General features: G+C 39.6%; 1 protein-coding gene and 3 pseudogenes across 1 annotated transcript; all 4 read right to left on the reverse strand.

Moving 5' to 3' along the window:
- Positions 1 to 7,262: 7,262 nt before the first annotated feature.
- On the reverse strand, positions 7,263 to 11,437 carry LOC113893553 (annotated as a pseudogene).
- A 10,861-nt stretch (positions 11,438 to 22,298) lies between these two features.
- LOC113893554 lies at positions 22,299 to 23,170 on the reverse strand (annotated as a pseudogene).
- A 31,640-nt stretch (positions 23,171 to 54,810) lies between these two features.
- Positions 54,811 to 55,834, reverse strand: LOC113893762 (annotated as a pseudogene).
- A 14,670-nt stretch (positions 55,835 to 70,504) lies between these two features.
- LOC113893555 (olfactory receptor 8S1-like) lies at positions 70,505 to 71,440 on the reverse strand. Its single transcript, XM_027543480.1, has one exon. It carries the CDS (start codon positions 71,438 to 71,440, stop codon positions 70,505 to 70,507), a length of 936 nt encoding a protein of 311 aa, XP_027399281.1.
- Between the last annotated feature and the right edge of the window lie 649 nt (positions 71,441 to 72,089).

A 72,089-nucleotide genomic window follows, 5' to 3' on the forward strand; every position in this document is an offset into this window, starting at 1 on the left:
AATAATTGTACTACTTTGCTGTACTTTCCAATATTTGGCCACCTGATGTGAAGAACTGACTCATTAGAAAATACCCTGATGCTGGGAAAGATTGAAGGCAGGAGGAGAAGGGGACAACAGAGGATGAGATGGTTGGGTGGCACCGACTTGATAGACGTGAGTTTGAACAGGCTCCAAGAGTTGGTGATGGACACGGAAGCCTCATATGCTGCCATTCATAGCGTTGCAAAGAGTTGGACACGACTGAGTGACTGAACTGAACTGACCTGGGGCTCAGACATGTTTGAGGTATGCATTCATGCCATGCTTTTTTTTTTTTTTCCTGAAATAACTCAAGCAATATATGTGGAATCTAAAAATCATACAAACAAATGTAAATGTAAAACAGAAACAAGTCACAGATACAGAAAACAAACTAGTGGTCTTGCATAAAATAGATAAACAACAAGGATATATTGCATAGCACAGGAAATTATAAATATTATCTTCTGAACACTTTTAATGGAGTATAGTCTGTGAAAACATTGAATCACTATGTGGTGGTTTAGTCGCTAAGTTGTGTCTGACTCTTGCAACTCCATGGACTGTAGCCCACCAAACTCTCTCTCCATGGGATTTTCCAGGCTAGAATACTGGAGTGGTTTGCCATTTCCTTCTGTAAGGGATCTTACAGAGGTTGAACCCGGGTCTCCTGCCCTGCAGGCAGATTCATTACCAACTGAGCTACCAGGGAAGCCCTGAATCACTATGCTATACAAATAATATAATATTGTAAATCAACTATACTCCAATTTTTTTTTTTTAATTTTTTTTTTATTTTATTTTTAAACTTTACATAATTGTATTAGTTTTGACAAATATCAAAATGAATCCACCACAGGTATACATACTCCAATTTTTAAAAGTGGGGCTGACTCCTAGGTAACAGGTAGAGTGGAATAAATATCTTTTCTGTGAAAACAGAAACTTCAACTCTGGGCTCAACATGGAATTTAATGACCAGAAAAATTATCTTTCAGAAAATAAAATTATTTTTAGGCAAAGAAAAACATTTCTTTAGTGACTGACACTTAAAGAGAATTCTAAAAGATCAAAGGTAGACATGAGAAGATGATTCCTAATGAAAATTTGAGATGCAAAAAGACATTGTGAGTTCAAGGAGCCTGTCTATATTTCATGAGGTCTCATGTGGAAGTGGGCTAGTGTGTACTGTCATAGTGAGCAATTATTAATGTGGCACTTATCACTTGTACCCAAAATGATATTCAATATTTGTGAAGTGTTTTGAGTGCCTTCTATAAAAGATACATATAATTCAAAGTGCATGGTTTAGTAAAACCATGCCAAAAATTACTGATAAATATTATCAGAAAAGTCAATATTTGTAGTGTGTAATTCTGTGTTAACATTTCATTTTGTTTGTATGTGTAGACAATAGTGATATAAGTAACTTTTAACTATATTCTATATTAAGTAGTTTTTTTTTAGTAAGTTATATGATCTATAGTATATTTGAAAGGTGAAAGTGAAGTCGCTCAATCGTGTCTGATTCTTTGTGACCCCATAGACTGTAGCCTACCAGGCTCCTCTGTTCAGGGGATTTTCCAGGCAATAGTACTGGAATGGGTTGCCATTTCCTTCTCCAGGGGATCTTCCCAACCCAGGGCTCGAACCCAGGTCTCCCACATTGTAGACAGACGCTTTACCGTCTGAGTCACCAGGGAAGTCCAATATTTAGGAGAAATCAAATCATAATGTATCCTGCATTTTTCTATATGTTGTAAAACATAATTATGATGCTATCATAATTTTGTTTTGTCTGTAATTGTACCTTTGTAAATATAATTTTCACAAATTGTTTTTTCAGCATACTGTAAACACCATATAAACAACAGCCATATTACAGTATTTTTTAAAAAGGCAGGCAATGGTATGATAAATACGTAAGCACATCTAAACAAAAAGTTATTGAATAAATAAAGTAGTAATGATATCTAATTTGAGGGGGATAGAAAAAGAACTAAATTCCTGGATTGAAAGGACATATACACTGGAGGTAGTGTTGTTTGGAGTTAAAATGTTACATGGCCTTCACATTATCTTGAAAGAGGCTAAAGATCCTAACTTTAGAGAGGAAACCAAGATGACAGAATAGAATAATAAGCTCACCTCCTCCCACAAAGACATCAAAAATACATCTACACATAGACCAGTTCTCACAGAATACTGACTGAATGCTGGTAGAAGATATACAGTGAAAGTTGCAAGAAAGATCACTGCATAGTGGGCAGGAGGAAAAAGAGTTAAAAAAAAAAAAGAATTAGGATGAGACCTGTGTCACTGGGAGGGAGCTGTGAGAGAGAAAGGTTCTACCTGAGAATCCGCTTCACAATTGGGAGATCAGCTTGGATAGACAGGAGCTTCAGAAGCTCAGAGGCGAGTGCAGCACCCAGACTGTGGCAGGCGGAATAGAGAGACCAGCACCGATGGTGTGACCAGCTTGCTGCACTCCCCAGCCTGATACATGCCCTGATAGTGTGTGAGGGAGGCTGAGCACTGAAACTCATGCTTCAGCTGACAGACCTGGCGAGAGAACTGAGGCTGGTTACACAGAGACAGCCTGAAGAGACTAGTTTGATCTGGGTGGCAACCACGAGTGTATGCAGGACAGAGTCCAGGTCTGCCATAGGCGGCCCATTGTTAATGGGTGTGTGAGGGGAGAGGCCCCATCACTGCAGCCTCATTCTCAGCTTGTTCACAGTGGGCATGGCTCTGCCTCTAGGAGCTCTGGAAGTGTGCAAATGATGATGGCTCGCACATGTGGAGGTGGGGCTGAAATCTGAGCTGTGTCCCAGAGGCTGTTTGAAGTCTGTGTGTTTATACCACTGCCAGCAGCTTTGTAAACTCAGATCTATGGGATACCCAAGAGGACTAATGGTACTCCAGGGGCTGGGGTGGGTCCAGTGTTAGCAGCTACAGGCTTTGCAGGTACATGCATGTGGAGGTGGGGCTGGGGTCTGGGCTGATTCCATAGCTCCCACAGATGGGCCTGATGCCCGACTTCCAAAGATCTGTATTGGTGACTCTGCACTGGTGGCTTTGTGAATACAGTGCCTAAGGAACACCCAGTCCTATTCCCTGCATTCCCGTGGTTGAGGTAGGGCTGAGGGAAGTAAAAACAACAGTGTACTTTGCGAGCCTGCACAGCAGGTGACAGGTGACACATAAGGCACATGCACTTCCCGGTGAACAGCTCTCGCAGTGGAATACTCCATGACTCTTCTCCCTGTGGACGTGCTCCTGTCAGTTCTACCTCACACTGCAGCTCTCAGAAATGGATCTGGGGGCTTCTATTCCAACTGGGAAGCAGACCCTGCCACTGGCAGGGTTGTGAAAACCACAGAGCAAAGAGGAGACACTGTTTAACATCCCGTGTAGGCTCTGGTCACCACAACACTAATCACACCCCCTATCAAGGGGATAACAGCCAGTACACATTGAGGAAAGATGTGGCAAGCATCTATACTAAAAACAGCCCTCACACCAAAAATATTAGACTTGTGGCATCTACACAGAGATGCTCCCACCTAAAATAACAGCCCCTTCAAGACAACAGTAGATAACTGTTTCTCCTAAATTCATCAAGTCAGAGAAATATAAATAAAATGAAGAAGCAGAGGAACCACTCCCAATTAAAAGAATAAGATAATTCTCTTGAAAGAAGAGCGGAAAAAAAGGAAAAATCCACAGAAACACAATAATAGTAGAGGACTTTAACACTGCACTTACACCAATGGACAGATCATCAAAACAAAAAATTAAAAAATTAATAACGAAACACAAATGACACATTAGACCTAATTGATATCTTCATGAAATTCCACCCAAATGCAGAAGACTACACTATCTTCTCAAGTGCAGAAGGAACGTTCTCCAGGATAGATCACATCTTGGGTCACAAATCAAGGGTTGGTAAATTAAAGAAAATTAAAATCATATTAAGCATCTTTTCTGTCCACAACACTATGAGACAAGATATCAATTACAGGAAAAACCTGTAAAAAACAAAAATACACAGAGATTAAACAATACATTTCTAAATAAACAACAGTTTATTTAAGAAATAAAAGGGGAAGTCAAAAATACCTAGAGACAAATAACAAAACACGGTAATTCAAAATCTATGGGATACAGCAAAAGCATTTCTAAGAGGGAAGCTTATAGAAATGCAATCCTACCTCAAGAAACAAAAATGCATCAAATACACAACCTAACCCTACCCTTAAAGCAACTGGAGAAACAAGAACCAAAAAAACTTCCGAAGTTAGTAAAAAGAAAGAAAGCATAAAGATCGGAGCAGAAATAAAGAAAAAGAAATGAAGCAAACAATAGCAAAGATCAATAAAACTAAAAGCTGGTTCTCTGAGAAGATAAACAACATTGACAGACCATTAGCCAGACTCATCAAAAGAAAAAGAAGACTCAAATCAACAAAATTATAAATGAAACAGGAGAGATTACAACAGCTCTGAAACACAAAAGATCATAAGAGAGTGTTTTGAGCAACTATATGCCAATAAAATGGACAACCTGGAAGAAATGGACAGATTATTGGAAAAGTTGAACCTTATAAGACTGATCCAGGAAGCAATAGAAATTATGAACAGGCTGATGAACAAGCCCTGAAATAGAAACTGTGATAAAAAAAAATTTCCCCTGAAAACAAAAGCCTAGGGCCAGATGGCTTCACAGGTAAATTCTATCAAACATTTAGAGACAACCTAATACCCAGCCTTCTCAAACTCTTCCAAATAATTGGAGAGGAAAGAACACTTCCAAACTCATTCTACAAAGCCATCATTACTCTGATGCCGAAACCAGACAAAGACATCACAAGAAAAGAAAATTACAGGCCAATATCACTGATGAACGTAGGTACAAAAATCCTCAACAAAATTCCAGCAAACAGAATTCAGCAACACATTAAAAGGATCACACACCATGATCAAGTAGGGTTTATACAAGGGATGAAAGGATTCTTCAATATACACAAATCAATGTGCTATACCACAAATTAAAAGATAAAAATCTCAGTTGATGCAGAAAAATCCTTTGACAAAATTCAGCACCCATTCATGATAAAAACTTCAGAAAATGGGCATACTAGGGAACTACTTCCAGAGAAGGAAATGGCAACCCACTCCAGTGTTCTTGCCTGGAGAATCCCAGGGACGGCGGAGGCTGGGGGGCTGCCGTCTATGAGGTCACACAGTCGGACACAACTGAAGCAATTTAGCAGCAGCAGCAGCAGCAGGAAACTACTTCAACATAATAAAGGCCATATATGGCAATGGCACCCCATTCCAGTACTCTTGCCTGGAAAGTCCCATGGACGGAGGAGCCTGGTGGGCTGCAGACCATGGGGTCACGAAGAGTCGGACACGACTGAGCGACTTCACTTTCACTTTTCCCTTTCATGCATTGGAGAAGGAAATGGCAACCCACTCCAGTGTTCTTGCCTGGAGAATCCCAGGGACGGGGGAGCCTGGTGGGCTGCCGTCTATGGGGTCGCACAGAGTCGGACACGACTGAAGCGACTTAGCAGCAGCAGCAGCAGCATGACAAATCCACAGCAAACATCCTTCTCAATGGTGAAAAACTGAAAGCATTTCCTCAGGAACAAGACAAGTGTGCTCACTCTTACCATTAGTATTCAACATAGTTTTGGAAGTCTTAGCCATGACAATCAGAGAAGGAAAAAAATAAAAGGACTCCAGATATGAAAAGAAGTAAAACTCTCACTGTTTTCAGATGACATGATACTGTACATAGAAAACCCTAAATAAACTATCTCATAATTTATGTTGATAGAATATCAAGCCCATGGAATTCTGCAGATAAGAATACCAGAGTGGGTAGCCATTCCCTCTCCAGGGGATCCTCCTGACCCAGGGGTTGAACCTAGATCTCCTTCATTGCTGGCGGATTCTTTACTGTCTGTGCCATCAGGGAAGCCCATCAGAAAATTACTAGGGCTAATCAGTGAATTTACTAAAGTCATAGGATACAAAATGAATACACAGAAATTTCTTGCATTCCTATACACTAACAATGAAAAGTCTGACACTGTTTCCACTGTTTCCCCATTTATTTCCCGTGAAGTGATGGGACCAGATGCCATGATCTTAGTTTTCTGAATGTTGAGCTTTAAGCCAATTTTTTCACTCTCCTCTTTCACTTTCACCAAGAGGCTTTTTAGTTCCTCTTCACTTTCTGCCATAAGGGTGGTGTCATCTGCATATAGTTTATAGTTAAAGACTGAGAGAGGTCACTAGTCCTCCAGGAAGAATGAGACAAAAGTAGTCTTGTGGCCAAAAGTACAGAAGCAAAAAGAACTCAATGCTCAGAGATCCTGATAGTGTAGCCCAGACAACCAGGTCAGGAAGCAGAGTTTCTCGTGAAAGTGCTGACACACGAAGGGCTATCTCGTGTGGAATACTGCTTCCACCATAACCTCAGGCTGCCCTTGCTCTCTGGGACAAACACATGACCTCTAATCTGGTGAACTGGCTGTTGAATGCCCTCAGCTGCTTTCAGGTGAGGTAAAGGAAGTTCTTGCTTGTTGCTGCTCTGGAGCATCTGTCCATTGGCCTCATGCTGTACTGAAGAATCTGTTATAATGGCAGCTACCCAGGAGAGGTGGAAGGAACAGGCTGCATCTGCCTTTGTGGACAGTCTAGCTCTTCCCCTCCTTATAATGTCCTGAAATAACTCAGGGAATTTTTTTTTTTCATTTTTACAGTTTTGTAGAGGGAAACAGATCATAAGATCACATAGTCAAAAGTTCTCTTCTTGACTGCTTTACCAACTTTCTCATTTAAGTGGGATTCTTCACCTTGATGTCAGTATCCCACCTTTTTCCAAAGAGAGTTTTCTCGAACATTCATTGGGCTAAACACTGTTTCTCAGACTCAAGCATGCATCATGGTCATAATTAAGAAACAGACTGTTGAGCTCCACCTCTAGAGTTTCTGATTCAGTAGATCAGGGTTGGGTCTGAGACATTCTAGCGAGCTCACAGACGATGCACATTCTGATGCTGCTGGTATATGGATGACACTTTGAGAACCACTATATAACTTCTTTTATATATTTATATTGACCTCCGATATCTTTTTTTACTCTCCAGGTGTTTCCAAATATCCCTCCTCTCCACTCTCTGACTAAAACCACACAGAGAATCCCTCCTCTGGGGATCACATTCACTTCCTCAGCATCCTTTGCAGAGCGCCCTTCACCTCCTGATTCTTGAGGCTGTAGATGAGAGGGTTCAGCAAGGATGTGATGACACTGTACTGAATGGAGACCACTCGTTCCAACACTGAGCCTGAGGCGGGGCTGATGTACCTGAATAGAGCCGTCCCATAGAACAGGAGCACCACAGTGAGGTGGGAAGAGCAGGTGGAGAAGGCCTTGCCTTGGCCCTCATAGGAATGGATGTTCAGAATGGCAGAAATGATTCTGGAGTATGAGAACAGGATCAAGGGAAGTGTCAGAAGTCCCAGCAATGCACTGGTCCCTGACAGAAGGAACTCGTTGGCAGTGGGATCAGTACAGGACAAGGGGAAGAGTGATGGTAGTTCACAGAAGAAATGGGAGATAGTGTTAGACCCCCAGAAACGTAACTTGTGGATGAAAAGATGATTCACTAGTGAGTTCAAAAGCCCCACCAGCCATCCTGCACACACCATTGCAGTGCAGAGAGGCTTGTTCATGACCACAGTGTAGAGCAGAGGGTGGCAGACAGCAGCATAGCGGTCGTAGGCCATGGCAGAGAGAAGGCTGGCTTCAGCACACCCATAAAGGAGAAAAAAGAAACTCTGGGTGATGCAGCCCCACACAGAGATGCTTTTCTTCTGCGACAAGAAGTTCTGTAGCATTTTCGGCACAGTGACTGAGGAGAAACCGATATCTAGGAAAGACAGGTGTCCGAGGAAGAAGTACATGGGTATGTGGAGCTGAGAATCAGCCTTGATGATCAAGATCATCACTGTGTTCCCCACTAATGTCAGCAGGTAAATCCCCAGGAACAGCACAAAGAGCAGAGCCTGGATGTGGGGGTCGGCAGACAGCCCGAGGAGGGTAAACTCAGTGAAGAAAGTGAAGTTGTGCATGGCTGTTTGTAAACGTCATTCCTAGAAAGAAATCAACTATATTACAGAATCTGAGTAATTTCTAGTGATCAGAATATCATCCCTCCACCCTAAAACTTCTCAGGAAATACTTCTTTCAGCTTAACAATAGAAAAGGAAAAGAAGTTGAGTAATTCCAATTGTGACCTTTATGAGTTGAATTGTGTCTAACTCCAGAAAATATGTTGAAGTCTTAATCCCTTGTACCTCACAGTGTAATCTTATTTGGAAATAGGGTCACTGGAGGTACAATGAATTAAGGTGAGATAACACTGGAATAGGGTAGGCTCTTAATCTAGTATGACTGATGTTCTTATTGGAGACGAGAGAGCCTTATAATACACACAAAGTGGGACAGCCATGTGACAACAGAGCAGAGTGGAGTGAGGCGCCTGCAGGTCAAGGAAGCCAAGGGTCGACAGCCATAACCAGAATCCAGGAAGAGACAAGGAAGGATTCTTCCCTACAAGTTTTGGGGTGGCCGTGGCCCTGCTGACACCTTGATGTCAGTCTATATCTATTCTCGGAAATAATTTCATTTGAAGTAGAATGGTGAGAAAATAAATTCTATTGTTTTCAGCCACCTGGTTTCCAGTAGTTTGTTACAACAGCCCTAAGAAATTATTACAGTGACTTTAAGAGTTTCTCCTCCTTGACTCTCCCCAATAGGTCTCATTAATTCTGTCAGTGAATATAACACACATCTTTGTGTGCTAAATCAGATTACATAATTTAACTATTACGAGTATACAGCCTCTAATTAAAATAAATAAATTTAATTTTTTTTTTAAAAAGAGTATACTTAGGAGAATAAACAGGCTACTTCAAATGAAATTATTTCCGAGAATAGATATTTAGTTGCAAGTCTTCTTATATTTAGACATCCATCTTAAAGCCAAGAACTACAGAACTCACCATCTTATCACAGACATTCTGGGTATTAGATGAAGATGTAGAAAAGGGATTTGAACAAGAAATTTTGCTACTAGAAAAAGGACTTGTATGATGCTACTAGAGGTTGCAAGAGGCTTTCCAAACATTCCAGGAGCAATTCAAGAGTACCCTATATCTCCAAAGACATACTAGCAAAGCTGGAAAAGTATCTGTGGGAAGTGTTTATGCCTCAATGCCTTGTTCCATTCTCAGGCCAGTGAGACTAGGCTCTCAGCATCTCAGAGCAGGGAAGACAGAGGCTCACAGAGGTGAGCTGACTTCTTCCATATCATATAGCTCATCAGCAGAACAGTCAGGAATTAAACTGAATGCTCTGCTCTCAATCCAGTGTTCTTTCTACCACATCACACCCCGAAGACGGACAATGTATATTTTGAATCATTTAAAGAATCTGTATCTTAAACATAGCACTTTCCCTAAAATTAAAAACAAAAGCTAGACCTGAAAAATGAAAGCTATGTATGTGAACTTGAGCAAGATACCGAACCCTTCTGAAGGTAAATTTTCACATCAACAAAATGGAACATGGTTGACATCAACTTAATCAACCTTGGTTTTAGTCACAACCTGGTAATCGGATACTTCTTTAGTATTTAGTTTCTTTCCTTTCACTTTGCTGCTATTGTTATTGTCTTTTACTCATGCAAAAATGTCTAGACCAGGACTTTGTTAACAGCGTTCACATGTTTCACTGGAGCCCTGCTGTTCAGTCGTTGTTCCAGTTATCACTGGGACCTGAACTGGAATATTATAACTCCTCCCCAGCCGTCTTGTCAGAACTAGTCTTTAACACCCACAGCCTTTCTTCCTCCTCGGTCCATTTTACCCTGGCTCTTATAAAGCTTGTTTCTGATGACATAAACTGAAAAGTTACGTTAGAGGAAATTCAAGAGAAAAGAAACATTTGTGAAAACATTTAACTTATTTTTTTTAAGTACAATGAAAAACATGAATCCAATTTTATGATTTTTCAAAAAACTGTACAAATAGTCCTAGGAAGACTCTGGTGACAGTGATATCTATACATTGCTGAAGAAAGTGAAAGTTGCTCATTTGTGTCTGACTCTTTGTAACCCCAAGGACTATACAGTCCATGGAATTCTCCAGGCCAGAATACTGGAGTGGGTAGCCTTTCCCTTCTCCAGGGGATCTTCCCAACCCAGGAATCAAACCCACGTCACCCACATTGCAGGCAGATTCTTACAAGTTGAGTCACAAGGGAAGCCCATTGCTGAACGCATTGCTGAATGCATTGCAAATTGCACACTTTGAGTCAGAGTCTTATAAGTTCTTGGATTTATGCTAAAACTATAACTCAAAAGGCTAAAATGTGACATTTATAATGATGCACACTGCATTGTTATATGTTTAATAAAAATGGAAATATTTCAATATTTTCATATTCTGGAGTATCTAAATACCAACTAGATAACATAGACAATAAAATTAAAATCATAAAGACTATGTGGCAACAAAGGAACATATCAATAATAGCTACAAAACTAAGAAATTTCTCTTTGGTATAATTAGAACTGGTACCATTATCTTCCTCAAACCTCCAGCTTCCTTTTCTCTACAAACACCCCAGTCAAATCCCTCAGTTAACAATAGACTTCCTTCCCTTTCTTTGAAGATGTACCCAAACCATGTACTTGCTCCTAAAATATTTCACTTAATTTTAAGAAGATTGATTTATTAAGTAAGGAGATAAAGAAGCCCTACCAATCATGAGATCCCCTAGATTAGACTCATCTTTCTGGCTACCAGGATCACACTTTTCTGTGGGAGGTTCAGACAGCTTGGTGGGAAAGAGAAGAATGAGCTGACCAGGATCACTGGGAGGAATTCCAGGGTAAAGAACAATGGAGAAACTAATTGCTCTAAGGAGGAAGAGGAACTTTGATAGAAAGAAAATGACTACCTAAAAGAGAGAAAGGAAGAAAATAAGAAGGTGCAGGTTATGCCTTTCTAGCCCTAAGCACATGAAGATTCCCCAGTATCCTTTGGGAATATTTGTAGACACTGGCATTGGCATTTCAGATGAAGAAAACTATATTTATTCCCAATTCTGACAATCACAGCAAAAGTGTTAATTAGGGGACAGTTCCACCTCTGACACTTTCTTAGAGACTGCACTACTGGTCTGTCCTCTCTGCAGATTTACTCAATACGATTCAATACAACTTCATGATCTCTTGCTCTCCCTGAAACCAGAAGACCTTAGAACTCTTAGTGAAAGTTATACAAGAGGGAATGGGAAGGTCTCCTTCTACATCCAGTACTCCCGCCATGGTGCACATTTGAAGATATGATCCTCCAGTCCTCCATCAGGATGCCTCTTGCCAGCTCCCCCATGTCAAAAGATGACCTGTTTTTTTGTCAGGGTCAAGGGACATGAAGGGAGGAGACAGAGGGATCCTAGATGGACAGAAGTGCATTGTAGATCAACATCTCAGGGAAAAAAAAAACTTCATCTACTTATTTCTTTGGCCATTGGCACCCCACTCCAGTACTCTTGCCTGGAAAATCCCATGGACGGAGGAGCCTGGTAGGCTGCAGTCCCTGGGGTCGCTAAGAGTTGGACATGACTGAGCGACTTCACTTTCACTTTTCACTTTCGTGCATTGGAGAAGGAAATGGCAACCCACTCCAGTGTTCTTGCCTGGAGAATCCCAGGGGCGACAGAGCCCGGTGGGCTGCCATCCATGGGATCTCACAGAGTTGGACATGACTGAAGCGACTTAGCAGCAGCAGCAGCATGATATTTTCCTTATGACTATTTCTATTTCTTTTTCATTGCCGTGAGGAATTTGGGTTAGAGTAGGATTCTTCTGAGTTGTTCAAACTGATGAAAGTTTCCTTCTTTGCCCCTTTTACTGAGGTAGACTGTTCTAAATCTGGCTCCTGTTTGGGGTTCTTTGAGGCAAATTGCCTATGCCCCCATAGCTGGGCCTGCAGAATTAGGTCTCCAGCTAAACCTTGGGAAAAGTCAGTTTTATTTCCTGACAGTTTCCAGCATCAAACTCCTATGGTCAATTCTAGCTAAAGCCTAAAGGGCCAGCATTCTCTGCACTGGGACTTTCTAGGCCTTGCTAACAGTCATTAATTCTTGTCAGTCTTCCTGAGGTCACCTACCTCAGTACTGAGAAGAGCTCCTGGCTAGTCTGTAGGAGTCTTATATTCCTCCAGTGCTCTTCTCTTTGGCCATCTCTTTGATCTCTTTGCCAAGCTATAGCTCTGGGAGAGGAGCATGAGTAAGGAGCCCAGGGAGCCTGGGACTGCTCACTGCTCATGGGGGAGGCTGCAGTAGTCAGAGTCACTTGGGGCCTGATTTGGAAGTGGGGGTGCAGAAAAATTTCCAGGAATAACACAAGGAACAATGCAATATCTGACAAATAAAGCTCAATCTAGGGTTTCTCAACCTCAGACATATAAACGTGTGCACAGTGAGGCATTAATGTTCATGTGTGTGTGCACGCATGCGTCACCCTCATACTCTCTCTATAAAGTCTAACATTCCCTTTCCCTTTGGAGTTACTCCAAAATCTATGCACTTGAGGTATGCTATATTTTTTCTGCACGCATTTATCACATGGCCCTATAAGAGAAATTAGAGCCATAAGGCAGGACCTCATTAATTTTCTTGAGTCCCCACTTAGAAATGTATTTCTTTGTCCCTTCTTTAGATTTAATGGTAGAGGTAATGCTTTTAATCCAAGACTAACACCTGTACTTGGACTTTAACTCTGATCCCCTTCTGAGCCTCTGGGTCCTTCTCCTTCAGGTATGCTAATTACCCATTTTTAATCATCAGTTTCCTTCTTTTACTCATTTGTACCAAGAATATAAATATATTAAAATAGTTCCCATATTTAAAAATATCTAACTGACCCCATGTTTCACTGCAGCCACTGATTCTACATTGCCTTACTCTACTTGTCTCACAGCCACTTCTGAAAGTCTGACTTAACTATACTACTTCCCAAGCTTTTCTTACTCCTTATCCCTCAACATGCTGGCTTCTGCACCCACCATTCCTTTCCCTTTCTGTTTCTAGTGACTTATAAAACCAGTATTAATTTTCCTCCTGATACTGTGATGCAAGAAACTCCCATTTCAGTCCTCATATTCTACATGATTGGATTCTGGACTCTACATAGCTAAGAAAAAGTTGGGAAGAGGACGTTATTATTCTTGAGCCATCAGGAAAGTACTCCCTATATAAGTATATCTTTGGAAGGAGTCTGGGATTCTTCCTCAATAGGACCAGATCAGGAGGACTGGTGGTTTCTCTTAGTGATAGACTTTACTTCTGCATAGGGTGTAGGACAATAACTGTAAATAGGTAATTAAAAGTATTTATATTTTATATAAGTAACATAAAGGTATAAATAATCAATTCACATTGACCAAAGATCAGACTTAGCAGCATTATATTTGGCATTAGTATTAACTTACATATTAATACATATACCACCCTTTCCATTTTTTTAGAAACACTGGCAGATTTTATTTTCTTGGGCTCCAAAATCACTGCAGACAGTGACTGCAGCCATGAAATAAAAGATGCTTGCTCCTTGGAAGAAAAGCTTTGACAAACCTAGACAGTGTGTTAAAAAGCAGAGACAACACTTTGCCAGTGAAAGTCTATATAGTAAAAGCTATAGTTGTTCCCATAGTCATGTATGGATGTGAGAGTTGGACCATAAGGAAGCCTGAGTGCCGAAGAATTGATGCTTTTGAATTGTGGTGCTGGTGAAGACTCTTGAGAGTCCATTGGACAGCAAGGAGATCAAACCCATTAATCCTAAAGGAAATCAATCCTGAATGTTCATTGGAAGGACTGATGCTGAAGCTGAAGCTCATATTTTGGCCACCTGATTAGAAGAGCCATTGGAAAAGACCCTGATGCTGGGAAAGATTGAAGGCAGGAGGAGAAGGGAATGACAGAGGATGAGATAGTTGGATGACGTCACCGACTTAATGGACAAGAGTTTGAGCAAGCTCCAGGAGATAGTGAAGGGCAAGTGTGGTGCAGTCCATGGGGTTTCAGAGTTGTATGCAACTTAGCAACGGAACAACAAGATACCACCTTTCCCACAAAACTGTGGCTATATTCTGTTTAGCACCATTGAAGGGAAGTGACAGCAATTGGAGTTTATAGCAAATTTAAGAAGGATCTTATATAAGCAAGGAGTTGATAAATTATGGTTTTCAGGCCAAGTGTAGCTTACCTGTCTGTTTTTAAGAAAACAAAATTTTATTAGAACACAGCTATGCTAACCTACTTACAATCTGTGGGTGCTTTCATACATGGCAGAGTTGAGTAGTTACAACAGAGACTGTACATATGACCTACTAAACCCAAAACCTTTGCTATCTGGCACTTTAAAGAAAAAAATTATCTTACCTTTACTGTATGCCACACTTAGGAGCTCAACAAAATTTACTCTGAGTCTTTATAGAACCATTGGGTGTTCCAGATATCGAGTCTGAGAACATACACACCACTAAAACGATTACTGCAGAGAGAGACAGAGGATCCTGCTCCTGAACAAGGGGACAATCGTCCTATCATATTTTAAGTGTTCACCTAATAATCCAGCTTATCTGCTTTGTTATAGTTTCCTACAATTTGATGCTGCTGCTGCCAAGTCACTTCAGTCGTGTCCGACTCTGTGCGACCCCACAGACGGCAGCCCACCAGGCTCCACCGTCCCTGGGATTCTCCAGGCAAGAACACTGGAGTGGGTTGCCATTTCCTTCTCCAATGAAGGCAAGTGAAAAGTGAAAGTGACGTCGCTGAGTCGTGTCCGACTCCTTGAGATCCCAGGGACTATAGCCCCCTAGGCTCCTCCGTCCATGGGATTTTCCAGGCAAGAGTACTGGAGTGGGGTGCCATTGCCTTCTCCATCCTACAATTTAATACACTCTAAAACACTGGAGATAGCTATTTTGATGGTTAATAATTATATCATAAATGTGTTACTTTCATTACCATTTTTTTCTTAGGTTCCAGTCCTTCCCTCTGGTATCACTTTATTTCTTGTAGAAATATTTGTTAGTAAGGAAATTCTTTGAGTAGGAAATCATGGGTAATATATTCCCTGAGCTTTTACATGTTTGAAAATATTTTTAGCTTTCCCATATTTAAAAATGTATTTTAATACATGTCCATAGTATATAGAGTAAGTTTTCTCCAATTCCTATTCCCCAACTACTTACTTATCCCTTTCTTAGATGCAAGGACCAATTACCATTTTACTTAAATGAACTTTCAGAGATAGTCTATGAGTATGCTGCTGCGGCTGCTAAGTCGCTTCAGTCGTGTCCGACTCTGTGAGACCCCATAGACAGCAGTTCACCAGGCTCCCCCGTCCCTGGGATTCTCCAGGCAAGAACACTGGAGTGGGTTGTCATTTTCTTCTCCAATGCATGAAAGTGAAAAGTGAAAGTGAAGTCGCTTAGTCGTGTCTGACTCTTCGCAATCCCATGGACTGCAGCCTACCAGGCTCCTCTATCCATGGGATTTTCCAGGCAAGAGTACTGGAGTGGGTTGCCGTTGCCTTTTCTGAGTCTATGAGTATAGCCACATGTATATATGTAAGATTTTCATAAAAAAAGATAGCAGAGTCTGCACCCCATTTTGTAACTTACTTTTTAATATTATTTATTATTTATTTTGAAGATCACTCGACATTGGTATATACAGAGCTGCCTCACTTTTCCTTCTTTTTCTTTTTGAACATGTAGTTTATGAGATCTTAGTTCCCTGACCAGGGACTGAACCCATGTCCCGGCAGTGAAAGCCCAGAATCATAACCACTGGACTGCCAAGGAATTCCCCAGAGCTGCCTCAATTTTAAATGGCTGTCTAGTCATCGTCATATGAAAATACAATTCATTTAACATGTACTTTACAGATGGCAATAGTCAACATCTGTTCATTCATTCTCTAAATATCCATTGAGCATCTATTATGGCCAAAGTGCTTCTAGGTGCTTGGGAAGACATTAATGAAAAAACAGAGTTCCCTGTCTGTATAGAGAAATGTTTTGATGGTTATGCTTATAATTTTCTTTGCATGCTTGTGAGGATATTTGTAAGATTAATTCTCTAAATGTCCATTGACAGATAAATGGATAAAGAAGATATGGTGTGTGTGTGTTTTATATATATATATAGATATAGATATAATGGAATATTACTCAGCCACAAAAATAATGCCATTTGTAGCTACCATGGATATATCATACTGAGTGAAGTATTAATAAGTCAGTAAGAGAAAGACAAAGACATTATATAATATCACTTCTATGTAGAATCTAAAATATGACACAAATTAATTTATCTAGAAAACAGAAACAGACTCACAGACACAGAAAACAAACCTGTGGTTGCCCAGGGGAAGGGGGCATGGGGGACAATTCTATTGGGAGTTTTGTACTAGCAGATTCAATATATAGAATGGATAAACAATAAAGTGCTATTGTATAGCACAGGGAATATATATATTTGTTGTTTTTGTTCAGTCACCCAGTCATGTCCGACTCTTTGTGACCCCCATGGACTACAGCACATCAGGCCTCCCTGTCCCTCACCATCTCCTGGAGTTTGCCCAAGTTCATGTTCATTGCATCAGTGATGCCATCCAGCTATCTCATCCTCTGATGCCCTCTTCTTCTACCCTCAATCTTTTCCAGCATCAGGGACTTTTCCAATGAGTCTGTTTGCATCAGATGACCAAAATACTGAAGCTTCAGCTTCAGCATCAATCCTTTCAATGAGTATTCTGGGTTGATTTCCCTTAAGATTGACTATTTTGATTTTCTTGCTGTCCAAGGAACTTACAGGAGTCTTCTCCAGCACCACAGTTCAAAGGCATCAACTCTTTGGTGTTCTGCCTTTTTTACAGTCTAGCTCTCACAACCAATCATGACCACCAGGAAGACCACAGCCTTGACACACACATGCACATATATGCACATGCTCATACATGCACATGCTCATACATGCACATACTCATCCCTAGTGGCTCAGACAGTAAAGAATCTGCCTTCAATGTGGGAGACCCAGATTCAATTCCTGGGTCAGGAAGATCCTCTGGAGAAGGAAATGGCAAGCTACTCCAGTATTCCTGCCTGGAGAATTCCATGGACATAGGAGCCTGGTGGGCTACAATCCATAGGGTTGCAAAGAATTGGATACGACTGAGCAATTAACATATATATATATATATATATATATATATATATATATATATATAAACTGAATCACTTTCTTATACATCAGAAACTAACAACATTGCAAGTCAACTATACTTCAATTAAATTTTTTTAAATTAAAATCCTTCCACATTTTAATAGTTTAATTATTTGTCTTTAATTCATGTGGAATTTATTTGGTGTAAGACAGGAATCCAGGTTCATTTTTAATAGAAAGCTACCAGTTAGTCTATATCATATAATGAATAATCCATCTTTAACCTATTGATCTGAATTAGCATCTTTCCAATATTCTAAATTGCCTGTATATCTTTGGGTATGTTTATGGGCTATCTATTCAATATATTCATTCACTAGTGCTACACAATTGGAATTATTGGATCCTTTCATTTTTATATTCTGCAGAACTTTTCCCTTTATTACACTTAGAGTTTTCTATTCTTGTTTTTTTAACTTTTCCTTTGAATTCTAGAAACAAATAATCTAATTCTAAAAGAAGCTTGTTTATATTTTTATTAACACCATGCTCCATCCATAAGCTTTTAAGAGAGTTATTAGATCTTCACTATATTGAGTTCTACCACTCAATAATATGATATGCTTGTTCATTGTTTTAATCTTCTTTGAGTCCCTTGATAGAATCTTAAGCTTTTCTTCCATGAGCTTTTGAACACTTTAAATTTATTCCTGGGTGTTTTATCTTTTTTTGTTCCTACTGTGATGTTAATTTCTGCCATTATGTTTTCTAATTAGTTGTTTAGAGATAAGCAAGGATATTGATTTCTGTTTATTAATTTCATATCTAGTTACTTTACTCTTAACAGTTTTCTGTATAAATCTCCTAGATTTTCCAGATAAACAATCACATCCTTTGCAAAACCCTAAAATTATCCTCTTCTTTCAAGTTTTTATTCTTAATTTCTTGTCAAATTGCATTCTCTTAATAGATCCTGGAGTATTCCATGAATATTTAATATTATATGCATTTTCACAATAGTGGCTATCAAGGGCTCCTTTTCCTGATTCAGGGAAATGTTCCTAGTGTTATCTCAGTAAGTGTGATATCAGCTTTAGAGAGAAATACATAAAACATATATATTTTTAATTCATATATATATTCATATACATACATTTTAAAGAACTTTACTCATATTAAGGAGACTTTATTTTCTTGGGCTCCAAAATCACTGCAGATGGTGACTGCAGCCATGAAATTAAAAGACACTTGCTCCTTGGAAGAAAAGCTATGACCAACCTAGACAGATTATTCAAAAGCAGAGACATCACTTTGTCGATAAAGGTCCGTCTAGTCAAAGCTACGGTTTTTCCAGTAGTCATGTATGGATGTGAGAGTTGGACTATAAAGAAAGTTGAGTGGGGAAGAATTGATGCTTTTGAACTATGGTGTTGGAGAAGACTCTTGAGAGTCTCTTGGACTGCAAGGAGATCAAACCAGTTAATCCTAAAGGAAATCAGTCCTTAATATTCATTGGAAGGACTGATGCTGAAGCTGAAGCTCCAATACTTTGGCCACCTGATGTGAAGATCTGGCTAATTAGAAAAGACCCTGATGCTGGGAAAGATTGAAGGCGGGAGGAGAAGGGGATGACAGAGGATGAGATAGTTGGATGGCATCACTGACTCGATGGCTGTAAGTTTGAGCAAGCTCCGGGAGATGGTGAAGGACAGGGAAGGCTGACGTGCCACAGTCCATGGGGTTGCAAAGAGTCAGACATGACTGAGTGACTGAGCAACAAGAGAGCAAATAGAATTGAGAAGCTATGTTGGGAAAATTTAGGTAGAATTAGCTAGAGTCGGACACGACTGAGCGACTTCACTTTCACTTTTCACTTCCATGCATTGGAGAAGGAAATGGCAACCCACTCCAGTCTTCTTGCCTGGAGAATGCCAGGGACGGTGGAGCCTGGTGGGCTGCCATCTCTGGGGTCGCACAGAGTCAGACACGACTGAAGGGACTTAGCAGCAGCAGCAGCGGCTATTGGTATTGGGCAGATGAGTCTGTTTCTCAGATGTAAACTTGTGAATCAAATTATAGTTTGGGGGAATCTTAAGATCATAGGTGGTAATTTAATTAAGTAAATGAGAATATCCTTCACAATTTCTTCCCTATTCTTACATAAATCAGGGGAATAATTCAGAAGTTATGCTTCAGATCTTATTTACACAACCTCTTCCTAACTCTAGTTGCAAACTTGCTATTGAGAAATCATACAAATAGGTTATTTAGCTCTTGACATTGGTTTACCTTGGATGTCTCTTCTTTGTTCCTCATTTATTTTGTATCTGGTCCTACCTCCCTGAGCCAAACGAGGGTCAGACTCTTATAATATACTTGCTTGGAAGGGACAAGAGAAATTCTACATGACTTAAATGAAATGTAAAAAAGCACACAAGAAAACTAGAAGAAAAATTCAGGACACTGATGATAAGGACTTCTTAACCTTAAAAGCAGAGAAAATTACACAAAAGGAAAGTTATTTGACTATATAACACAAATAAAAATAAAAACATAACAGTAAAACAATACACTTTGAAAGGGTTTGAAGTGAGTTATTGCAAAAATTAACATCCTTCTTATTTAAACACATCATTCAAATAAAAATAATACTGTAAATGCAGTAAGAAACTAAGAAAATGGCATGCTAATAATAAAAGATGAGATACTGATGTTTAATGTTTGAGAAATGTTGAATATTATTTGTGATGAAAAATAAATGCAAACACAAGAAAGAATTAACATCTTATATCTATCAAATTGGTAAATATTAAAATGATTGTCAACTCTGGCATATATATATTGCTAAACCCTCTAATATATTGCTGGCTGGACTATAAATTAGTATAAATATTTATGCAAGCAAATTGGTAATATAAATCAAGATCATACTTATAGCAAAAGGGCAGGAGAGGGAGTGAGAGTGACAAGATAAGGGATGACAGTTTGAGTATAAAACTTTTTTTAACTAACACAATTCATAATGTATATATGGGAGGCTGGTAGGGCAGTCCACCAGAGATTTTGCTGCGTGACAGTCTGTAGTAGGAATTGAGAATAAAGAAGTAGGTAGCAAGCACACCTGGAAGCTTGTGCCAATGACTGCTTCAGTCTCCTAAGGGAGGGGAGATTGATAGATGAGTCAGTCCTTGAACCCATCTCTCAAAGATGCAAATGAGGATGGGAATGGTTGCAAGATGCAGATGCTATACCGTTGATGTCCATTTAAGTGACTGCATATCCTTTACTAGGGTTTGGTCTGGGGAAGGATACCCTTCTCATTATACCCATAACCTATATCTAAATAGGTCCATTTTGGAGAGGTACTCTTAAAAATATATAAGGGGCAGGGCACAATGGTGTTATTATTAACTCTTCCTTTATTTAAAGAGTCACTAAGTTGTGTTAATTCTACCTCCTATGATGAAATTAGATCACTTAAGGGATAACTGTATGTTCTACATGAGGTGCAGAACTGGCTGTACTCTGTACAAAAACCACTTTTTCTTGACAAAATCTGATGACGTCAATTTGTAGAACTGACCCAAAAGGTGATTACTATGGATATATAACCATTATATTTTAGAAGTATACTTCGATATATGGTAAAACCAATACAATATTGTAAAGTTAAAAAATAAAATTAAATTTAAAAAATTAATTTTTCCTGAAAATATGATTTATAAAATATTTACATCTTTTGAAGTATTTTTCTTATTTACTCACTACACACTCCCCTACTAATTTTGTAGAATTTATTATATATTTAAGATTAAAAGTTCATGGTAAAAATAAAAAAAAAAAAACCAACAATATTTTTTCAATTTTAAGAAATTAAGAAAATGCCAAAGGAAAAAAAAACCTTACTTATGTTTAATGCTTATGAGGGTAAATACAATGATGCATGTTAAGTATTTCATTTAAGGAGTGACAGAAGTCAGTCCATCCACTGGGCTGTTAGCTTACTGTCTCCTCACCCATGAATCTTTTGTGACAAGAAATTAATTTATTTGACTGAATATGTGTCAAAGAAATGATGGACAGTGAGTTCAGGAGGGTTTGGCTGATTGGGACTGTCAGACACCAAGTGAATTAACTGACTTGATGTTCTTGGGGTTGAATGAAAACATTGTTTTGAGACAGCATAGACATTCTCTAGGTTATGTCCAAGGAGATCTCTAGTCTAGTTGCCAGACAGCCAGATTCCATTCCAGATACTCAAAATGTTACCACCAGCACACTTGAAACAGTTATTTTTCCTTTGATTGGATTAGGGCAGATTCCTGTCCTAGTTGCTTTCTGGCAACTTGAAAGTTAGTAACTCAAACTAGGCACATCAATTTTTTTTGGTTCCCCCAGGTAAGGTGGATGAAGCAACCCTCATTCAGTACAATCTTCAATCAGTAGCTTGTTTTCTCTCACTCTGAAATGCCTTTCACCCTCCCATCTTTTTTTTTCCCTTCTTTTTTAATGCTTAGAATGCCATACTATTAACACTTTGATGGGGAACACGTGTACACCCATGGCAGATGCATGTTGATGTATGGCAAAACCAATACAATATTGTAAAGTAAAAATAATAATAATAATAATAAATTAAAAAAAAAAGGCAAACAAATTTGGACTCTTGTCTACATTATTCCACCACAATGCTTATTTCTCAGGCTTCACTTTATTTTCCTATCAAATACAATAAAATAAGCAATCACACACTTAGAGCTCTATTACCCACACACAAGAGGTTATATTCATCAAATGGCAAATTTCTAAAGTGACCAAGTTAGCCATTAATGCTGTACAGTCCCTGACTATGCTTTTTCATTGTCTTCAAACCAAAGATAACATGAATCCCCCACATACAGAGGGGCACATTTATTGCTTCAACACTCTATGCAGGGCTATCTTCACCTCCTAGTTCTTGAGGCTGTAGATGAGGGGGTTTAACAAGGACGTGATCACACTGTACTGAATGGAGACCACTTGCTCCAACATGGAGTCCGAGAGAGGGGCCATGTACCTAAATAAGGCTGTCCCATAGAATAAAAGCATCCCAGTGAGGTGGAAGGAACATGTAGAGAAGGCTTTGCCTTGACCCCCAGCAGAAGGGATGCTTATGATGGCAGAGATTATTCTAGAATAAGAGAAAAGAATCAGGGGAAATGTCACAAATCCTAACAATGCACATGGCCCAGCAAGAAGGGCCTCATTGGCAGTAGGATCAGGGCAAGACAGAGGGAAGAGTGAAGGCAGCTCACAGCAGAATTGAGGGATGACACTGGGGCCACAGAAACTAAGTTGTACGTGAAAAGACTGTCTGGCAGCGAGTTTAGGAACCCCACTGCCCAAGCTGCAGTCAGCTTCCCAACACACAGAGGCCTGTTCACAATCACACTGTATAGCAGAGGGCAGCAGACGGCAGCATAGCGGTCATAGGCCATGGCAGAGAGCAGGCAGGCCTCTGTGCTCCCAGAGAGTATTCGGAAGAAACTCGGGGCCATGCAGCCCCACACAGAGATAGTTTTCTTTTGAGTTAACAAGTTCTCCAGCATCTTGGGCATGGTTATTGAAGAAAGGGAGAGATCCAGAAATGACGGGTGACCTAGGAAGAAGGACATGGGTGTCTTAAGGTGAGAATCAGTTCTGATCACCAGGATCATCACCAGATTCCCCAACACAGGCAGGAGGTATATCACCAGGAACAATGCAAAAAGCATGTTCAGGATCTGGGGATTTCTGGAAAATAACATGAAAACAAATTCAGTAATGATGGTGAGATTTTTCATGATTAGAGATGCCCTAAAAAGAAATATAATGCAGTTGAGTCATTCCAGGTGAATAGGACTGCCTCCCCTGTGAAAAATGTAACTTAACAGCTTAAAGGTATAAATAAAAACTATGAAGTCAAGGAGTTTCCCTCTTTGTCACACTCGGCACCCCCCCATCACTACTTCAACTCTGGAGGCATGCAGCCTTCCAAAGTTCACCCCCCATAATTGCTTCTTTAATTTTTAATACTCATTTACTCAGGAAATATTTAATAAGCATCCAAGTACTGGGCACTCTACCAGATCCCAAGGATAGAAAGTTGCACGTGGCATGATTGCTGCCCTTAAAGAAATATAATTTAACAGGGGCAGACAGACACGTAAAGAAGCAAAATAAAGGCTATAATAACATAATGCACAGGATACAGTGCTGGTACAAATGTGAATCAATCATCTCTAGATAACATGGCAAACCTTCAAAGAAGAGGTAAAAATGCTTAAGCCTAACTGAAATTTACTCCACTATGGAGATAAAATAGAAGATGGCATTCCAGGCAGAGGAAATGATGTGATCAAATACAAGGAGACATGTGCTGATAGTACATCTCTGAGGAACTTCATCAGCTTTGTTTGGGTGGGTACAGGGTGATGTCAGGAGGCATGTAATACCAATATGTGGGTCATGTGATCAGATTGGTAGTTTAGAAATATTCACCCAGTGGACATGTGGAAGATGAACGATGGAGCGTATAGTCAGGGCAATTAGCTCATCTATTCAGTACACACGTACTGAGTACCTTCTATGTGCCAGGCATGCTTCTAGACCTACGGTGCATCATTAAACACATCAGAGTTTACATTCCAGTCAGGTGAAACAGATAAGAAATAATAGGTGTAATAATAAATAAGTATAATGTGTTAGAAGATGCTATGTGCTGTTTAAAATTATAGATCAGGGAAAGGGAGATTGTTAATGGAATAGAGGAAGGCAGTGAGGTTTACAATTTAAAATAGAGTAGTCAGGGAAGGACTGAGACAGTGTCACTTGAACAAAAATTTGAAGGAAGTGAGGTTGTAATCCATAGGAACATCTGTTGAAGGAGAATTGGGAGAGCATTGCACCAGCCCTGGCTAGAGATGATAAGGGGTTAACAGAGGCTGCAGCAATGAGGGCAAATGAGAGGAGACATATTCGAAAGACATCACTGTGCTGTGCTTAGTCATTCAGTCGAGTCCAACTCTTTGAGACCCCGTGGAGTGTAGCCCGCCAGGCTCCTCTGTCCATGGGGATTCTCCAGGCAAGAATGCTGGAGTGGGTTGCCATGCCCTCCTCCAGGGGATCTTCCCAACCCAGGGATCGAACCCAGGTCTCTCGCATTGCAGGCAGATTCTTTACCAGCCAAGCTACCCAGAAAGCCCGAAAGATATCATTAACTGTATTCAAAACGATTTCAAGTATTCCCTGGTGATCCAGTGGTTAGGACTTGGTACTTTCACTTTCAGGGCCCAGGTTTGATCCTTGGCACAGCCAAAAAAACCCCCCCAAAAACAAATAAAAAAGAATTTCATCATCAATTCAATGATAGGATAAAAGAATAATAATAAAAAAAAGATTCTCAGGTTTCTATCTTTGGTGACTGAGGGGTCTCATTTATTAAAATAGGTGACCCAGGAAAAGCAGCATGTTTGAGGGAAAGAGGATACTCAGTTTTGAGTATGTTGTGTTTGATGAGCCTGTGAGACAGTGATGAGACATTCAGGAAGCACTTAGAGCTAGAGTCCTGAAGTTCAGGAAAATTATTTGGGCTGAATATATGAGTAAAAGAATCATTAACAAACTTAGCCACTGAGAGCCCAATCATAAGAGAAGATGCACCCTAGGACAGAGTTTCATATAACAGAAATTTAATGAAATTAGAGGAAGAGAAACTCACAAAGGGTCCCTGAGCTTATTCAGCATGGTCAATCATGGATCTCTCTGCTCTGAAGGGTCCATTGGAGGTCATGGAGCCCAGTGCCCTCTGTTTATAGGTGAGGAGACTGAGGCCCAAAGATGAGAAGTGACCTATATAGCCTCTTCCTCCAGCTCCACCACTCAGCAACCACGCCCCTGTGCCCCCCACCGGGCCCCACATCATTCCTGCTTCTCTTTCTCTGCCTATCCTGCCAAGAGCCTTCACATCTTAGCTCAAAGGTCATTGATGTCAGGAGCTGCGTAAGGCATTACTGACAAAATGGAGGCACGGCCCCAACCCCATCTCCTCATCTTGCAGGCACGGCCCTGGGATGAAGAAGTTAGGCCTTGTGATTCTGACTTGTTCTTTCCTTTCTTCGGTTGAGTTGGCTGGAAAGAATGTTAAGGTGCTTGAGAGAAGCATGAAAAAGCACAAAGCCTTCTACAGTTGTGCCCAGAAAATAATCTATAAAATAACCATTGACATTTGTTCAAGGATCTTTACAAAGAATGTCCCAGGATGAGCACATAGGCTGCAGCTTGAGGCCATGGGAAGGATTGTTTTCTGAGACCTGTTTGTGAGGGAAATATTTATAGCAAAAGTAGTTTGCTGAGTTTAGGGTTTAGGAATAATTAAGAATAGCTAGAAGCCTTTTTAGGAGATAGTGATCTTAAGATGCTAGGGGCAAACAGGATTTAGAAAGATAAGAAATAAACTGAGGAATGTGGCATGAGTTACAATGTAATCACAAGTTAAGTATAGGACACACAGGAGAAAGTAGATAATAGATAGTAAAGCCGATTCTGAGAGAATCGCTGAAGCAGGAACTCTGTTTGAAGGACAACAATGATTTCTGGAGACAATAAATCTGGGTGGGGAAAACTAAAAATGTCAAACCTCTGACCTAATGCTTTTGTCAAAGTATAAAAGAAAACCTGAAGCTTGAAATAAACATGTAGTTCCATACTATGAATCAGGGGCTACATCATCATCCACAGACACCGCTCACCCCTTCATGCTGATTCCCTGGCTGCTGGAGCTGGACTCCGGCACGTTTCCTCAGGGAAGTCTCTGCTGCTGACACAGTAACTTTTTTTGGGGGGTGGGGGATATACTTGTTTCTCATTTATTATGCTTATTATAGCTGTAAAAATAATACCTTTGTAGACTATGCAAGAAAGATTTTCCCAATCTCCCTCAGCCTGTCCCCACCCCTGCAGACTATCTCTGTCTTATTACCTTGCTTTGTCTTCACAGCACATGCCAGTATTTGGTATTTTTTAATATACTGATTATCAATTTTCTTTTCTACTGAAATGTAAACTCAAAGATTTGGTCTGTTGTGGTCAACACTCCATCTCTAGCACTTAAGAGAGTGCCAAGTGCCCAACATATAAAAAGGGCTCAGTGTATATATGTTGAGTGACTGAATGAATTTGTTTCACATCTATCTAATTTTTGAGTAAGTTCTATGAAGACAGTGACTATGTCAGTATATTCATCATTATCTATGAGTTATTATTATCTCAGAGTTCAGCACAGTGCCTGGCACTTAGTAGGTACATCAGTTCAGTTCAGTCGCTCAGCCATGTCCGACTCTTTGCGACCCCATGAATCGCAGCATGCCAGGCCTCCCTGTCCATCACCAACTCCTGAAGTTCACTCAGACTCACGTCCATCGAGTCAGTGATGCCATCCAGCCATCTCATCCTCTGTCGTCCCCTTCTCCTCTTGCCCCCAATCCCTCCCAGCATCAGAGTCTTTTCCAATGGGTCAACTCTTTGCATGAGGTGGCCAAAGTACTGGAGTTTCAGCTTTAGCATCAGTCCTTCCAAAGAAATCCCAGGGCTGATCTCCTTCAGAATGGACTGGTTGGATCTCCTTGCAGTCCAAGGGACACAGTTGAAAAGCATCAATTCTTCGGCGCTCAGCCTTCTTCACAGTCCAACTCTCACATCCATACATGACCACTGGAAAAATCATAGCCTTGACTAGACGGACCTTAGTTGGCAAAGTAATGTCTCTGCCTTTGAATATGCTATCTAGGTTGGTCATAACTTTCCTTCCAAGGAGTAAGCGTCTTTTAATTTCATGGCTGCAGTCTCCATCTGCAGTGATTTTGGAGCCCCCAAAAATAAAGTCTGACACTGTTAGACACTACTACACTACTACAGTACTAGTGTAGTAGTAGTACTACTACTACACTATGTAGTAGGTCCATAGTAAAGGCTTATAAAATAAACATATAAAAACACCACAAAGCTAGATTTTACATAAGCTTGTTCTACGGCGGAGCCTGGTGGGCTGCCGTCTGTGGGGTCGCACAGAGTCGGACACGACTGAAGCGACTTAGCAGCAGCAGCATAGAAAGCATTAGACACTCAGTCATGTCTGACTCTTTGTGACCTCATGGACTATAGCCTGCCAGGCTCCTCTGTCCATGGGACTCTCTAGGCAAGAATACTGGAGTAGGCTGCCATTTCCTTCTCCACGGAATCTTCCCAATCTAGGGATTGAACCCAGGTCTCTTGCATTGCAGGCAGATTCTTTGCCATCTGAGCCACAGGGTAAGCCTTATACTATATATAGGAGGTCATAAAAATATTTTTGATTATTAAGTAAAACAATTAATGAAATGAATAATCATATGATCCAGAGGCAACCCCACTGGTGAGACCATAGGTTGCACTGGCAGTGAGATGTCACATACACTCTATGGCCTGGTTAGGAAGGAGCTCTTTGAAGGAGGGAGTTAGTTTGAGGTCTCTGTGGCTTTCTTGAATGGATGGTAATGGGCCTGAACAGAGTCAGAGGATCTTGATGGGATTCTCAGCTACTCTGCAGGCAGTCAGACTTTGGGCAAGGGGGTAAATCTGAATCTGAATCTCTGTTTTCTTATTTGTGTTATCTACCAAGGTTTACATGATGAACTATATAGAAATAGGCCTTAAAGTCTGGTCCTAATACCAACAACTGTTGGTTTAATTTGGTAACTTAGTATTTGCCAGTTCAGGGAAGACTGGTTACACTGTTGGAAAAAAGAGGGATAACAACACATCCTTAATGGAATAAAATTGATTGCAAAACAAAAGCAATTTACTAATGTATGAACACTATTTCAGACAAGAACTAACATAAGTAGCTCATGATCTTTAACAAGTCAATTGATTTTTCTTAGTTTAGTCTAAGCATACTGCTGGGTACAGGGAGGTCTCTCCAGTTTTTACCTAACACATTTTGTTTTCATTGTCATCTCAATATTTTAAAATTTCCCTATTCCTCTATAGTATTTACACTTTGGGATTCATCATCTAGCATTGAATGACTCCAGAAGCTTTCTGACCTGTCCATATGCCGGTTCTCTCTGCCATGGTTTCTAGCTGCTGCAATTCTTTGGACAAAATTTAAGTGGTGAAGGATGACTAGCCTAAACTCCTAGGCATATACTAGAAAAATATATGGGAAACCTCTGCTCTATTTGTAAATTGAAGCCAGATGATGATAGTGTTGCAGATCCACTTAAATGGAAATTAGCTACTTTAAATTCTAATATCCAGTGTTGGCAAGATTTGGTGAGTCATATATGATCTTATACCTTGTTCATAATATTATATTTGGTACAATAATTTTTGCAATGTGAAATCTAAGTTCTCTCTTTTGGAAATTTGTCTTAAATAATTCAAAGGAGAGGAATGTATGAAAATTATATTCAGGGTTATTTTCAAGACAATAATTCAAGATCAATCTAAAAGATCAACTAACTGGTGAATAGCTACTCTATTGTTGTAGAAACAAATGCAGAATATTACCTAATGATTAAAATAATAATTATAGGGGAGAGACAGAAACAAAATATTCATGATATCTAGTAAAAAGATCAGAATACCTGATTAGTATGAATTCATTAAATTATGTAAAAATATGCATATAATAGGGGCTTATGTAGAGTTATCAATGGAAAAATAAATAGCTGAGTGAACTATTGTCATGATTTTGCCTTTTTAACAACATGGTTTTTATACTTTTAATGAAAAATATCTTTATGGGGATAACAAGCAATCCACATTCTACCCTTTTGCTTCAAACTCAACAATTAATTAAGCCAAATTCCAACAAAATATATGCATCTTCTCTTCCCACCATATTTCTGCCTTTTATAGTCTCAAACAAGATGGAACTTGGTCTGAGAAGCCATTTCTTAAGAAGGTGTCTTAGAGGCTCAGCTGAAGAATGGAAATGGCTCAAGTAGTTTGGTTTTTCTATTAGTATATTTACTAATTAGTTTTGTATGTTTACTATTAGTACTGTATGTTCCCTACCAGATCCTTAATCCCAAATTTGTGGTCTAGGAGACATTGCTGGAGGATTTGGTCCTGAGGCCAAAGGCTGAAGGCTAGTGAAAAGTCCCTGGTAGAAAAGGAAAGAAAGGGAATTCCCTAGTCAGAAAACTAGGATTCCACAGGCCTTGTAGCCAAAAAAAAAAAAAAAGTATAAACAACAGAATCAATATTTTAACAAATTCAATAAAGATTTTTAAAATATACATATTTTAAAAAGGAAAGAAACAAGCTTTTGAAGGGAAGAGAACGTCTGGAAGCGAAGACAAGAGGAGCAGTGCTCTTGTGGAATAGGAAGAAAAGGATATCAAAGATTTTCTCTCTTCTCCTTTTCTCATGCTAGTTGCAGACTTTGCTCCCTGAGCAAATCTTTGTAGCTACAAGCCATTTAGGCTTTTAGATAACGAAAACTTTCAAAAAAGTTTGTTTTGTGACAAGAATGAAAAGGAGAGTTACAGATTTTGTTTTGTTTCTGAAAAATTCTAAGGAGCTGTGCAATTTGGCTGTGCTTTCTACAGATTTGGTCTTGCTTGGAGATGGGGCCCTGAACTACAAAAAGGGTTAGTCACTGTCTTATCCAGCTCTTTGCAACCCCGTGGACTGTAGCCTGCCAGGCTCCTCTGTCCATAGGATTCTCCAGGCAAGAATACTGGAGTGGGTTGCCAGTTCCTTTTCCAGAGGATTTTCCCAACCCAGAGACTGAACCCAGGTCTCCCACATTACAGGCAGATTCTTTATTGTCTGAGCCACCAGGGAAGCCCATGAACTAAATGTCCTCTCAAATTACTTTCAGCTTAAGATTCTGGCATTTAGCTAGGAAATCTTCCATCAGAGACTATTCCAAACTCACTGTTACTACCCATAATTCAAAAATGTTCCATTCAGCTGCCCACCCAGAAATTATAGCTCCCTCATCCAATCCATCTCAAAGGAATTATAAACTTCATTTTGTAAGTGAAGGGAAAGGACAGATTATGGATTAATAAAGTGACAAATTACTCAATCTTGTAAATATTTCATCCCAGATCTGTCATGGCCTGCTTCTGTGAATTTGGCAAGGCACTTTTTGCTTCTTCTTCTTCTTAAACTCAGTTCTCCCTAATGTGCAATGAAAGGTCTGGAACAGTTGCCTAGTAAGATCCCTCACATCTGGTGGGTTGGGGACTGAGAAGGACTGTGGAGTCTCACTCTAACTTGCCTTCTGTGTCACTTTGAAAGATGAATGATGTAGGATGCTCAAAGAACTCAGGTTCCAGGAAAAGCTGTTTTTTTTTTTCCCCCAACAAGTTGAAAACTGTGTTCAATGCAAATAGTCATCTTATGTTTAGTTTTGGATAAAGACTAAAATGTTGGGATGCATGGGCTCTGGTTTGAGTCCGTACCTGTTAAAAAGCTTTAGCCATCCTCCTTTTCTTCATTTTTCTTCCTCTTTTCTCTCTTTGGGTTCTAAGGAGGGCTCCTGGCCAGTTTGTATGACTTCTATCATTTTCTCTAACCTTTTTCTACTTGGTATCCATATGCCAGGCTGGAGTGAGAGGAAGCAATGAGGGCCCCAGGGAGCTGGGAATTAATCTGTACTCATGGGAAAACAGCAGTAGTCAGTCATTTGGACCCCTGGCTTTCCTGCCACTATTGTGGGAGGGCTTGTAAACCCTTCTGCTAGCCAGAGAGCAGCCTGGGGCTTCCTCAGGTTTGACAAAACTTGACCTTAATGTGCACTTACAGGCATACATACTCCTACCCACACTCTCTCACTTATATGCAAACAAATAAGCCTTACTTTTAGAATTCTATGAATTCTTTTAGAATGCTTTTAGAATTCTAGAAACCTTACTTTTATTCTCCACAGAATTCTATGGAGCATAAAGGATAGCATGGATCATTTTATTTCAATCTCCAACCTGATGCATGAGTCCCATACAGCATCTCCCATTAAGTGACCATTCACTTCTGTTTGAATTTCCTCAGGAACTCTATTACACCAGTTTAAGTTTCTTTGCCATAATCCTGCCCCAAATTTTGATATTGCATTACCTATGTGACCGTTTCCACAAACACCTAAACAAACTTTAGTATCTCTTAGAAACAAAGCAAAATCAAAGGCAAGAAGCAGAAACAAAAAACCCCTCGACTTTCCTCAAACCTACTGCTGCTCCATTTTCTCAATCTCCTTCACAGTAAAACTTCTCAACAAAGTTATCTATGGTTGCTCTTTGTACTTTTCCACTTGCCATTCTTTCCTCATCTTATTCCAGCTAGCTGAAACTTCTCCTGTCAATATTGCCAACAACTTCCAAAGTCAATGTTGCAAAATCCAATGGTAACTTTTCTGTTTTCTTCTTCTTTGAATTTTCAATGGCAGCCAACACAACTGACCTCTCTATACTCCTTGTAGCATTCTCTTTCCTCTGATTTTGTGACACAAAGATTCCTGATTTTGTTTCTTGCTTAATGGCTGCTACTCCTGTTTCTCTTGTTGGGTCATTCTCAACTTGAGCTATAAATTCTGGAGTGCTCCAGAGCTAATTCCCAGAACCTTCTCTTCCTTTCATTTTCCTTAGATGTTCTGTGCTAATCTTATATCTCAAAATACCACATATACCCCCAAATATTAGCCCTGATCTCTCCCTAGACCATTAACTTGACATTCAACTTGACTTTCCACTTTGATGTCTAATAAGCATCGTAAGCAGTTTAGCCAAAATGCAACACACCAACCAGCAAAACTAATAAAAATCAAATCCTTAATCTTCACCCTCCTAATATGCAATTCTCCCAGTCATGCTTATTTTAGTAAACGATGTTACCATCTATCCACTTGCTCAAGTGAAAAATTTAAGACTTATCCAAGATGACTGCAGTGAGGTAGGAAGTACAGATGAAGAAATCCTTACTTCTGCTTTGTGATGAAGCTGATGCTCACAATGGTAGACACAATGTAGGCATAGAAAGGAGGACAGTTCCACGGTTACATATGATGTAAGACCAGGCCAGGGCAGTTAGACTGGTGGAGATATTAGAGCAAGCCAGAGGGAAGAGAGAGGGCAGCTCACAACTGAAGTGAGCGATAGTATGGGTCTCACAAAACTCTAAATTGGCAGCTCCAAAGATACTGATGCAATCATCCAGAAAGTCCAGGCCCCATGAGGCCAACAGCAGTCCCACATAGAGCTGGTTTCTCATCACCTGACTCAATAACAGAGAATGACAAATGTCAACATAGTGGTCCTGGGCCATTGCTAAGAGCAGGAAGGATTCAGTGCCCTCAGAGGCAAATACCAATGTGGGCCACAACCTGCTACTAAGACTGCTTCCTTTTCAGACAAGAGATTTTCCATAAACTTGGGCACTGAGACTGAGAAGTAGCAGATGTCCAGGAAGGAGACATAGGTACATGGAAATGGTAATCAGCACTGATCAGCAGAAGCATCACCTGATCCTTCATCAGGGTTAGGAAGTAAATCCCCAGGACTAGCACAAGAGCACAGCCTGGATGTGGGGGTCAGCAGACAGCCCAAGGAGAATGAACTGGGTGATGGTTGTTGTGTTTTTCCACAGTCAAAAAGAGGAAACTTACCTTGGAAAAAATTAGTGTTTCAAAAAACTCATTTTTTAAACTATTTCCTCTGGGTCTTAAATCCTTCCTCTATACACATTATTTTTTGACTCTGGGATTCAATTTCAAGTTTTGAACTATCTTCACTAACTCTCTATACTCAGTAGTATCTTTGATTTTCTTATATTTTACACCCTCAATCCTAGATCAATCTGATTCTGTTCAGTCTTTAATAAAATATTTAGATGGATATAGAGAGAAATAGCTAATGTAGTTTGAATGACTCAATTTTTTTGCAAAAGTAAATGTCAGTGGGATCCAGAGAAAGAGTGGAGGAGTTTATCTTGGGAATAGGGATGCCTGAGTAAGAGGAAGGAAAGCAAAGAGGGAAGTGAAAGATACAGGGACTTGTTTGTGTCTGGAAGGGAAGCAACCCTATGGACTATAGCCCACCAGGCTCCTCTGCCCATGGAATTTTCCAGACAAGAATACTGGAGTCTGTTGCCATGCGCTTCTCCTGGGGATCTTCCCATCCTGGGGATCTTTCCGACCCAGGGATCCTACTTGCATCTCTTGCATCTCCTGCATTGGCAGGCAGGTTCTTTATCACTAGCACCACCTGGGAACCCCTCAGAAGGGAAGGGAGTTTCCTATTTATAGCCTCTATGTTATCAAGAGGTAAAAGGTAAAGCCATCAGTGGATGTGCAAGGAGGAGACTGATGTTTCAAATAACTACTTTGGATTAGTTGCAGAGGTGAAGTCTAGTCTAGATTTTTGGTTATAAATTTGAGTCCAGTTATCACTCTTATGTGATTTTTCTCCTGTTTGGTATATGTAGAGCATAAGTCATTGCATTTATCTCAGACATGTAAAGTAATGAAAGGAAAGATGGTTTATGGAATTAAGAAACTGCCCAAGGTGATTAAATGAATGAATCTTTCCTGGTTCATGAGAGAAGTAAAGATATGAATGGCATGAGAATGAAAATATGGTCAACATAAAGGATTAGCGTTCTCAATGCATGTGAAAAATGGTTGGTTTAGGAACACTAAATTAAATGAATTAGATAGAGAGGTGACTGTGGTAGGAGAGTGTTTGAAATTGAGATTTCTGAAGATATTGGTTGAATGTGTGAAGAAAAACATCCATGGAGAGAGGCACACAAGGTAATCACAGACTTGGTACAATTTTAATTGAGATGAGAATTTGGGTTTTTCTTTTCCCCCTTCTCCTAAAAGTCACATAATGTTAAAATGTTTTAAAATATGTAAAAGTTATAAAAATGTGAAAAGCAGAGCACAGGGAAGGTAGCCCAGAGATACTCCAGACATGCTGCTGTGGGAAGGCACCCGTCTCAATGGGTCACGATTGTTTCTTCCCCTCTTGTTGTTCAGTCGCTAAAGTCATGTCTGACCCTTTACGATCTCTTGGACTGTAGCCTGCCAGACTCCTCTGTCCATGGAATTCTCCAGCCAAGAATATTGGAGTGGGTAGCCATTCTCTTTCTCAGGGGATCTTCCTGACCCAGGGATTGAACCCAACTCTCCCACGTTGCAGACAGACTCTTTATCGTCTGAGCCACAAGGGAGGATGATTACTTTTTCCCCTCTACAAATATGTAATTAAGCTCTGTTTAAGAGTGCTATATTCAGACCTTGTTACTTTCAGTATTCTCAGCTAGCTAACTTATGCTAATCTAGAAAATGCCCAAGTTCATTTGCTCTGACCTGACACTGAGACACAAACTTAGCATCAGTATCACTATTCAACGTTCCTGGCTCAGTCAGCTAGTTCATTCTGGCCTTCCTGTCTTGTGGCTGATGAAATTAATTACTTAAGCAAGATTGAGACTTTCTTCCTATTATTTCCTTACTTAGCAATCGAGGCTTTGTTAGATACCATGCATAATCAAATGAAGCAATAAGTAGACAAGTTGGCAGAATTCATTCAGATTCAGTGACAAAGATGTTTAATTGGCTTGTAAAATATGCACTGAGAACTGCCAGGAAGGAGTTGGCACAGTGTACTGTTTATATTTTTTATTTTCTGTATAATGTGATGTTTTGACATCTTAAAACTTTCTGGCAGGGGAGAGTCTGCCTCTCACCAGGGGTAGCTAATTCTTAAAGATAACAAAGGAATTAGTAGGGAGAAGACCTTTAAAATACACACTAACCAATTTGGAGCCATTTCTCCTCTATGTAGCCCTTCAGATAAGATCAGATCAGATCAGTCGCTCAGCCGTGTCTGACTCTTTGCGACCCCATGAATCACAGCATGCCAGGCCTCCCTGTCCATCACCAACTCCCAGAGTTCACTCAGACTCACGTCCATCGAGTCAGTGATGCCATCCAGCCATCTCAGCCTCTGTCGCCCCCTTCTCCTCTTGCCCCCAATCCCTCCCAGCATCAGAGTCTTTTCCAATGAGTCAACTCTTTGCATGAGGTGGCCAAAGTACTGGAGTTTCAGCTTTAGCATCATTCCTTCCAAAGAAATCCCAGGGCTGATCTCCTTCAGAATGGACTGGTTGGATCTCCTTGCAGTCCAAGGGACTCTCAAGAGTCTTCTCCAACACCACAGTTCAAAAACATCAATTCTTCACACCAGGAAACAATATTTCTCTGCCTTTATCATCCCAGAGCCAAGTGCCAGCCTATTAGGGACCACAATGTGGGAGATCTGGGTTCAATCCCTGGGTCGGGAAGATCTCCTGGAGAAGGAAATGGCAACCCATTCCAGTATTCTTGCCTGGAAAATCCCATAGACGGAGGAGCCTAGTAGGCTACAGTCCATGGGGTCGCAAAGAGTTGGACACGACTGAGTGACTTCACTTTCACTTTTCCAGTGAAAACCCAGTAAAGAGTCTAGACCATGCTCTCTCTCTGTCCCCTTCTGCTCCTCACCAGTGCTGGGACTTCCCCACATGGTCCTGTGTGGTGTGCCATGCCTACTGTTTCTAGTACCTGTCAGTAAAATAGATTTTGTTTTCTTGAACCTCTCGTGTGATTCTTCCTACTGTCTGAGACATACCTGGGGGTCAAGTCATCAAGTATCTTATTGGCTCTGTTTCTCATTAGCTGTATGATTTTTGGAAAGTCTTTAAGTCTTCATTATCTCTATTTTCTGATCCATAAAACAGCCTGTACTAATATCTCTGTTACATGGTTTTAAGAAGTTATTTATATAACTTATGTGCAGTGCTCAGCATATATTGGTTATAATTAAGCTTCTTTGTTATTCATTGCCTTAGCTTTAATCTCTCACTATTCTCAAGGACAGAAGAGTTCATTTTAAAGGCAGATCCGAACATGTTAGTAAACAGAGAAATAAAAACCAGATCAAAGAGGGAGAGATGGAGATGGATGATCTCACTGTAAGAAATGAGCTGCAGGAAAGCTCAGAGGCAAAGCCCAGAGCTGGGAGGACATGAAGAGGAAGAGTAGTGGTAAGTGACTTGAGGGAAACCTAGCTCTCCTCTTCCCCAGTGAAGAAGGTCCTTTACATGCTCTTACCTGTTCACAGAATGTGTCAATAAACCATGCAGGAAGAAAAGATCAACAATTGTTTCCTCTGAAGAAAAGCTTTTGTCTGTCTACATGCCAGTATTAGAGGGGAAAAAAAAAAAGGTACATCAGTGCATGTGCCGGGAGTCTTCCTGGCTAAGATTTCAAAATTCTTTAGGTTCTTATTAATATAAACCTGGGCTGCTCTGAATTCCAAGAAAAGTACATAGAAATACAATTTTGAAAAGTTCTGATTCTCAGCATATAAATATTTGACTACTCAGACCATTTCAAAGCCAGTTACACAGATGCTTTTCACTATTTTCTCTTATTGTTCTACTTTCCCAAGGGTATTATTCAAATAAAGCCCTGTCAGATCTAAACATTCAGAAGAATGCCTACATTTAAATAGCCAGTGGATGGGCAACTGATCATGCAAGCCCAGAATACAGCTGAATTGATTCCTTGGACTCCCTGAAGTTCTGCTGCTGCTGCTAAGCCACTTCAATCATGTCCGACTCTGTGTGACCCTGTAGATGGCAGCCCACCAGGCTCCCCTGTCCCTGGGATTCTCCAGGCAAGAACACTGGAGTGGGTTGCCATTTCCTTCTCCAATGCATGAAAGTGAAAAGTGAAAGTGAAGTTGTTCAGTCGTGTCCCCGACCCTCAGCGACCACATGGACTGCAGCCTTCCAGGCTCCTCGATCCATGGGATTTTCCAGGCAAGAGTACTGGAGTGGGGTGCCATTGCCTTCTCCCCTTGAAGTTCAACCAGTAGCAAAATTTTGATCTCTTTGTCTTAGAAGTTTCCTTATGTGCATGTATGTATATATGAACAAATACAGTCTTAATGTTTCCTTCAACTTGACTAAACTTTAAATAGGTTTATTCTTGAGTCTAGGTTCCTGATCTCCCTTTTCTTAAAAATATTTGCTTCAAAAAACTTGAAATTGTAAATTCTTTCTCTCTTTCTTTAGGGTGGGTGTAAATCCCCCAGCCTCTTACCTGTCTTTCTCAAGGTCCTGTGAACTATCTCTTTGAAATGCAAACACTGAAGAAGACAGCACCTATCTCTTAGTCCCTGTGGGAGGACAGAAGCCTAATTTACATAAACAATAATTAGTAAATTTGAAAAACAGGGAAAAACATTTGCAAACCCAGGAATAACTCAGTGAGCCTGACATCCCACTGACTGACTGTAAGAAACACACACACATACATGCTCTACTGAGTCATAAGTAGCTAACATTTCCCCCTCCATGAAAAAGGCTTATTTATGCATCCCATCACAAATAGCGTAGGATAATATACATATCTCAAAAGTGCAGAACTTGTTCCACTAATTTTATCACATGGTCAAAATGAGTAAAGTGACGTGTACCTTCTCTACGGGCAAATGGGGAAGAAGAGAAAGGTGGGATTGAGCTTCTTCTTCCAAACTCACCAATCCAGTAACAACTTGCCCTCTGATGGGGTTGGAAAGACTTTTTGAGTGTTAGTGTTTTAGGTTGGATTCCCAAGAACTGGAGCCTGAGAAGTCTTTTCATATGTATCATTTAAAGGAGAAAGCTCTCAGGAGAAATTAGTAAGGAAGTGGGGGAATCCATTATATCCAGTATAGGGAAAGATTTGTGTAAGATTTTGGTTTCAGGTAACGTGTAGCAGCTGTATTCTAAGATGAAATCCACTGGGGCTTCTGAACTTTAGAAGCTGATTTAATCTCTCAGAGGCTCACTGTTGAATACTGTAAGGAGTTAATAGAACCTGTAAGATTATCAGAGCATCAGCCAAACACCTAAAATATTATTAGAAGAATCTATTGAGCTAGTACCAGATAAGTTATTTCAAGCAAACTGAATGAACTTATTTGTCAGTGAGAACTACATTACCATATTGAAGACCATAGCAGAGACATACAGGAGCCTGAGGGAACAGGAGCAGATGGAGGAATTTTTGGTTTTCGGGTAATCAGAATGCCACTCACTATTTCTAGTTGCCTGAAAGACATGGCTTATTAACTAAAACACAAATAAGAAAACCAATTTGTCAAGAAGTTATTTCGGCTCTCTGTTTTGCCATATTTTCTGGGCCAAAGCTGTATATACACATGGACACATCTCTCAGAAAGTGCTATTTAAGATACGGCTGTCTTAGAAAGTATAAATATTTGCAGTCATGGTAGTCCCAGTCCCTGGGACAGTTACTGAAGTAAGGTACTTTCTTTGCTTCCAGAGTATTCAAAATATTTTAATTTCTATTTTGTTCTAGAATTTGTTTCTTACATCACATGTTAGATCAAAGTGGGCTCTGTCAGGATAGCCTGTACCTCAGTGGTAAGAAGGGAAAACCTGAGGAGTTAAGAGTCAAGGCACCACAACACCTGCTTTATCTCTTACTCTGGATTAATTATATCATCTTCATCTTTTATTATTTTTTATTTATTTTTTAAATTTTATTTTATTTTTATTTATTTATTTATTTTTTAAATTTTATTTTATTTTTAAACTTTACAATATTGTATTGGTTTTGCCAAATATCAAAATGAATCCACCACAGATATACATGTGTTCCCCATCCTGAACCCTCCTCCCTCCTCCCTCCCCGTACCATCCCTCAGGGTTGTCCCAGTGCACCTGCCCCAAGCATCCAGTATCATGCATCGAACCTGGACTGGTGACTCGTTTCATATACGATATTATACATATTTCAATGCCATTCTCCCACATCATCCCACCCTCTCCGTCTCCTACAGAGTCCATAAGACTGTTCTATACATCAGTGTCTCTTGCTGTCTCATATACAGGGTTATTGTTACCATCTTTCTAAACTCCATATATATGCGTTAGTATACTGTATTGGTGTTTTTCTTTCTGGCTTACTTCACTCTGTATAATAGGCTCCAGTTTCATCCACCTCATTAGAACTGATTCAAATGTATTCTTTTTAATTATATTTCCCTCTTTTTTTGATGATAAGATGAGCATATTTTTTTAAAAAATCAATTCAAGATTTTAGGAGAATATATTTCAAAAGACAGTATGTTCCAAGCAATTTATTGTTGTTTTAGTTTTTTAATTACAATTTTAAGATTGTAACTGCTGCTAAGTCACTTCAGTCGTGTCCGACTCAATGCAACCCCAATAGATGGCAGCCCACCAGGCTCCGCTGTCCCTGGGATTCTCCAGGCAAGAACACTGGAGTGGGTTGCCATTTCCTTCTCCAAAGATTGTAACTATTTTATATCAAAATTGAGATGATAGCATAATTATTTCACAGTGAAGTATCCTTGTCTTTTTCTTTTGTTTATTAATAAAGCATTCTTAGGGTAAAGAGTCAATGTATTAATTTGGGGATTATTAATATCTTCACAATATTGAGACTTCCAATATTTGAACTAAAACTATTTTAAAATTTATTTAGATTTTATTTATTTCAATAATTTTTATGACCTTAGATTTTAGCATATTTTCAACTTCACAGCAAAACTGAGAGGAAGATAGAGATTTTCAATTTACCCCCACTCCACTCATACATAGCCTTCTACATTCTCAATATCCCCCTCCAAAGTAGTTATATATGTGTTACAACTGATGAACCTACAATGACATGTCATCAACAACCAAATCCACAGTTTACCTTAGGGTTTACTCTTGGCATTGTACATTCTATGGATTCGGACAAATGTAATGACATATATCCATTTTCTTAAATGTATTTATTTTAATTGGAGGCTAATTACATTACAATACTGTGGTGGTTTTTTGCCATACATTGACATGAATCAGCCACAGGTGTACATGTGTCCCCCCAATCCTGAACCCCCTTCCAACCTCCCTCCCCATCCCATCCCTCTGGGTTGTCCCAGTGCACCGGGTTTGAGTGCCCCGTTTCACGCATCAAACTTGGACTGGTCATCTATTTCGCACATGGTGATATACATGTTTCAGTCCTATTCTCTCAAATCATCCCACCCTTGCCTTCTCCCACAGAGTCCAAAAGTCTGTTCTTTACATCTGTGTCTCTTCTGCTGTCTTGCTTATAGGGTCATTGTTAGCATTTTTCTAAATTCCATATATATGTGTTAATATACAGTATTGGTGTTTTTCTTTCTGACCTACTTCACTCTGTATAATAGGCTCCAGTTTTATCCACCTTATTAGAACTGTACAGAGTAATTTCACTGCCCATTGATCCTGGCCCTACCCCAGCCAATCACTTGTCTTTATACTGTCTCCACAGCTTTGACTTTTCCTGAATGTTATACAGTTGGAATCAAAGAATGTAGTCTTTCCAGTTTGGCTTTGTTCACTTTGTAATATGCATTCACGGTTTCTTCATGTCTTCTCATGTATTTTAGTATTGAGTTTTAGTATTGAGTTTTAGTATTGAATAATATTCAATTTATTTTTTTTTCTTAATAAATGGTTTATTGATGCTACATTCTAGTGAATGACAAAATAGTGTGATCTATATTTCTAGACCTAATGGCCATCCTATAGAAAGCATCTTTGGAATAGAATAAAAAATTACAATTTTATCAAATCCCATAATCATAAAGCTGTCATCATGAGTCTAGGCACAGGTAGTGCAACATTTTCCTTGACCCCACAGGCTCCATTCCCTTTACCAACTATTTATAATATGCTTGGGTCACTCACACGAGAAAAACACTGTCAGCATCAATATTTAGCAGCATTTTCAAAATATATATTTTTTTGTCTTCATTATAAGCTAAACTATTCTTTCAGTCCAGTAATTCCATATGGTCTTATTTACTTCTATACATAAGATACAATCTTTTAACATTTATGGAGGTGAATATTTCCCAGTTTTTGAGAGTTCCCCAAAGACTCTTAGGGTTTTATTTTGCCACAATAAAAGAAAGGAGCGGTGTCAACTCATGAGAGTCGGACGAACAGTTTAAGTAGACCCTCCACGCGGTTCAGCTCCTGGTGCATAGAGAGACTGAACATCGTCCCCCAGCTCTCAGCTCTCAGACAGGAATTTGAGAGGGATAAAAGCAGGAACAATATTACTTAATAGTCTAGGGAGGGAGAAAACAGATGTCTAATAAAAGTAGTAGAAGCCAAGTCCTTTCATTCTAGTATGTATGAAAAAGAGATTCAATGGAGCACGGATACAGAGAAGGCGTCATTCCTAATAGGAAAAAGTGAACTGTGGACAGTCACTCAAGGCCAGAGAAGCAATCACTGAGAGCTACTGTTTCAATCCCACTGTCACCAGGAGGGCACATGCCAGAGAAGCAGGGACAAAGGCAGCTAGAGCCCCTGGCATTCTCAGGCCTCCTGGTGCTATGTTTCAACAGCCTTTAGGGGCTGGGGAGAGCCAGGGAGCACCACCGTCATGTGTGAAAAAGCTATTATGGCAACAACCTGGCTGTGGAAAATCAACTAGAGCTTGGGTGATACACCGCTTGGAATCCAGCCTGTGTTGCTTCCTTTCTTATAAAGAACTTGAGACATGTGCAGGGACATCTTAAACACGTGTAGGTGGCCCCTCTTTTAGAAAGGCAGAGAAGAGCCTCGTCATTAACTCATTCTATTCATTAGTTTTCATGTCTGTTCACCATTTAAACTAGAAAAGACACTGCAAGCTATCTCAGCTAGCTGCTAACTGGGGCATGGCACCAACACTACACATACAGTTGAACAAATGACCATATCAATTTATTTTTATTTTTAGTATTGAATATTATTTCATTTTTTAGATGTACCACAATTCATTCATTCAGTCAAGAGGGATATCTTGATTACTTCCAAATTTCAGGAATTATTCATAAAGCTGCTATATCCATCCATGTGCAGGTTTTTGTGTGGGTATAAGCATTTAACTCCTTTGAGTAAACACCAAGGAGCATGGGTATTTGATTGTGGTAAGAGGATTTTTAGTTTTGTAAGAAATATCAAATTGTCTTCCAAAGTGACATCCCATTTTACATTCCCACCAGCAATGAACGAGAATACCTGGTGTGCCACATTTCAACCAGTACTGGTTTTGTCAGTATTCTAGACTTTGCTAATTCTAAAGGGAGTGCAGTGGTTTCTCAGTTTTAGGTTGCATTTCCCTGATGACATATGATGCATAAAACTTTATTATATGCTTATTTTCTATCCGTATATCTTCTTTACAAGGTGTCAAAGTATTTGGCCAATTTTTAAATTCATTTTTTATTGCTGAGATAGAGGGGTTCCCTTTTGGTCACACCAATTGACACATAGGGCCTTAGTTTCCCAGTCAGGAATCAAACCTGCATCTCCTGTACTAGAACTGTGGAGTGTTAACCACTGGACCACCACAGAAGTCCTATAGGGCTTCCTTTTGTTTTGGATAACAGCACTTTATCTGATGTATCTTTTGCAAATATTTTCTCCCAGTCTGTGACTTGTATTCTCATTCTCTTGACCCTGCTCACAGAGCAGAAATTTTTAATTTCAGTCAAGTCTGGTTTTTCAATTATTTCTCACATTAACCCTGTCTTTGATGCACTTAAAAGTCATAGCAATATCTAAGGTCTTCTAGATTTTCTCCTGTGCTAACTTCCAGGACTTTTATAGTTTGCAATCTATACTTAGTTCTGTGTCCCATTTTGAGTTATTTTTTGTGAAGGATATAAGGTCTGGGTTTAGATTCTTTTTTTCACATGTGGATGTATAGTTGTTCAGGGCTATTTGTTGAAAGGACTGTATTTGCTCCATCCTATTACCTTTGCTCCTTTGAAAAGATCAGTTACTATAGACATGAAGGTCCATTTCTGGGCCTTTTGTTCTGTTACACTGATTGATTTCTCTATTCTTTCACCAGTACCACACTGTCTTGATTGCTGTAGCTTTATACTAAGTCTTGTAGTCAGGTAGTGATGGTTCTCCAACTTTGTTCTTCAGTATTGTGTTTGTTATTCTAGGTCTTTTGCCTTTCTATGCCAACTTGAGAATCATTTTGTCAATATGTACAAAATAACCTTTTGGATTTTTGATTGGAATTGCACTGAATCTATTTATCAAGTTGGGAAGTACTGACATTTTGGTAATACTGAGTCTTTCTATCAGTGAACAAGGAAAGTCACTACATTTATTTACTTCTTTGACTGTGCTCATGAATTTTACCATTTTTATCATATAGTTCTTCTACACATTTTATTAGATTTCTTGTTGCTCTTCAGTTGCTAACTCATGTCTGACTCTTTATGACTCCCATGTATGACTCCCATGTATGAGATGGTATGACAGGCTCCTCTGTCCTTCACTGTCTCCAAGAGTCTGCCCAAATTCATGTCCATTGAGTCAATGATGCTATCTAACCATCTCATCCTCTGCCTCCCACTTCTCTTTTTGCCTTCAAACATTCCCAGCATCAGAGTCTTTTCCAGTGAGTTGGGTCTTTGCATCATGTGGCCAAAGCACTGGAGCTTCAGTTTCAGTCATTCCAATGAATATTCAGGGTTTGATTTCCTTTAGGAATGACTGGTTTGATCTCCTTGCTGTCCAAGGGACTCTCAAGAGTCTTCTTCAGCACCACAATTTGAAAGTATCAATTCTTTGGCACTCAGCCTTCTTTATGGTTCAACACTCACATCCATACATGACTACTGGAAAAACCATAGCCTTGACTATACGGACCTTAGTTTGCAACATGATATCTCTGCCTTTTTTTTTTTTTAACTTTACAATATTGTATTGGTTTTGCCATATATCAACATGAATCCACCACAGGTATACACGTGTTCTGCATCCTGAACCCTCCTCCCCCTTCCCTCCCCGTACCATCCCTCTGGGTCATCCCAGTGCACCAGCCCCAAGCATCCAGTATCATGCATCGAACCTGGACTGGCGACTCGTTTCATATATGATATTATACATGTTTCAATGCCATTCTCCCAAATCATTCCACCCTCTCCCTCTCCCATAGAGTCCAAAAGACTCTGCTTTTTAATATGCAGTCTAGGTTTGTCATAGCTTTTCTTCCAAGGAGCAAGCATCTTTTAATTTCAGGACTATAGCACACTGTCCACAGTGATTTTGGAGCCCAAGAAAAGAAAATCTGTCACTGCTCCCACTTTTTCCAATTTATTTCTCATGTAGTGATGGGACCAGATGCCATGATCTTAGTTTCTTTAACGCTGAGTTTTAAGCTAGCTTTTTCACTCTCCTCTTTCACCCTCATCAAGAGGCTCTTTAGTTCCTTTGCACTTTCTGCCATTAGAATGGTATCATCTGCATATCTAAAGTTTGCATATCTTGATTCCAGTTTGCAATTCATTCAACCTGGTATTTCAAATGATGTACTCTGTATGTAAGCTGAATAAGCAATGTGACAGTGTACAGCCTTGTTATACTCCTTTCCCATTTTTGAACCAGTCAGTTGTTCCATGTCTGGTTTTAACTGTTACTTCTTGACCTGCATACATGTTACTCAGGAGACAGGTAAGGTGGTCTGGCACTCCAATCTCTTTAAGAATTTTCCACAGTTTGTGTGATCCACACAGTCAAAGGCTTTAGCATAATCAATGAAGCAGAGATAGATGTTTTTCTGGAACTCCCTTGCTTTCTCTATGATCCAATAAATGACGACAATTTGATCTCTGGTTCCTCTGTCTTTTCTAAACCCATCTTGTACATCTAGAAGTTCTCGGTTCATGTACTGCTGAAGACAAGCTTGAAGGATTTTGAGCATGACTTAACTAGCATGTGAAATGAGTGCAATCATACAATAGTTTTAATATTCTTTGGCACTGCCCCTCTTTGGGATTGGAATGAAAACTAGCCTCTTCCAGTCCTGTGGCCACTGCTGAATTTTCCAAATTTGCTGGTATATTGAGTGCAGTACTTTAACAGTATCATATTTTAGGATTTTAAATAACTCAGCTGGAATTCTATCATCTTTACTAGTTTTGTTCATAGTAATGGACTCATCTCACACACTAGTAAAGTAATGCTCAAAATTCTCCAAGCCAGGCTTCAGCAATACGAGAACCGTGAACTTCCAGATGTTCAAGCTGGTTTTAGAAAAGGCAGAAGAATCAGAGATCAAATTGCCAACATCTGCTGGATCATGGAAAAAGCAAGAGAGTTCCAGAAAAACATCTATTTTTGCTTTATGGACTATGTCAAAGCCTTTGACTGTGTGTATCACAATAAACTGGAAAATTCTCCAAGAAATGGGAATACAAGACCACCTGACCTGCCTCTTGAGAAACCTATATGATCTTTAAGAATTTCCCACAGTTTGTGTGATCCACACAGTCAAGGCTTTAGCATAATCAATGAAGCAGAGATAGATGTTCAGGAGCATAGAGATCAGGAAGCAATAGTTAGAACTGGACATGGAACAACAGACTGGTTCCAAATAGGAAAAGGAGTACATCCAGGCTGTGTATTGTCACCCTGCTTATTTAACTCATATGCAGAGTACATCATGAGAAACGCTGGGCTGGAAGAAGCACAAGCTGGAATCAAGATTGCCGGGAGAAATACCAGTAACCTCAGATATGCAGATGACACCACCCTTATGGCAGAAAGTGAAGAGGAACTAAAAAGCCTGTTGATGAAAGTGAAAGAGGACCAGTTTCATTCTTTTACAAGTGGTTGACCAGATTTCCCAGCACCACTTGTTAAAGAGATTGTCTTTAATCCATTGTATATTCTTGCCTCCTTTGTCAAAGATAAGGTGTCCATATGTGCGTGGATTTATCTCTGGGCTTTCTATTTTATTCCATTGATCAATATTTCTGTCTTTGTGCCAGTACCATACTGTCTTGATAACTGTGGCTTTGTAGTAGAGCCTGAAGTCAGGTAGGTTGATTCCTCCAGTTCCATTCTTCTTTCTCAAGATCGCTTTGGCTATTCGAGGTTTTTTGTATTTCCATACAAATTGTGAAATTATTTGTTCTAGCTCTGTGAAGAATACTGTCGGTAGCTTGATAGGGATTGCATTGAATCTATAAATTGCTTTGGGTAGTATACTCATTTTCACTATATTGATTCTTCCAATCCATGAACATGGTATATTTTCCCATCTATTAGTGTCCTCTTTGATTTCTTTCACCAGTGTTTTATAGTTTTCTATATATAGGTCTTTATTTTCTTTAGGTAGATATATTCCTAAGTATTTTATTCTTTCCGTTGCAATGGTGAATGGAATTGTTTCCTTAATTTCTCTTTCTGTTTTCTCATTATTAGTGTATAGGAATGCAAGGGATTTCTGTGTGTTGATTTTATATCCTGCAACTTTACTATAGTCATTGATTATTTCTAGTAATTTTCTGGTGGAATCTTTAGGGTTTTCTATGTAGAGGATCATGTCATCTGCAAATAGTGAGAGTTTTACTTCTTTTTTTCCAATTTGGATTCCTTTTATTTCTTTTTCTGCTGGACCACTTTCTAACACCATACACAAAAATAAACTCAAAATGGATTAAAGATCTAAACGTAAGACCAGAAACTATAAAACTCCTAGAGGAGAACATAGGCAAAACACTCTCCGACATACATCACAGCAGGATCCTCTATGACCCACCTCCCAGAATAATGGAAATAAAAGCAAAAATAAACAAATGGGACCTAATTAACCTTAAAAGCTTCTGCACATCAAAGGAAACTATTAGCAAGGTGAAAAGACAGCCTTCAGAATGGGAGAAAATAATAGCAAATGAAGCAACCGACAAACAACTAATCTCAAAAATATACAAGCAACTCCTACAGCTCAACTCCAGAAAAATAAATGACCCAATCAAAAAATGGGCCAAAGAACTAAATAGACATTTCTCCAGAGAAGACATACAGATGGCTAACAAACACATGAAAAGATGCTCAACATCACTCATTATCAGAGAAATGCAAATCAAAACCACTATGAGGTACCATTTCACACCAGTCAGAATGGCTGCGATCCAAAAGTCTACAAATAATAAATGCTGGAGAGGGTGTGGAGAAAAGGGAACCCTCTTACACTGTTGGTGGGAATGCAAACTAGTACAGCCACTATGGAGAACAGTGTGGAGATTCCTTAAAAAACTGGAAATAGAACTGCCTTATGATCCAGCAATCCCACTGCTGGGCATACACACTGAGGAAACCAGAAGGGAAAGAGACACGTGTACCCCAATGTTCATAGCAGCACTGTTTATAGTAGCCAAGACATGGAAGCAACCTAGATGTCCATCAGCAGATGAATGGATAAGAAAGCTGTGGTACATATACACAATGGAGTATCACTCAGCCATTAAAAAGAATACATTTGAATCAGTTCTAATGAGGTGGATGAAACTGGAGCCTATTATACAGAGTGAAGTAAGCCAGAAGGAAAAACAGAAATACAGTATACTAACGCATATATATGGAATTTAGAAAGATGGTAACAATAACCCGGTGTACGAGACAGCAAAAGAGACACTGATGTATAGAACAGTCTTATGGACTCTGTGGGAGAGGGAGAGGGTGGGAAGATTTGGGAGAATGGCAATGAAACATGTAAAATATCATGTAGGAAACGAGTTGCCAGTCCAGGTTCGATGCACGATGCTGGATGCTTGGGGCTGGTGCACTGGGAGGGCCCAGAGGGATGGTATGGGGAGGGAGGAGGGAGGAGGGTTCGGGACGGGGAACACATGTATACCTGTGGCAGATTCATTTTGATATTTGGCAAAACTAATACAATTATGTAAAGTTTAAAAATAAAATAAAATTAGAAAAAAAAAAAACAAGTTATACTAAAAAAAAAAAAAAAGAAAGAGTGAAAGAGGAGAGTGAAAAAGTTGGCTTAAAGCTCACATTCAGAAAACTAAGATCATGGCATCTGGTCCCATCACTTCATGGCAAATAGATGGGGAAAGTGTTGGACTTTATTTTTCTGGGCTCCAAAATCACTGCAGATGGTGATTGCAGCCATGAAATTAAAAGATGCTTACTCCTTGGAAGGAAAATTATGACCAACCTAGATTGCATATTAAAAAGCAGAGATATTACTTTGCCAACTAAGGTCCGTCTAGTCAAGGCTATGATTTTTCCAGTGGTCATATATGATGTGAGAGTTGGACTGTAAGGAAAGCTGAGCACCGAAGAATTGATGCTTTTGAACTGTGGTGTTGGAGAAGACTCTTGAGAGTCCCTTGGACTGCAAGGAGATCCAACCAGTCCATCCTAAAGATCAGTCCTGGGTGTTCATTGGAAGGACTGATGCTGAAGCTGAAACTCCAATACTTTGTCCACCTCATGAGAAGAGTTCACTCGTTGGAAAAGACACTGATGCTGGGACGGATTAGGGGCAGGAGGAGAAGCGGACGACAGAGGATGAGATGGCTGGATGGTATCACCGACTCAATGCACATGACTTTGAATGAACTCCGGGAGTTGGTGATGGACAGGGAGGCCTGGAATGCTATGATTTATGGGGTCGCAGTCAGACATGACTGAGAGACTGAATTGAACTAAATGCTTCTTAAGGCCCACCTGACTTTAACCTCCAGAATGTCTGACTCTAGGTAAGTAACCATATCAACATGGTTATCTGGTCATTAAGACCTTTGTTAGTTCTGTGTATTCTTCCATATAGTTCTTCTATGTATTCTTGCCACCTCTTCTTAATCTCTTCTGCTTTCATTTGGTCCCTACAGTTTCTCACCTTTATCATGCCCATCATTGCATGAAATGTTCTTTTGATATATATAATTTTCTTGAAGAGATTTTTAGTCTTTCCCATTCTACCATTCTAAGAAAAGTCATAAACAACCTAGACAGCCTATTAAAAAGCAGAGACATTACTTTGCCAACAAAGATCTGTCTAGTCAAAGCTATGGTTTTTCCAGTAGTCATGTATGGATGTGAGAGTTGGACTATAAAAAAGCTGAGTGCTGAAAAATTGATGCTTTTGAACTGTGATGTTGGAGGACTCTTGAGAGTCCCTTGGACTGCAAGGTGATCAAACCAGTCAATCCTAAAGGAAATCAATCCTGAATATTCATTGGAAGGACTGAAGCTGAAGCTCCAATACCTTGACCACCTGATGCAAAGAGCTAACTCATTGGAAAAGGCCCTGATGCTGGGAAAGATTGAAGGCAGGAGGAAAAGTGGATGACAGAGGATGAGGTGGTTGGATGGCATCACTGACTCAGAGGACATGAGTTTGAGCAAGCTCCAGGAGATGGTGAAGGACAGGGAAGCCAGTCGTGCTGCGGTCCATGGGGTCACAGAATCAGACATGACTTGTCGAGGTCCAGCCCCGGCTGATCCAGGGTATTCGAAGGAGAGACGGCCTAGGTGACTATTTATATGCTAATTAGAGATATAAAGAGTAATAGAATGAGGATAGCTCAGTAGGAAAATTCAGTGGAGAAAAGAGGCTGAGTAGCTTGGTTTACGCAGAAAATCAATATAACCCATGACACCAGGTTAGCTCTAACCACGGAGGCCGCAGGCGCCCTCTTGAATAGCGGAAGGTGCCCCACCTTAGACACCTTCTTGAGTGGGTCTTAGAAGCCCAGGCAAATAAATGGTCGCAGAGGATATCCACGCTCCAGATGGAGACTTCAGCCAGAAGTTAAGGAGAAGAATGACATGGGGAGACCAAGCATTGGTGAGCAAGGCCCGTAGCTTTATTTTTAACAGGGGCTTATATACCCTAAGTTACACATAGAGGATAATAGGGGATGCAAAGTCAGCAGTCTTTGAGTCTTATCAAAAACCAGGGTTTCTTTCCTGCAAATTTATCATATACAAATAGTTTAGGTGATTTACATCATCTTCTGGCCAGAAGGCCTACTAACATTTTATGACTCTTGACAAGGACTTATCAACAAGACTTATTTTCTCTAAGAGTAATTATTTTAAGGTTTGGTGCCATCTTCTGAAGATAAAATTGCATTCCTATAGGGCGGATGTGTAATGGGTTTACAACAAAGGAAAGAATTTATTACCTTAAGGGTCTAAAGTTACTAACACCAAGGCCACTACTTATTTTTTCTACATACCAACTATATTAATTAATACACATTCAAGGATACAATTCAGGGGATGTGAAAACTTGGCAACAAGCATTGACTCATCAATGAAATCCTTTGCTAGTCTTATTCTGACAGTTTCTAACTCTCTGAGAGGCTCTAAGCTATTTGAATATCTTAAGCTTCCCGTGCCTCTCGAGGCTGGGAGACTGTAAACAATTGTATGCATAGCTGTAGGAGTCCGGGTAAACTTGTCAGGCGAGTTAGAGAGCCATCTGAGGGGTTTGGATTTAAACACTCCTAATTGCCCAGGAACTTTATTAATTGGAGCTGTAAGTTAACTCTTTGACAGAGAGAGCGAGATGGTGGTAGGGGACAGCCCCCAGTAAAGTCAGAGGTGAGAGCACAAGCAATAAAGTAGGCAGACTCTGGTTTTTTTGGGGGTAGATGCTCGAGAATATCTGGGTGGACTCCTGAGGCTCAATCCTGCCTTTGCATATGCCAAGCCTCCTTCCTCATGACCTTTGTCACGAGTGGAATGTTTCTCGCCGGCTCCCAGCAATGACTGATTGACTGAACAACAACATGACAAAATAAATAGACAGGTAATAAGTCATCAATGTTAGCAATATAGGTTACAAATTATTAGTAATTACATGGACAAAATATTGGACAGTTTTGTCCAGTGAACAAAACATTGGACAAAATATTGCTAATAGACAAGACAAACACAAAAGAGAAATGGGAAAATATATGAATGAGAAACTTACAGGAGAGTAAATCCAAATGGTTAAAAAAATACATGAAAAATAGTAACATTCACTGGTAGTAAGGAAAATGTAAAATAAGCTAAACAAACATACTACTTTGTACCCAGCTGAAGGCAGAAAGTTTTTTTAAAAAGTTTTTTAAACTTGTTTATTTTTTAATTGAAGGATAAATGCTTTACAGAATTTTGTTGTATCCTGCCAAACATCAACATGAATCAGCTACAGGTATACAAATGTCCTCTCCCTCTTGAACCTCCCTCCCATATTTCTTAAATTGAAGTACTGATTTACACTGCTGTGTTAATTACTGCTGTGCAACAAATGAGGCAGTTACATTTTTTCATAAGTGTTAAATGATCTGTAACAACTGTATCTGGAGAGAGGAAAATCACACCTATTCACTACTTAGGATGTGTGAACATTCCAGAGAGCAATCTAGCAACATATCAAATTGAAATACCTATCCATTTTGATTTTAGAATCTCATTCCTAGGAATCACTCCCATATAAATAAAAGCACCCAAAGTTTAAGGCTTTATATACAAATATGTTTACTGAGATATTCATTGCCAAAAATCTGTAAGCAAATGTAATGCTCAAATAAAAGATAGTTGTATAGATTATGACATGTCCTTACCATAGAATATTAGGCTACAATTTAAAAGACTAAATTAGAACTAAACCCTTTGACCTAGATTACTATGCCAATGGTACTGTTGAATGAGAAAGACAAGACAAAACCTACATATTTAAAGGGATATATTTAAACCAACATATTTAAAAAACAGAATGTCCATGTATGTGTAGAAACAATTGTATATGTAAAAATGAATATATCTATGTGGGTGTATATATATATGTATATATATATATGAGCACTTACATATAATTATATGAGCATGCTGAAAATTATGAAACAAAATACATTCAGTTAACATGGGTTTGTGGAAAAGGAGGTGATGTGATTGGATGGAAAATAGAAATTGGAGAAAAGGGACATATGTAAAAAAGAAAAAAATAAGACTGGAGCACCATGAAGTTTTATTTATCCAATAATCTCACAAAATTATATATGTGTCTTTATTTGTATAAAGGTATAAAAATTAATTTAAAAATGTCAAGTTCACACTCCTTGGCTGAACATACTTGAAATAATGTTCCACAAATTATCTCTGTATTTTTGAAATAGAAATTAATGGGTTATTATTTGGCTTCCCTGGTGGCTCAGACAGTAAAGAATCCACCTGTGATGTGGGAGACCTGGGTTCAATCCCTGGGTTGGGAAGACCCCCTGGAGGAGAGCATGGCAACCTACTCCAGTATTCTTGCCTGGAGAATGCCTATGGACAGAGAAGCCTGGTGGGCTACAGTTCATGGGGTTGCACAGAGTCGGACATGACTTAGCAACTAAGCACAGCACAGCACACTGCTAGTTTAAATTCAAATCTAATGATCTTTTCTGATTTTGCATTTCAGTCCAAGTCATGTTAATTTTGCATGCTGGAAACTAACAGAGTAACAAGAAAGGATGGACATGAGAAGATTCATGGTTTTTTTTTCCATCAAGGATGGAAGAGCTTGGGTGAGGAAGAGCATTGTGGGGGTCATTTTGAGCGGTTTGGAGGCTTGATATGCTGAGTCCTCAAATCCTCCTTGGTATAACTGTTCAACTTTTGATCAATTCTATACACAACCCAGGATGACAGTTCATTCTCATAGGGCTGGAATTCAGCAAGCCAGAGATCAGCCTCTGAGTTTGGCTTTAGGTCATCTCTGAGCCACAAGCAGTAATGTCAGAATTTCCAGATTTCAACTTGTCTTTATTTCAACTTGAAATTATCCTTGGCTTTTAATATTTGTATCCCTTCCATACTGGATGAGAGGAGCAGCTTCTTAATCACTATAGTTTTATTCTCAGTGGGTACATGATTTTAGGTGATCACAGGTGGTGAGTAGATATTTGCCATTGAATAGTGTGGTATGTATCTTCCCATCAAAATACAAATTTTGCTGTGTTTTATACTTGATGTATATTAATTAATCAAAAAATCCGCTAGGGGTCACATGAAGAACACAATTCAATTTTTAGTGCCAATCTGAATAGCAATTTGGCTTGTTTCCCACCAATATAATTTGAATTCTGATCATACTAATAAAGAAAAGGTGGCTCAGGGGTAAAGAATTCACCTGCAAATGCAGGAGGTGAAAGAGACACAAATTCAATCTCTGGGTCAGGAAGATTGATTCCTCGGTCAGAAACGGCAACCAACTCCAGTATTCTTGCTTAGAGAATCATATGAGCCTGGCAGGCTACAGCCCATGGGATCACAAAGAGTCAGACATGACTGGCCATGTAATAAAGAAAAGGATGTTTTGCAAAGTATCAGACTCAAAAAAGGTTTGTGAAAATGGACTCTGGATTCAGACCTACTGGTTTGAAATTCTACTTCTCCTTACCTGTAGGCAACTTTCCTGGTTCTTGGGTATTTATTTGTAAAACAGGAGTAACAGCACTTAGTTCATACAAGGTTGTTGAGATGAGGATTACATGTATAAAACATTTAAGATAAGGGTCTTTATTAAAAGTTTGCTATTGTTATTTTGTTTATTGAAAAATCTCCTAGGAGGAAGCCCAGTGGGCATGGAATCACTGGAGATCTCAGTAGCAGGAGGGCCTGGGCGTCTCTTGTTAGGAGGTACTGGCCTTTCATGGGTCACGTGATCTCCTTGTAGTGAGTGGGGGACAGGGGGCACCATGGAGAGCCCACCAGGCTACACAGAGGGGGGAAGTGTTAATTTCCTTGAGAGACTGGTGTGCAGTTGCTGGAGGAAGGGTAAAAGCACACTGGGCAGGCAAAAATAACAGATGTTCTCTACAACATAAATATATAAACAATGCCTCGGAAAATTACATGACTCACTTCTCATCCTCTGAAGAAGTCTGACCATTAGTCCTCCTTTGAATAGAGCTTGCTGTCTTCTTAAGCATGTATTAAGATGCTGACACATACATACCTTTTAACGTCTGTCATGATGGCCAATCCCTTGTTTCTAAGAACACTACTTTCAAGCTTCATTCAGACCACCATTTTATCAGTGAATGGAAGTGACCCTCATTCTGTAATGCATGTAGTGAAGGATTTAATAACACTTCTAATAAAGATATTTCTAAGAATACTAATATTCTTATTATTGGCCACCTGATGTGAAGACCTGACTCATTTGAAAAGACCCTGATGCTGGGAAAGATTGAAGGCAGAAGGAAAAGGGGCGAGAGAGGATGAGATGGTTGGATGGCATCACCGACTCGATGGACATGAGTTTGAGCAAACTCTGGAAGTTGGTGATGGACAGGGAAGCCTGGCGTGCTACAGTCCATGGGGTTGCAAAGAGTCAGACACGACTGAGTGACTGAACTGAACTGAAGAATACTAAAAAAACACCCTTAATTTCCAATTACATATCTTGTTAAAGAATAGTTTAGCTTCTTCATGGTCCTGTTTTTCTGGTTCTCTATGTGAAAAAGATACCATATCTTCTTAACATTCTTCTCACAGCTGCCTTCACCTCCTTGTTCTGCAGGCTTTAGATGAGAGGATTCAGTATGGGGGTGATCACGCTGTATTGTAAAGGGAAGATCATCTCTAGGGGGGAACCTGAGGTCGGCAACAGATAGCTGAGGAAACCTGAGCCATAAAACAAGATCATAGTAGTGAGGTGGGAGGAGCAAGTAGAGAAGGGCTTACTTCTGCCTGAAGTGGAGCTGATGCTCAAGATGGTGGAGTTAATACAGGTATAAGAGAAGAAGGTAAAGACGAAGGTTCCAAAGAAATGTAAGAATGAAGAGCAGAGCAGGAGCGTGAAATTGGTGGAGGTATCAGAGCAAGACAGAGGGAAGAGAGAAGACAGCTCGCAGCTGAAGTGGGGAATAGTTTGGTCCTAAATTGTAGTAGTCTAAATTGACCGCCAGGAGGATGTTGATGAGAGCATCCACAAAGGCCAGGCCCCAGGAGCCCCACACCAGCCCAACACAGAGCTGGTTGGTCATCACCTGGCCGTAAAGCAGAGGGGAGCTGATGGCTACGTAGCGGTCATAGGCCATCACAGCCAGCAGACAGGCCTCAGTGCCCCCGGTGGTAAACACAAAGAAGGCCTGAGCCAGGCAGCTCTCTACACAGATGGTTTTACTTTCAGAAAGTAGATTTTCCAGCATCTTGGGGACTGTGACAGATGAATGGCAGAGATCCAGAAAGGAGAGCTGTCCCCAAAAGAAGTACATGGGTGTGTGGAGGTGGGGATCAACCCTGATAACCAGCAGCATCACCAGGTTCCCCATCAAGGTCCGGAGGTAAATCACCAGAAACAATGTGAAGAGGAGAATCTGGGTCTGAGGATCAGCAGAAAAACCGAGGAGGATAAACTCACTGGATATGCTGTGGTTTCCCATAGCGATAAGATTTACCCTAAGAATCCAAGAAAGAAAGACTTTAAAACTCCCTTTGTGCCTCCCAGTTACCACACTGCCTTAGCCCTCTTGTTCATTTATACCATTTCACAATGGTACTGGAAACCATGTTCACATATTCCTAAGCTAAATTCCTAATCATCATGATAACTTTGATACTCCTGGATGGCAATCCACCACCCCTCTATCAAATCCCTATGTAAATTTGTGGACTCTTGTCTTACATCTCTGGAAGTTTCTTTAAGATGGGTATTAATATAAAGAACACTTTGTATAGTCAATGGGAATAGAGAGAGAATTTTTGATGCAGCAGAGCAAGACATGAACAGCAAAAGTGTAGTCATTTAAAAAGGGAAAAGGAATAAGATCCAGGCAGGACAGGTGGAGTTTTCTCCATAATTAGGAAGACAGGCACTTTATCTTTTGTAAACAGGAGGGAAGGTAGAGTGAGTGAGGACCAAGGCAGCTAGCTTGGAGGATTTTATGGATGAAATGAGAGACTTTCTGACTGTTGCAAAGTTTTGTAGAATTATGAGATGAGATCATGAACAGAATTTGCCTATCTATCTATGCATGTGTGTTGTGTGTTTTTAGTGAGGTGGTGGTGAAAGATATTGATGAACCAAGAATGAAAAACTCAGGTACACCAAATACCTGAGACTAATTTATGAAGGAAATACAGTAGGGTTAACTGGTGATGTGTTTGCCCATTTGACATGCTGGGACCAATCTGAACAAGCATCTGAACAAGTAATATTTAGCTGCGTAAGCACCATGTGTAGAACAGATACATATTTGGTTTTAAATGGAGTTTTGTTTTGTTTTCTTTTTACAGCCTTATGTAGTGATAAAGACAAAAAGATGTAAGGAAGAAGCATGCTAGCAAGTGAATGAATCACAGAAACAAGGCTGTGCAGGGAATTAAAAGGGGGGCCAAGCCAAGGAGTATGGCTAGGGGAAAAGCTGTAAAGTCATTGGCTTGGGATTGAAAAACTGCTTATGTAGGAACACTAGAGTAAACAAATTGTAAGATTTGGAGATAATTATTAAAGGGATGCTTGAAATTCAGATTTTGTAGGTATAAGTGCCGGGAGCCAGCGTGAGGAACTCCGCCCATGGCAAAGGTCATGAAGAAGGAGGCTCGGCATATGCAAAGGCAGGATAGAGCCTCAGGAGTCCCCCTGGAAATTCTCAAGCATCTACCCCCAAAACCAGAGTTTGCCTACTTTACTGCTTTGTGCTCTCACCTACACCTCTGAATTTATGGGGGGCTGTCCCCCACCACTTCTCTCTGAAAAAGAGTTAACTTACAGCTCCAGTTAATAAAGTTCCTGGGCGTGACAAGAGTGTTTCAACCTACAAACTCCTTTGGAAGTCCTCTAGCCTGCCTGAATAGGTTCTTCCGGCCACATGTGATTGTTCAGAGCCTCCCAATCATGAGAGGCATGAGATGTTCTAAACTGTCTAAATACAGATTCCTTTGAGCAGTTAAAAGATTGATTAGAAATTGTATTGGTGAAGGGTTTTTCACTTGTTGGGCCAATGTTTGCTGCTAAGTTTCCATATCCCTTACCTACTGTGTCCCTGAGAGTGTATTGATTAATATAATTGGTGTATAGGAATGTAAGTAGTAGCTTTAATGTTTGTAACCTTGGACCCTTGAGTTAATTCTTTTCTTGTTACAGCCCACCACACCTTTGCCCTATAGGAATGCAACTTTATCTAATGCTTTCGGAGGGTGGCACCTGACTTTAGAATAATCACCTTTAAAGAAAAATAAGTTTTCTGAAGAAAGGATCATAAAATGTTAATAGGCCTCTTGGCCAGAAGATGATGTAAATCACCTAAACTTTTGCATATGATAAGTTTGCAGGAAGAAAGCCTGGCTTACTGCTGACTCTACCTCTTCCCCCATTATCCTCTATGCACAACTTAAGGTATAAAAACTACTTTGGAAAATAAAGTGCGAGCCTTGTTCACAGAAGCTTGGTCTCCCCATGTTGTTCTTTCTCTCACCTTCTGGCTGAATTCCCATCTGGAGCATGGAGGCTCATCAAGCCTACTAACTTTGCCTGGGCTTCTAAGATCTGACCGGGGAGGCCTTAGTGTCTCCTCTCCTTCAGGAGAATGGGAGGACGCCTGCGGCCTACGTAGGTGATGCAAATTCCTTATTTTGGAATTTTATTAGCTTTCCACGTAAACCAAGTTATTCAGCCTCTTTCCTCCACTGAATTTTCTCACTGAGCTATCTTTATTTAACCACTCTTTATACCTTTAATTCTATTGTATCCTGATCACCGAAGCCGTCTCCCCTTCGAATTCCCTGGATCCACCGGGGCTAGACCCCGGCATATAAGTACTTCTGATGAAAAGTGATGGGTGTTACGGTAGCTAAGATGTGGTAGAAGGTTCAGTCTCTGGCACAGTAGAGAACAAAGTCTAGGGTGCTGAGCTAGTGGGTAAGGACTGTTTTCCTGTTTTATTATTTTTTGTTTTATTGTTTAATTCTACTCCATTTTCTTTAATGATTACTTTTAAATTTAAATAGAATTTACTGAAAAATCATTTCCATTTAAGGTAACCAGATGAATTATAAACCTAGTTGACTGTTGGAAGAAACAGCCACATATTTGAAAAAAGAAGCTGTTCCCTGCAACAGAGTAATACCTTGTTGGATATTCTATGCCCAGCTTAAATTCCTTTTAATAGTTTTTTTTTTTAATTTTTTAATTAATTTATTTATTTTACTTTACAATATTGTATTGGTTTTGCCATACATTGACTTGAATCTGCCATGAGTGTACTTTTAATAGTTTTATAACCTGGCTCTGCATTGTCAATGTCTCAGCCAGCATGGAAAGTGTACATGCCAACCCAACCTCATGTCACATTCCAAGACCTGCCCATGTTCTGCTTTGTTCTGACATCCCTGACTTGTAACCTCAGACTCTGGGTAACTATTCTATAATGCTGTCCAAGTCTAGCCCACCCTGGCCTTTCCTTCTAATTCAAGACAATCATATTCAGCTGATTGAGGGAATTAGGGTTTCTCTTCCCTTGACTGCTAACCAAGCACTAGATGACTATGTTCAATTACATGTCTGAATAACCAGTAGCAGCAGGTGGTGGCATCAATCTCAATCAATTTGAGATCCAGTGACAAATTATTCACATCCAGAGAAAATTACTCAACTTGTATAGTTAGTGTTGAGAATCCTATATTATAGCACAATGGGGCAGCTGAAATTGTTATATTTTGCTTATTAATTTAGATCTGGTCACAGTGTCCACTTGGGCTCATGGTGTGCAGATCATCACACTATGTCCAGAGGATACAGGCAAAGCAGCTAGTATATAACTGAAATATGAAATCCTTTATGTCTGGTAAAAAGCTCACATTACTAAGGGAGTGAACGTGTTGGGGCCACTGTGCCTCTTTGACATGATTTCAGGGCAATACAAAGAAAAACCCCTTTTATATCTCCAATCTCCACATATATCCTTACTTATTGGCTCCAAAAGATTCTATAAATTATGGAGAAAAATTTACCCCTACAACAAGGCGAAAGATGAGCTAAGCTTGCATAGTGTATTTGCACACATGAGACACACTGACAGGAAGAAGAGTTTCTGTCCAGGGGGCTTGACTTCTGCAGAAGTAGAACATCGGATTTCTTTTTGGAAGAATATTTGTAGACACTCTCAAAATAAGTATGTAAAATAATAAAAACAAACCATATTATTGTGGCTGATGTTTAAAGTGTCACCATTAGTGATTTCTTTCTTCTGTTGTTTCTAAACATAAAATGTCAACACTTTGGAAAACATGACATAGCAGTTTTGTTGCCAGATATAGTTCACTGGATCCTATCCAAAGGAAAAACAGCTAAGGACTGATCATTACAGAATGAAATATGACTTTATCTCATGTTTATCAGAAGATATTATCAGAGAACATTAATAAGTGTATGAATGAGTAAGGAGGAAAAGGAGAAAGTGGTTCAGTGTATTATCAATGTGGGAAGATAAGCCTGATCCATAAAGAGCTTAAAGTCCTAGGTTTATAAAGAGGCACCTGATATTAAGGAAAAAACCTAAAACCAGAGCTAAGAAGGTATTAGAGATAGGCATAACCTATTTCATAGTTATACTCAGACTGTGCCTTGATCTTGCCCCACTGGTCTCAGGGCTAGGCCATCTGAAGGTTATTTGAATTGCAGATAAAGCAACTCCCCAAAGCTCACAAGACTACAGTTGATGAGGAGACAGTTGAAGGCATGAAGAATGGGAAATGTGCTCCTAATGTTTCACCATGTCCCTATCTGGGTTGCTCTCAGCTTCTTCAAGATAAAACATAGACTTTATGCCTGAAGTTCACTAAGTGGACTGGAATGTTGCCAACATCCTGCAGTTTAGAGACAGACACATCTGGTATAACCCAATTGTGTCATTTACTTTCTATTTAACTTTCGTGATATTGCTTGGTATTTTAGATCATAATTTTTTCACATGTGAATTGAATAAACTTGGGGGAAGTAATGTATATCTTACATTTGGAAGGATAGAATTAGCTTATATATAAAGAACTGGAAACAAGATTTCTGACATACTGTAATTATTAATGCATACCAGAAAGAGGAAGAAGAAGGATACTGCAGAGGGGGAGATCAAAGCATCTTAGGGAAGAGATAATACGAAGTTGTTTGCAGAAGAGCTGTCCCTAGACCTGGAACAGTGTTTTGACAGGAGAGCAGTGAGGAGCTGAGAGGCTTCAAAGGGAAGCTAAGTCTCTTAGGAAGCAAGAAGATATGAAGGGAGTGAAGGGAAGAGGGAAGTACCTTAAAGAGTAGGTTAGGAGGGGAAAAAGCATCAGAGGATTCAGTAGAACATTTCATGCTCTTGGCTTCTCCTGGTGGAAATTATCCTGGAGCGTTGAGCCAACAGGTGAAGAGATCAGAGAACAAGTGATATTCTTTAGGAAAAGATGTACTGTAACTTCCCAATTCTGGGAGTAGACATAGTTTTCTTTTTAGGCAGCTGAGTGAAAGGGAGAGAAAAAAGAAATACATTAGCACAGTCTTCAAAAAGCACTTCACTGGTAGAGAAAGTGTTCAGAATCTTACTTGTGTTCTTAGCCTATTCTGGCTTTAAAGAAAAGACAGGGAAAATATCTTGAAAATTCCAAGTTCTTGACAGGTTGTATTAATCTCTCTCATAGTGTCTTAAGCTTGATCTGGGTAGTAAGTACAAGATCATTAGTTCACACCTTTTCCTCAATGACTATAAATATGTTGCTGATAGCATCACCTGAACGAAGGATTCTGATGTCTAGCCAATCAAAAGAGCAGTTGGTTTAGGCTGAAGTTAGGAACCCAGAGGTTCCTTAGGAACCTGACTCAATAGTGTACATTTGTAGGAATACGGATTATTGAGCTTGAAGCAAAAGTCTAGACTCATTTGCTAAGAAGCTTGAACTTTTAAAAAGTCATATGGGATTTTCTCATGTGTGACCTTTTCAACTTATGGACTGAAGCAATCAACTTGGACTCTTAGATGACCTTTCCTGCTAGTCTGCTGGGAACTGAAGAGAGGCATGGTAGAAGTGAATCTGGAACCTGTGAATAAGGCCAGAATTTCCCCTCAGGGACATAGAGGCCATGTGGACCCAGAGAATTAACTTGGGATCTGAAACTAGACTCACAGCTAACCTCCAGATTATCTTCTCATGTGTATGAGAAAGTCAACTGGATTTAATATTAATCAGCATTAATATTAATCAAGTGAGGTAACTTTTTAAAATTAAAAATTGATGGCATCAAAGCCATCAGAAGGTCACATCAACCAGCCCACTGTCCAAGAATGGAGTATTCTAATGAAAAGTAATGACTGAAATTGATTAAGATGCATTGAATATATTAAAATACATGATTTAATGACAATGCACAATCATTCAATTAATGAATTGATAAAAGGATAGAAAGAAGAAGCCCACTGGACAGCAATGGAAGTTACACTGAAAGTTTATAATTAATAGGAAAGAAATGAAGTAGTTGTCATGACTTCTGCTATGAATTACATTTCAGGGTAGTCAAAGAAACCTCAATGGATACAAGAACTTACTTTATTTTCAGATGAAGTCCAGCTAATAAATGCAGAAAAGTAATAAAATTAGAAAATTACCATTTTGGAACTTCTAATAAAATAACTGCTCAGGCAGTGGTCATATATATGTAAATATATAAATATGTAAGTAAATATCTAAGTAAAAGAAGATTTGCAATTAAGAGATGTGATTATAATCACCCAAACCAACTGATCAAGCCTGTCGTCAAAATAAGTAGAATAACCAACATCATTTTTCCCTTGCTATAATGCAACATGAAGTTCACAAATCCACTTATGAAGATTTTAAGAAAGGACTGAAGTCTTAAGACAAAGTATGGGACAGGACAAGGTAAATAACAACAATAAATCAAACTGGCTAAATCTAGAATGTAGATATTCCACAGGGAAACAGTATGGATTTCTCCAATAAATAGCAGCAGACACAGTTTTCAAAACTGCTCAGAAGCTGTGAAGACTCCTGCCTTGCCAGTGAGGTAAGTTGCTTGCAGCACGCATGATGGCCCTTGTTCTCCTCTTCAGTAGGATCTCCTGAATCCACCACCTTCAGCCTGGCTCTGCTCTCAGGAGTATTCCCTGTCCATTATCCTGAACAGCCACGTCTGAGATGAGCACTGGAGAGAATGTCTTTCTGAGCAACTGTGTAGCTTTCACTACCTACTTTTTGTTGGTACCTGTTGCTTCAACACCTGCAATTTTCTTTGGGGATTGATCCAACACTGGTTTTGTAAGGCATGCTAGTCCCTGTGTACGTAGGTAATCATAGCTCTAAATCTTCAATAGGCTTGATTTTTAAGTCTGAAGACCCTGTCATCTTAATTTTATTTAGCAAGCATGCTCTGCGTCATCTCCTTGGGCTGCCTTGGTGCTATCTGACTCAATGGGCTTAAGTGAGAAGGTAGCACTCAAACCTGGCTTTGCCACTAGGTCTTTGTCTTGTTGCGTGAAAGGAATTTAGTCGTATCTTCTATTATGGCTTTTGCATCAAAACCAATGCTTATTGCTGTGTCAGTTTCAGCTACAATATGTGACTCCTGCAAGACTCTAAATTATAGAACTCTCAATTAATATAGATTAACTATAGGCAGAAACCAACTTGATAAACTGTATTTCCTTTCACTTATGCTTGGAGGCAAGAGTTTTGGCCAGAACTCATTTCTCACAGGGCTTTTCAGAAACGGGAAGTCAGCATCCATCAATGTGTCATATTTTTACTATCTTTTCCTCTAATGTTATGTCATCAGTTGGCATGTGGGCTGCCTTTCAAGCTGTCATGGATGAAACTTTGATCAGGTAATTTACTATAGCTTAACCAGGGTGCTGTACTTTCTACTCTGCCATCTCTAAATCTTTACTGAAGGCAATGGCACCCCACTCCAGTACTCTTGCCTGGAAAATCCCATGGACGGAGGAGCCTGGTAGGCTGCAGTCCATGGGGTTGCCAGAGTCAGACACAACTGAGCGACTTCCCTTTCACTTTTCACTTTCCTGCATTGGAGAAGGAAATGGCAACCCACTCCAGTGTTCTTGCCTGGAGAATCCCAGGGATGGCGGAGCCCAGTGGGCTGCTGTTTATGGGGTTGCACAGAGTCGGACACGACTGAAGTGACTTAGCAGCAGCAGCCTATTGCTTGACTGCTTGTGCCAAACCTATGACACATAAGTTTTGTTTGAGCACTCTACTTTCTGGAGTCAAATTCTATATTCCTTAGGATAAATTTTATTCACAAGTATCTGAGACTGAAATGATAATAGCTTAAACAATACAGAATTTTATTTTAGTCATATAAAAGCCCAGAGGTAGCAATTCAGGGTGGGTATGATGACTTTTTGCCCAAAATCTTTAGCTTCCAAGCAGTTTGTATTTGCACTTATATGAAAGACCTCCATTCCCAAAGTCATGGGACAACATGGGTATTTCCATGTTGTGGACAACATGGGTATTCCAGCTCCTGCATTATAAATGCAGTCTAGCAACAAAAGGAGAAGGATGCAAGATGTGGAAAACAGCAAGAAACAAACAGCACTCTTTCAAGGATGGCTCCTTGAAACTTTCACAGTATACTTTATTGGTCTGATTTCAATCATATTGTTATACATAGCTCCAAGAAAGACTTGCTAAAGAATTATTCTGTATATACATAAGCCTGGATAAAGAAGTATAATAATTCTGTCATGAGGCAAAAAAAACCACAACAAGCATTTGGTGACAGCAAGCAATTTCTACCACACACAGGGCATATGAGTAATATAAAATGCAAAATGATAACCAGAAAATAAGGCTATAAAATAATATCAATTATAAATATTGACACAAAATTTCTGAATAAACCAAAAGCAAAAGGAACATAGCAATGGATGGATTCCAAAATAGGATGTTTCGAAGCTGAATAAAATAATGAGAAAAATAATAGTGGTTGTGGGTAATGTTGCTGAAGGAGCCTTATTTTGCCAAATATTAACACTTTAATAAAAAGATAAATAGAACATTGATTAAAAAATTTAAAAACCACAAACTTACTTCAGATTTAATGTATGACTCAATTGCTATTTTAGTTCAGTTAGAAAATATCTTATTTATTAATGTTGCTGTCATAGTTGTTATCCATCATACCCTAATATAGTTAGACACCTATTTCACAGCAAGTACAAACATGAATTCCAATGATTATAGATACAAAAGTAAAAAAATTAAATTTAAAACTAAGTGTAAGAAAGCATATCTAGGGAACTATTTTTAAATTGAAAGGTGAAGTAGACCTTTATCTCAATGGGTAAAGAGATTTATTATTTGAAGAAAGTAAATTATGTATGAACATGTAAAAACTAAAACTTTTACATGGCAAAAGATACCATAAATAAAGACAAGAACAACAAGAACAGAAAAAACACCTACTACATAGAATATGAATGTCAATATACATGAAATGTGAAATGCTCTAAAACTGATTAAAGACCAAAAAAAAAAAAAAAACAAGCTGAAAGAAAAATTTGGCTGAGGACATGACCTTTGCAAAAGATCAAATGCAAAGAACAATCTAATATGTGAAAATATGTGAAAAGATGTTAACATTGCCTAGTGGCAGAGGGATGCAAATTGAAATAAAAATGAAATAGCACTATGTAGTAACCTATAACATTGCAGGCTCAGTGCAATGGACGCTCTTGGCTGGTACAGTTGTGAAGTGTTAGTGCATATCCCAGAGAAGGCAATGGCAACCCACTCCAGTACTCTTGCCTGGAGAATCCCATGGACGGAGGAGCCTGGTGGGCTGCCGTCTATGGGGTCACACAGAGTTGGACACGACTGAAGCGACTTAGCAGCAGCAGCAGTGCATATCCAGAAAACAATCTGGTGACAAATTAGAAAAATACAAAGACTTTACAATGCTATTTCTGGGAATCAGAAAGAAATTTCAAAGAAATAAAAACATTTAAATTTCATAGTATGTACTCAAAAATGTTTACTGTAGCATTTTTGTACTGGTTAAAAAATGGAAGCAAAGAGAGCCTAAAGTGTAAGGGAATGGTTTGAGAAACTATGGCACATTTATAAGAGAATTTTATGCTGATACACACAAAAATAATGAATTAGAGCTTGTCATATGAGTTGTCAGAGAAAGCAATGGCAACCCACTCCAGTACTCTTGCCTGGAAAATCCCATGGACAGAGGAGCCTGGTAGGCTGCAGTCCATGGGGTCGCTAGGAGTCGGACATGACTGAGCGACTTCACTTTCACTTTTCACTTTCATGCATTGGAGAAGGAAATGGCAACCCACTCCAGTGTTCTTGCCTGGAGAATCCCAGGGACGGGGGAGCCTGGTGGGCTGCCGTTTATGGGGTCGCACAGAGTCGGACAAGACTAAAGAGACTTAGCAGCAGCAGCAGCAGCAGCATTTGAGGTGTAGTATGTTTTATATTAATTATTCATGAATGAAAAGCAAACAGAAGTGTATAATATATACAGTTTTTAAACAGAGATGGAAAACTTCTAGTTACCATATATATATGTATATGTATATGCATATGTGTACATAAGTTTGAATGTGAATGTATAAACCCAGAGAAAGCTAAGAAAGATACACTCTGTGGTTAACCTGGATTATCTTGAGTAGGAGAATAAGCAGGAGAAGCTGTGGAAAGGCTGGCAAGCCAAAAAGTTCCCAGGAAATAGACTGTAATATAATGTGATACCATTCAAGTGTTTGTGTAAAATGATGTCTGAATAAAAGGACATAGATATGTAAAAATGGTTCAAAAAACACTACTGCTGCTGCTGCTGCTAAGTCGCTTCAGTCGTGTCCGACTCTGTGCGACCCCATAGACGGCAGCCCACCAGGCTCCCCCATCCCTGGGATTCTCCAGGCAAGAACACTGGAGGGGGTTGCGATTTCCTTCTCCAATGCATGAAAGTGAAAAGTCAAAGTGAAGTCACTGAGTCTTGGCTAACTCTTAGCGACCCCATGGACTGCGGCCCACCAGGCTCCTCCGTCCATGGGATTTTCCAGGCAAGAGTACTGGAGTGGGGTGCCATTGCCTTCTCCAAAAAAACACTACTACACAGAAATTAAATTGACTCTCCTTGGTTAAGAAAAAAAAATTTCTCAGAAATATTTTCTAGATAATTAGAGATAAAAATTCATCTATTTTTTTTTCAACATGTAATTAATTTTTTCCTTTCCTGATTCTGATCTTGTCTTTCAAGCCATGTTGGTTTTGAATCCTCGATCTCAACAGAGCAACGTGGAAGAATAATACAAGGGGTAACTAACTTTCTTCCATTTGGGAGTCACAATACGCTGGGGCAAGAGAAAACATGCTGGTTTTAGAGAGGTAGGAGGTTCATGATTCTCCAGGTCCTTCAAATTCTTCATCATGACATTATTCTGCTATTCCATGTTGTTGAGATGATATAATTCCCAGGTCAACATCCATTTCTCCCATAAGCAACCTGCTGTGGTAGTGAAGTCACTGAATCAGTCTCTGAAGTTAGTTTTGAATAGTCTCTGTTCTATATCTATAAAAGGTCATGTATTTGTTCAGCATAGGGAAAGTCCCTGAACTTAATTCTGTACCTGAAGGTCAAAAATCAAAATTTTTTTGATGTTGAGTTGTACAAGGTGTTTATATATGTTGGATACTAATCCCTTGTCAGTCATATCATTTGCAAATATTTTCTCCCAACAACCTGATTTTAAAAATGTACAGCTAAGCTAGACATTTTTCAAAGAGGAAATGTAGATGGTCAACAGGCACATGAAAAGATGTCCAACATCACTAATTATTGCTGCTGCTGCTTCTAAGTCACTTCTGTCATGTCCGACCCTGTGCGACCCATTAGAGAAGTGCAAATCAAAATCATGAGGAGATATTACCTCACACCTGTCAGGATGGCTATCATCAAAAAGTCTACAAATAAAAAACTTTAGGGAGGACGTGGAGAAAAGGGAGACCCTGTACACTGTTTTTAGAAATGTGAATTGGCTTAGCCACCGTGAGAAACAGTATGGAGATTTCTCCAAAAAACTAATAGAACTACCATATGACTCAGCAATTCCATTCCTGAGTATATAGCCAAAAAACCCCTAAAACACAAATTTAACAAGATACATGCACCCCAATGTTGAGAGCTGCATTATTTACAATTGCCAAGACATGGAAATAACCTAAGAGTCCATCAACAGATGAATGGATATAGAAGATGTGTGTGTGTGTATAAATATATATACATATATATACACACATACACACAATGGAATACTACTCAGCCACGAAAAGAACAAAATTTTGCCATTTGTAGCAACATGGATTCACTTGGAAGGCATAATACTAAGTGAAATAACTCAGAAAATAAAGAAATACTGTATGAGATCACTTATATGAGGGGTATGAAAAATACAACAAAATACTGAACATAACAAAAAAGACACAGACTCAGAGACATGGAGAAAAATCTAGTGGTTACTGGGGTGGAGGAGGAGCAACATAAGGGTTGGGGAGTAAAAGGTACAAACTATTAGGTGTGTAAGATAGGCTCAAGGATATATTGTATAAAACAGGGAATATATCCAACATTTTGTGATAACTATAAATGGAAAGTAACCTTTATAACTGTATAAAAATTTAAAAATCAAGAAATGAAATAATTGTCTTAACAAAAGAAGTCCCTGTGGCCTTGGCATTCCTCTTTCTCTTGTACTAGCTTAACGTTAGCAAATTTCCCTTACTACAGGGCTTAGTGTCCACGATCCCAGGCAATGGGTCTTAAAATAAGAGTGGCAATTACATATTATGAATAGTAACAATGGACAGATGACTGACTTCATTGTACCTGTCTTAGCACAATTGTAAATACTAAATATCCTCATTTCCCTGAGAGTTGTTGTCTACAGATCAATTTCCCAATTCTAATTTTAAAACCAATTAGTTTTCTTTGAAAGAAACAGAAACTTACTGAAGATAGCTTAATTAAAGGGAGAAAAATACATTTTTGGAAAAAAGGACAGTTCACAAAATAGAAGAGGAAGCATAGCAATTACTGTCTTTTCCAAAATCTTAACCAAATATCTAATTCTAAATACTTTCACCATTTATCTGTTGCATTTCACCCAAATTTCTGTTGCTTGCACCTCACTTTTGATACCTGTATCAACTACCATTCTTTGTAAGCAACTAATCCGATAGAAAATATAATTACAGAAAGTACTTGTGAGCCTTATAGACTTACTGGAAGCAGCACTTCAGTGATTGAGAGTATGGACTTGACTCAAACTGCATGGGTTAAGATTCTAGCTCCACCATTTCCTTGCTCTGAATTTCTGGAGAGTATATAAACATCCTGAGTCTCATTTCCTCACCAGTAAAGAAAAGCTAACAATAAATGCATCTCCTTAAGTATGATAATAAAAATTAGATAACAGATAATAAAAGTTAGGTGTCTGACTTTTTGCAACCCTATGGACTGTGGCCCGCCAGGCTCCTCTGTCCATGGGATTTTCCCAGCAAGGATACTTGAGTGGATTGCCATTTCCTCCTCCAGGAAATCTTCCTGACCCAGGGATAGAACCCATGTCTCCTGTATATCCTGTATTGCAGGCTGATTCTTTACTGCTGAGCCACCGGGGAAGCTCCACTGAGCAAGAATATTATTAATAGCTTTCTATTGCTGCCATAAAACACATGACCACAAACTCAAATGACACAACTATATTTTATGATAAGCTTTTTAGGTCAGAAATATGGGTGAGCTCAACTGATTTTTTGATGTGGGTCACACAAGGCCAAAATCAAGTCAGCAGGCTTTACCTGGAGAGTTGAAAGAGACACCAGGTTGTCGGCAGAATTCAGTTCATGAATTCCATGGACTGAAGTTCCTATTTCTTTCCTGGTTTTGGCTGGGAGTTGTTTTCAGCTTTAGGAATCACCCACAGTCTCTGGCTCACAGACCCATGCCAGCAATGGTGGTTTGAGTCTTTGTGATATCTGCTGCTGCTGCTAAGTCGCTTCAGTCATGTCCGAATCTGTGTGACTCCATAGACAGCAGCCCACCAGGCTCCCCCGTCCCTGGGATTCTCCAGGCAAGAACACTGGAGTGGGTTGCTATTTCCTTCTCCAATGCATGAAAGTGAAAAGTGAAAGTGAAGTTGTTCAGTCGTGTCCGACTCCTAGCGACCTCATGGACTGCAACCCACCAGGCTCCTCTGTCTATGGGATTTTCCAGGCAAGAGTACTGGAGTGGGTTGCCATTGACTTCTCCATTGTGATGTCTATATTACCTTAAAAGACCTTTCCTTTCTGCCTCATCATAACTGCCTACAGCTGGAGAAGTTTCTCTGCGTTCAAGGATTCATGTGATTAGGTTGAGCCCACCTGAATAATATACGATACCCAAGGCCTTTTAAGGTCTATAACTTTGTTCATCTGTCCAGTCCTTTTTGCCACATAATGTATTCACAAGCTCCAGGGATTATGAGATCATCTTCGAGGGGCCAGTCTGTCTATCCCAGGTACTTAGTGCACTTTGTGACATGAGTTAAGAAATGTAACAAACTGGCTAATATTACCATATCTATTAAAAACATGACCTCAGGAAGGACAAGTGCCAGGGGAACAGGGTTTCACGGTCTCTTTAGGCACTATAGTCAGATTTTCTTCTGAATGATGGGTGTGTTGTTGTTGTTTGTTCCTGCTCAATATTTGAATTTTCTACAGAAAGATTCTAAGTAACATCACTTGGGTTTTTCTTTCACTCCTTGCCTGAATGCACTGTCAGAAGAAAAGGGTAGAATAATTGGTCTGTCCTGGGTTATAGGATCATCTCACTCTGTGGATGTATAAATTTGAGAAAATCAGTTTTCCAAGGGATTTGGAGTGCAATTATTCAAAGACACATGAAGGAGGAATAACACGAGCAACAAATGTTCACAAAATATGAATATTAAATCAACACTTTAACAAAATAATCCTGTAAAAAAGAGAATTATCTGATTCATTTCTCCTTTGCCAAATAAGACTAAACCTGAATCATCCCAAGAGTTTTCTACCCTTTTCAGAAGCATTTCCAAGGAAATAATTGCTTTATGTTCCCTGTAACATCTGGCAGCCTGGACAATCAAGAAACTCCTTAAAGTCCATTGTTTGATCATGTAGCACAGTAGTTCAACTTCTCTTTCATAATCATTTTGTGTATACTACAAAAGAGAATCAAAGTATTTTCTAAACACTCTTCCCATAGCTGCCTTCACCTCCTTGTTCTGCAGGCTATAGATGAGAGGATTCAGCATGGGAGTGATCACGCTGTATTGCAAGGAGAAGATCATCTCCAGGGCAGAAACTGAGGTTGGCAACAGATAGCTGAGGAAACCTGAGCCATAAAACAAGATCACAGTAGTGAGGTGGGAGGAGCAGGTAGAGAAGGCCTTACTTCTGCCCGAAGTGGAGCTGATGCTTAGAACAGTGGAGACAATGCAGGCATAGGAAGAAGCAATCATCACAAAGGTTCCAAAAAAATGCAAGACAGAAGAGCAGAGCAGGAGCGTGAAATTGGTGGAGGTATCAGAGCAAGACAGAGGGAAGAGAGAAGACAGCTCGCAGCTGAAGTGGGGAATAATTTGGTCCTCACAATAGTCTAAATTGACCGCCAGGAGGATGTTGATGAGAGCATCCACAAAGGCCAGGCTCCAGGAGGCCCACACCAGCCCAACACAGAGCTGGTTGGTCATCACCTGGCCGTAAAGCAGAGGGGAGCTGATGGCTACGTAGCGGTCATAGGCCATCACAGCCAGCAGACAGGCCTCAGTGCCCCCGGTGGTAAACACAAAGAAGGCCTGAGCCAGGCAGCTCTCTACACAGATGGTTTTACTTTCAGAAAGTAGATTTTCCAGCATCTTGGGGACTGTGACAGATGAATGGCAGAGATCCAGAAAGGAGAGCTGTCTCAAAAAGAAGTACATGGGTGTGTGGAGGTGAAAATCAGCCCTCATCAGCAGCAGCATCAAGAAATTTCCCATTAGAGTGAGGAGGTAAATCAGAAGGAACAGCACAAAGAGTACAGCCTGAATATGTGGGTCAATAGATAGTCCAAGGAGAACGAACTCATTGATAGCACTATGGTTTTTCATTATCATATAGAGAAATGTTCTTTCTGGAAAACAAAAAAAGAATATCCACATCAAAAGTCCTTTAATGCTTCTCTGTTACCCCAGCACCTAGATCTTACTCTGCATAAATGTTTTCTTCATTACTGTCCCACAATCCATATTCAGATACTTAAAAGCTCACTTCCTGGTCATTATCATATCATAAATGTTTTAAATCAGCCAATTACTATTTTTTTAAATAAAATCTTTTTTTGAACTAGAGTACTTTTATATGGCTCATAGTGATACATTTGAAAAGGAAAGTCTACTGACATTAGAGGAGGATGAAGAAAAATTTCAAGAGTGAATTACTTGAGAAACAGAGCATTAAATCCAGGTGAAAAGGACTTAGGTAGAAGCAGGGGCACTTTGTCTATTCTGTATCTGGGAGGGAAGGTCATAAGTGGAGGAAGTTAAGGGAATTTCCATTCGATTGCTTCCATTTGTTTTCAATAAAGCATAAATGAATTCATTGGTTATACATGTGAATGTCTGTGAGCATGCCCACAGGAACACAAGAAATTATAAAGACATGATAATAATGAAATTAACTGTTCAGTCATGAAGTATAGGTGAAAGTGAAGTTTAAGAAACCATTAGACAGTAGGAGGACAATGTGATAAGAAGGGAATTTAGA

This window comes from Bos indicus x Bos taurus, chromosome 5, assembly GCF_003369695.1.
Source record: "Bos indicus x Bos taurus breed Angus x Brahman F1 hybrid chromosome 5, Bos_hybrid_MaternalHap_v2.0, whole genome shotgun sequence".
In the NCBI taxonomy this organism is placed as follows: Eukaryota; Metazoa; Chordata; class Mammalia; order Artiodactyla; family Bovidae; genus Bos; species Bos indicus x Bos taurus.

What these genes read in the sequence shown, in the direction of transcription:
- LOC113893555 (XM_027543480.1), bottom strand. Translation starts at nt 71,440, where the DNA reads ATGATAATGAAAAACCATAGTGCTATCAATGAGTTCGTTCTCCTTGGA.